Source organism: Lasioglossum baleicum, chromosome 8 (genome assembly GCF_051020765.1).
Source record: "Lasioglossum baleicum chromosome 8, iyLasBale1, whole genome shotgun sequence".
Taxonomy (NCBI): domain Eukaryota; kingdom Metazoa; phylum Arthropoda; class Insecta; order Hymenoptera; family Halictidae; genus Lasioglossum; species Lasioglossum baleicum.
Window position 1 is genome coordinate 10,263,154 of NC_134936.1, and position 72,089 is coordinate 10,335,242.

At 40.5% G+C, this 72,089-nt stretch overlaps 1 protein-coding gene across 2 annotated transcripts; it reads right to left on the reverse strand.

Moving 5' to 3' along the window:
- Positions 1–38,474: 38,474 nt before the first annotated feature.
- Hasp (Hig-anchoring scaffold protein) lies at positions 38,475–58,967 on the reverse strand. 2 transcript variants are annotated; one of them, XM_076429616.1, is made up of 6 exons: positions 57,784–58,967; positions 56,145–56,275; positions 54,975–55,215; positions 52,813–53,617; positions 50,590–51,963; positions 38,475–39,659 (listed from the first exon to the last, which is right to left on the reverse strand). In XM_076429616.1, exons 1-6 carry the CDS (start codon positions 58,571–58,573, stop codon positions 39,584–39,586), a joined length of 3,417 nt encoding a protein of 1,138 aa, XP_076285731.1. In that variant the 5' UTR covers positions 58,574–58,967; the 3' UTR covers positions 38,475–39,583. The 2 variants fall into 2 exon arrangements, with proteins under 2 accessions (XP_076285731.1, XP_076285732.1); XM_076429617.1 differs by lacking the exon at positions 38,475–39,659 and having other exon boundaries at positions 47,514–51,963; positions 57,784–58,966.
- Positions 58,968–72,089: the final 13,122 nt, after the last annotated feature.

The window sequence follows — 72,089 nt, forward strand, 5'->3', positions numbered from 1 at the left end:
GTGCTATTTATGAACAATTAGAATATGTTCTATTCTTGAAAATAATCTCCATTATTTTCTACGTATTCACCGCTCCCTGGAAGTAATCAGTGACCTCCAGAAAAGAAAATATTAGTATAAAAAAAATACATAAAAAAATATATTGACAAAGTATCAGAACATTTTTTAATACTTTTAAGCAGCCTGCACAACTATTAAAATTTTGATTGCTGGTTTCCACGGAACGAACCCCTTGAAATTCCTAATTTTTCCAGGCACCCAACCTGACGAATTATGGTTCAGCTCACCCGCGGCTATATCTATCCACAATAAATCCCAGCAGGTCAGTAACTCATCCCCGTAAGTTTCAGTTTCAGCTGGAAACGGAACACCGAAAGGGCATAAAACGGAGAGCTCCGGGTTTCGGAGCCGCATGAAATGGCCGCGGTTTGTTGTTCGCGTTAACGTCACTCGGTCAGGGGATACAGGCAAGAGGAATAATTTGAAACCGCTTTGTGAGCGAATGTACCGTAAGTTATAATTCTATGCGTTTCCCGCGAACGTGCGCGCGTTTGCGCGTGACCGTGCGGCTTGCAACGAAGATCTGCACGCTGGCAATAACATCGGTGGGTTTATAGCGACGACCTCTGACCTCGCTCGCGTTCGAGACTAGAGTTGAACGATGCGTCGAAGGGAGCTCGTGGTAGTCCGTTGATTACCTTGCCGGTTTCCCAGGCTTCTACCTCGGCTGTTCTCTTCGTGGTCTGGTCTAGTTTGGACGTAACGGGATGGTCATCAAGGTTGCTGCATTAAAATGGAGCTAATGGACGGCCTGGTTGCAAACTGGCTGGAGATCACGAAGAGAGAAAATATTAATGTTTTCATCCCGTGTAATTCTAGATCTAGGTGAGGTCTTAATGGGCTCTTCTTCTTCCTGTTAGAGTCTTCATGGTAAAAGAGTAGGAAAATAGAAAGTCCTACATCAGCACCAATAGGACCTGAAATTACACATAAATCTTCAAGGGCTGGGTTAGGTTTTCATGCTAGACAGACTCTTCTCCTAAGGTTCTTCACGTTAAATGATTAGAAATGTACGAGGATGGAACAATACCTGAAAAATTGAGGCTATTAATTCTTCCAGCATCAGTACCAATAGGACCCGATAGATTACACATGAATCTCATGGTCTGGGTTAGGCCTTCATGCTAGACAGACCCTCCATAGGTTCTCCTAAGGTTCTTCAGAATGATTAGAACTAGAAAGATTGAAGCTATAAATTCTTCCAACATCAGCACCAATAGATTCACCGCTCGGTTCACCAATTGGTTAATTAAAGCGTGGATCAATTCGTGTCTACGCCAATGTAAGAAGACACTGGGTATGCGCATTAAGGGGTCACGCTCCGGCAGGTGGCGTACACGTGATTCACTTCGGTCGGTCGTCCCGATGCTAGGTGTACGCCACCTCTATTCACTCACACGAGCGAGTTAATTGTCACAGGGACGTTGATTTAAGGCCTCACTCGGACGATCCCCCTCGCTGAGATAATGAGAAGAGCACCTTCGTGAGACGAAGTCCTCGCGTGGCTTATATTACGCGCCTCGGGTACACCCGGGGCTTGATCTGTTGCACAATAGCAGTCCTTGGTGTTTTGTGCTGCCCTCGACACTGTCCATCAGTATTTGCTTCTAACCCAGTCCAAAGGTTTGTAGGTTCAATTTATATTACTCAGACTTTGAATGAGGTACGTGTCCTCGAAAGGTTTCTAGTTAAGGTGTCTTCTTGGTAAGAAATTTAGTGATCCGAAGACAACCTCCACCGAACCGAATTACACTGCACGAGTTAGAGGAAAGATCGCTCAATCATGCGAAAAAGCTGTGGCGCGGATTCGCCATGCGTCTCGATGTACCCTGCCGAGTCATTTGTCCAATTTATCATCATTCATAATCGGATGGCATCGTTCTCTCCCGTGAAGAAAAACCGGCTGTTCAGCGCCAAATTTCTCCGCGCGCAAAGAACGAAATTGGCCCCGGCCGAACGACCAAAGCAATCGAAGGAAACCGAGCGACATTTGTCTCATGACCGTTGTCCAGTCGCGCAAGAAGATGACACTAGATGCCTCCGGGGGTCTTACCGGGAGCTCGTAAATCTTCTTAAATATCTTGGCTATCTGTTCATCATTCAGCGGGGCCGAGGCAAGGGTCCGGGTTAAAAACATGCATCGAACCAGCTGCCGCTTAACAGTAGTTGTAATGGGCATGCAGAGTGCGCGGGTGAGTGCAATCAGACTTCATCTCGTTGCAAAGGCTCGGTCCAGAGCGCGGTATACATCAACCCGTGGCTCGACCTGTTCCAGCTTCGAAGTCCGTCACGAGAGAGAGCAGCCCGAGAGAGCCTGTGCGCTTATTGTTCTCTCGGCTCTCTCGTAGCCCCAAGCTCTCCCGCTCGTTTTCGCTCTATTTCTCTCGCTTTCTCAAGGACGCGCCGCGCCACCGCCGCCGCGCTCTCCTCGCGCTGCCCTTTTCATTTCTTCTTTTTTCAAGCACTCACGAAAAGGTGCCACGAGCGTCTTTTACCTTCGTTAGCCTCCACCCGTCTTAATGAACCTCCTACCCAGGCCCTCTATGAGATTACCTAATGGAGGTTAATTCGATGGCGAACCTGAAGAGGCCAGTCCCGGGGTCATGAAGCGTATACCTGCTTTTAAGCACTCCCCGGACGCAACGCGTTTTAGTTCTTTTCGAGTGATCGCCGGGGATAGTGTGTCCGCTTTGATTCACCCACGGACTGATACGCTTTTTGTTAATTAACTCTTCAGCGATCGCCGATTCCTGCCAGCGCGATCGACGACGTGTGATGTTACCGCTGGCGTCATAGTCGTTCCCGATATTTTCCGGAGGCTACCTTCGAAAGTCAAACAGCGTGTTGTAAAATAGTGTACAAAATGCTTCTGCTCTTCGAGGTACTGAACAAAATTGTTTCTACGTCAAAGGACGATCATTTAACTCGATCCTTCCACGTCCCTTCTAGTAACAGGTTTCTAGTTGATTGCTATTCAATTTCCTACCAAAGAGACTTTCTGGGTGGCTCGTCGTTAAAAGAGACGCAATTGCCCGCATAATTATGTCAGCACATGATGAATTACTTCCACTGTGAGTATATTGTGATGAAGACCAGACTTCGTGGAATTGAAATAAAGTATGGAAGGCGCAAATACAATCACGATACTAAAGTTCCTACTCTGAAGATTTGAGTCGTCATTTATCCTTGATCTATCGTCGAAGCAACGAGATTGGATCTTCGCGCCATGATTGATTCGAGGCTGGGCTAATAAGTGTTTCATTGCTAGGCTGATAAGAATTTCATTGATAATTCAATAATTATCGACGTAACGTGATGATACATCTAATTGCTTCAAAATTTCATACAGCTTGCGACATAGTCATAATAGAAACATATCTATTATCTGAAGAATAGTGCATGAAATTAGGGAATTGCACAAAGATCTATTGAACACTCTCTTGAGCCACGAGAATGAATTTCCAGCTCGCCTATCGAACGGCAGGCATGATCACCGAAATGTTCGAACCAGAAAAAATTTAATTTCATTAAAAATTCAAGAATTAGAGTCGGGACATGATGATACAGTAAAATGATTAAATCTTTTCACACAGCTTGTGACATATTCATAATAGAATACTCTCTATTCAATGTCTGAAGAAGAATGCATGAAATTACGAACTAGCACACAGATCAGCAGTTTATTGAACGCTCTCTTGAGCCACGAGGATGAATTTCTAGCTCGCCTATCGAACGGCTGGCATGATCACCGAAATGTTCGAACCAGAAAAAATTGAATTTCATTAAGAATTCAATAATTACAGACGTAACATGATGATCCAATAAAATGCTTCAATCTTTTCATACAGCTGGTGACGTATTTATAATATTAGGTTGTCCCAAAAGTTTCTTCCGGAATGTGATCCTTTAATATTGCTAAATAAATATTAGGTTGTCCCAAAAGTTGGTTTTCGATGCATGCACATAATGCAAATTCATATTAAGAAGTAGAAAAATATTAACATAAACATTATCGTATTGTTTGTATTTATTTAGCGACATTAAAGGAACACATTCCGGAAGAAACTTTTGGGGGACAACCTAATAGAATACTCTCTATTCAATGTCTGAAGAAGAATGCATGAAATTACGAACTTGCACACAGATCAGCAGTTTATTGAACGCTCTCTTGAGCCACGAGAATGAATTTCCAGCTCGGCTATCGAACGGCAGGCATCATCGTATCAGCGATCGAGTTCAACAGAATAAATTTTAGCCGTGACCTAATGGTTCATCGGAAGAGCACAAAGCGTTTCTTCGACGCGGAGGAAGAAGATCGACCTTGCAACAGTATCTTCCACTCCCCGAACGATACCGGGATGAAACTCGATCGATCGTAATCGAGCGGCAAGGCGCACCAAGTCGCGGCGTGCCAAAGGTTATAGAATCCTCGTTGCACGGCATTCTCTGCACGTTCCTCGTAAACTTCGCCGTACTCCTCCTCCTCCTTCTCCTCTTCATTCCCTCTTCCTCCTCCTCTCCATTCCCTCTGCCGTCGTTCGAGTACATCTCCAAGGCTACAGCGCTGACTTTGCTGTAGGTGAACGACGCCGTGCATTGGTTCAATCGAGCGCACGACACGACACAGTTGCAATTGCTCTTGCTCACGGATCCTTCCTTTCCTTCTCTTCCTGCAACGATGTCCTTCTTACTCTTCCCTTTAAAGATCGCTAGCTGGACACTGCAGCTGCGCCGCTGTTTCTTCATCAGGAAGCGATCGCCTGTCTGTTCTATCTCATGGGAGGCCATTTTTCCAGGCTAATTTTCTCCGCGACAAGTTTTTGTTTTTATCTTGCTGTTCCAATCACTTTGCTCTCGGGATGGTTCAGTGATTATTCAATTGATCGTGTTCTCTCTTCTGGTTTGTTGGTCTTGGAATTGTTTAGACGATTGTGATTTCTTGGATCATATTCCAATATTTCTATTACGATTAGCTTCGAGGATATTTAAATGGTCTTTTCCTCTTTCTGCTTAGTAGTCTCAGAATTATTTAAATTATTGGTCTGTTGGGAAATGTTATTTTCACACTTTTAGACTATAATTTTGTGCTTTTGGTTCATGATCACCTGAACATATTTTTGCGTATTTTTTGAATGGGTGTATTCGTTTAAATGGAGTCTGAATTTTTGGAAATATCATTTTCATACTTCTTCATCATAAGTCTATTCTTCACAGGGCGTTAGCATCTTGTAACCAATTTTTGATTACTTGTATTTAATGGATCTTCGAGATTTCTCACCTGGTTTGAATGCGTTCAATATTTTAGACGAATTCCTGCAGTTTGAACTTGCCCTTTTAATTTTCAAGCTCGTATGGACTTTATAATGTGTTCCTGTTGGAATTTTTGAACATATGAGAGCTTAAATGAAAGTTTGATGATCGTTTTTGAGAACAGAGGCCATTAAGAAAGTGTCAATGAAGAGAAAGCAAGAAACTTGATATTCTGAAAGTTCGAAACCAGAATAGCCCTTTAAGCGTTCGAATCCCTGGCTCGCAGCAGGCAAAAGGTCGCGCGCGCGTTAAATACCTATCTCCGCGAGATCAAGAAACGCTTGCGTTCCTATTGTTCCGCGGATCGGCCGGACCCGATCGGAGAAAAAGCAAGCAGCCTCGGGAGAGCTTTCTCAACGAGACCACGCAGGACATTCCGATCGGTTTGCTCACTGAATCCCCGGTGCGGCGTTCGTCCGAGTTCTTCCACCTTGGCGTCGGCCTTTTCTCCCCTTCGCCATTCGAACGGAGCCCTCACCGTTCTCGGAACAATCACGCCGGGGCGTGTGTGCATACGATTGCGCATCGCCGTGGCACGAGCACCGCGTCAGACAACTGCAGCTGTACCCAGTCTCCCGCTTTTGCTCCTGAAACCGTGTACAGGCTCTTCCTTTTCTTGCGGCTACCGGCACTCGCCTCTCGCCGCGTCCTCGACGGTTCATTGTTCGAGAGCTTCTCGCATGATTGCGCTGCCCCTGCCTGTCGACGGACATCTACCGGCCGAATTCGACCATTATTCATTGATCCCGCTTGTTTATACACCTCGCCGGCCAACTAGGATCCTGACACCATTAGTATCAATACGCGCCGCGCAGTAACTCTTCGAAAAAGTGGGGAGAAAATCAGAATAACAGAATTGATAGATTTATCACCAGGGACCCCAAAAATAAGTTATTCTAAAATTTGAAATAAATTTATTTAATAATTTCCCGCAAGCGTATCTTCATCATTTCAGTACTAGTGAAATAAAACATCTAAAATAACATGGAAAAATGATTTTGACGCGTTCTAGCATTTTTCAATGAAGCTCAAAGAAGAACAATTTCTTATTTCCATCAAACTCCATCCTTTACACTCTCTGATTCCTCCATTTTCCTACAATACCATAAAATTAACCTGAAACTCGACAGTTCCAGTGATAATAGAGATACAAATACGACGATACCATGAACTGTCGCAAACAATTTATACCAGAAGGATAACATAGTCAATTATTTATAGCGGAACGTAAATTTGCAGAATGTTTTGACATGAATAAAAGATAGCAGACAGCCTCGGTGCACGAGGGTGGACGACCCCATGAGAAATCTCTCCGAAGATTTGCAACTCGCGCGAGCTATAAATTGAACGAGCGCTATCTCTCTTTTGTATGGCCCGTCCGTTTCTTTTTTTTTTCTTTTCTTTTATTTGTGTGAACTTGTACGGTGAATCCGGTGCAATAGAGCTCTCCGGAGCTGTATGGATTCGGCAAACGGCCGGTATTTAAGTCTTTGTAGTCCGGCGAAATTCTGCGGGGGAGCGGACGGTGAGTCATGGCAGGTGCTCGGAGAAGAACGAAAAGCAGAAGACGAGGAGCGGGAACCGCCTTCTTCATTCGCAGGGGCTTCTCGTCCTGTCTCCTCTCTTTGCTCGGTGCACGGATTATTTAAACCCTTTCATCATTACGCAATTGCGCAATCACAAAGAAGGGATTTTCACGTGATGTAAATCCGCCGGAGGGATCGAGCGAAGGGATCAACGCAGTCAAGCGGATTATTCAAGAAGTTCCTCGCAGAAATAGCGGACCGCATCTTTCTTCTATGAATACATTGTATTAATAGCCAATTGTATTTACGGTTCGGCGTGACTGCTATTAATAATGGAAGGTCGAAGCCCTCGTCGGGTTCTTCTGATATTATTACTAACAATTAGACTGGCAAGAAAGGAACAGTGAAGAATTTTAGTACGTCGATATAATACATTCCTTGCAACGTACTGAAAGTATTAAACAAATAAATTCCTATTTGGTTTTAGTGTCTGGAATAATTTTTATTTTGCATACAAATCTGCAGTCTACTTATCCACCTACTTATCTTTATGCAGACAAATTTTAAGAAAGTGGGACCAAATAATATCCTAGTTTCATTGGTAATAGCATTTTTAAATCCAAAATACATAAAAATCGTACTGAATTCTGTCGAATTTGATACTCCAGCATTTTTGGAAAATGTTTATCCGCAGTCTACTTCAAAAAATATGAGAAATAGAAGAAGGTCGTGGACACTGAGGATTGATTCATCCCCTTCAATCGATTCTGTACTAAGGAAAGAAATTGTCATTTTCCAGTACATTATTTCCTGAAGATTATAATTCTTGCGTGACGATCAATACTGCAGGATTATTTTCGCAAATACACAAGAATTTTCTGTGAAGCCCAACAACCCTGCAGACTTACACCATGGTTTCAGTTTCCCTCTATTTTGCACCGGGATCCACTTTCATAATGAAATCATTCGAATACGAGACGCGCAAGGCGGTCGTCCAAAGTTAGGCGAATTTTTCCGAGTCGCCGGTAGACGAAGCTGTTTCCCATTGAATTTTCCTTAGTCCCAACGCGATCCAGCATGAGCTTGCATATAAATAACAGGCTCGTAAGTGGAGGGGCCTCGTGACAGGAGACAAAACACTCGGGCCGCGCTCGGTTCCTAGATCTGCCGTTGATATCTTCACTAAACGAAGCGCCACCCAAGGTGTTAGTCGAGCTTATAGATGGGTGTGCAGGATAAGCGACACCATCCCCGACGCATTAGCCATTTCTTGGTGGGGGTAGAGATGGAAAAGAGAGGAAGACACGAGAGATCGTGACAAGTGGGTGACAACAAAGGCTCGGACCGGTGGTGGAAGCGATCCTGGTGGTCCCTGGCCAGGTTTCGACAATGGGTAGGCAAAAGTTTGCGCTGATGTTTGTACTGATTTCTACGAGGATTCATTCATGAATAACCACCCCGCCTCTGCCTCTCCACAGAGATAAGGCTGCGCGCTGCTTTTTGAATGCAGTTGTGAAAAATAGTGGGCATCATTTGATTCCGTTGTGCATACTTGACCGTTTACTATGGTCCGCTGCACTCTTGCCCAGTGGTTCGTTTAATCTCTGCAGTGCTGTGCTCCGGGATCAGCAAAGAAAGTGGAAATTATTTACATTCTATTTTCTTTCTCTTTCATCTGTTTGTTTTAACCGTTGTACAATTTTTTAATACGATAATGGAGCTGTAAAAATTAATAGACGGTGATATATCACTCAAATACACTATAAACTGTAACCTCAATTTTATTTATTAAAAATAAAATTTATTTATTAAAAATAAAATTGAAGAAAGATAAATGAAATATTAAATCTTAGAATTGATCAGAAGAGCTTCAACTTTTTGAACTTCTCATTCATTAACTATGAATGGACATTAATGAATTTTAAAATACATATACATTTTTACCATTCTAAGTATGTAAAATCAATAATACAGGAGCGTCACTAGTAGTAAAAATTATTGTCACAGTACGAAACTATTGGGCTGCTCTTTACTTTATTGGACTCAAAATTTGTGCATTTCCCCTACGAATTATGATGTACATATTTGGTATGTAATCCAGTAGATTTGTACCTGGCACGGATTCAGATCGAAGTTTCGAACCTCTAGGATCAATAGTTGAGCTATATTTCCAGTTTCCTGACAGGTAAGGGCGGCGCCCTAACCTATCAAAAATGCTCAACTTTAAGCGACCATATAGCTTCTCAACTATTGATCCTAGAGGATCGAAACTTCGATCTGCATCCGCGCCGTGTACAAATCTACTGGATTACATACCAAATACACCATAATTCGTATGAGAAAGGTACCAATTTTGAGTCCGATAAAGTAAAGAGCAGCCCAACTATTGTATAACAATTGTCCTACAATAATAATGATGAAAAGAGCGACGTAGAATTACGTATAGAAACAATTAAGAAATCGTTATTCATGAAAGATAGTTGTTTGTAGTATTTGCTGCAGTTAACAAGAATCAGTCCGAGTTACAAGAATAAAATATCGGTTTACCTCGCCCCGATGTAAGGATGTAAATAAAACGTGTAATTTGTCGGTGGATGGATCAAAGGATCATTGTCGATGATGTCGACCGCAATGAAACGCGCAATTAATCTCGGTAAACGATCGTTTACACACGCCCACTATTGTGAACGGATATAATAACCGTGTATTCTTACGTGCGAAATTTATTGTCAGCAACTATCGGGCCCGGTATCGTAGGTTGTCAGTAATTACCGCTGTGCGCCGACGCCTCGGCGCAATTTGCACGGATTTATTATGGGCATACGTTTGTCTCGGTATTCATCTTATGGACACAATGCAGCCGATCGTCAAGACCTGCCACCAGATTGCGCAACAATTTATTTACATTAGCGTCGGGATACGGTCCACCTATGGCGAGGCATTCTTGCGTTACAATAGAAACGCCATTACACCTCCTTAACGTGTGCAGACATTTTATTGTATCGGGTTGTTGCATTTGTACCTGTCAATCTCTCTGTGCAAGGGAAACGACCGGCTCTTTTGTTCGCAAACACTGCTTTTGCTAACTTTATTTGACAAATATATGGACTGGTTGAACGCTGTGTGACAATAATGCGTGGAAACACTATTTATTGCTATTTCAATATTATAATTAGACTGCGGATCTTTATGCAAAATAAAAATTTTCTGCATTATTGTAAGAAGGAACTTGAGTTAAACGTAAATGTATTTTTTCTTCCAATAGTTTTAACAAATTGAAAATGATGTAACAAGAAATTCTTCCGATACCTTCACTGTTCTGTATTTCACTTCAGCTTTCACCATACTTTAACTTATTAAAATGAAGTTCACATTTACAACCACATTCATCACGTGGTTGAAGAATATAATTTTCGTACTGTGGCTCTAACAATTTACTATAATTAAAAAATTGGTTGGGCGAAATATAAAACAGAATGTTACATAGTTGCTTTTAATATAACAAAGTAGTTAAGGGATGAAATCAATTTTGATGTTATTCGTGCTTCCCATAATCAATGGAAAACATGTTTATTTTGCATAAAGATCCGCAGTCTAACTATAATAATACTAATTTAAACAAGCCGAGGTTACATAAAATTTTATCAACGATTTCACTAAACTGCAAATAGAGAATGACTTCCTTAAACTCTGATAGAACTGTACATTTTAGAAAGGTAGCCGGCTGTCTGCCAAGTAAAAGTGCCGAATGAAAACGAACAAGATTCTTTCCTTGACTCAATAGAAAAATCAACGAACAGCATTTGCAGAGCAATCAAATACGCTGTACCTAAATCGAATGAGAATCGATCCCCGTGCAGATTCTCTCCCACTCGCGTACAGTCTTTCATCCCATCGCCATTACGACTCTCGTTCCGGCTCGTTCGTTCGATACAAATGATAGAACCAGCACGTGAGTGTCTTTCGCCGGCATGGCAAGAAACCAAGGTGGGAAAGTCCGGCTTCATTTCTGGGAACCGTGTGTGGGCGGCTGGGTGAGCCGATGAAGATGAAAAAGCGTTCGACGATGCTGCGTTCGTGCTGATCGAGGATATACCCTCAGTCCTCGATATTTATATATCAATTTAATCGAGCCTTCGTGACTGAGAATTTGTGCACTGCTATTTTTTACGACTCCCGGCACATTAATTTCACCGTGCAGCCCGATACCGCACTGCGACGCATGGTGGGACGACTGCAATTCCTTCTTCTGCAAAAACAAGATGTTAACGGAGAAAGGAAGTACCGTGAATCGGAGACGTCGATTTATTTAACTCATTCGCGAACAGTGTCACACGTGTCTGATGATCGCGACTTTCTATTCAACGTAAGAAAAATCAAATTGACATCCTGCCGTGAAATTAACCTAATTCTTTTTAGTGCTGGGGGGTTTCAAAGAATCTTCAAAACTTCAGGAATACGTATTAAAGTCTCTATTCTATTGTGATATTTGGGACGTCAAATATTCAAGGCATTGATAGGAAAAATTAAATATTGGAGAGAGAGAAATTTCGCTCTGGATGAAAACAACTGAGGTTGCTCAAGGAGGGTGAAAATTTGTAAAGCTGCCACGATTAACTTATAACGTTTAGCCTCGCCTTAGATGTCTACAATCAGCAAGACAGTAACACAATTTGCAAACCTGCCACGAACAAACGTTCATGCACACGACAATCTAACAATTGTGTTTCAAATGTTCATTTTAAATTGACAAGCATCTTGTGATATAAGGTGGAGTGGGAGTGGGTTTTTGCAAAGTTGGACTTTAAACTGATGTATTTTCAATCTGGTATGTAAAAACTTAACGCTCTTGGTATCAAACTCTTGCCACAGTTATTACTGATGAATTAGTATTATGTAGGATTCTAATTTTTGAATCTTGAAAATTATCATTTTGATAGGATATTGTACAAAGTGTCAACTAGGACGCACCTGCCCCGAAAATGGGACAAGTCCGTCTCTGAGAGTTAAAAATGCTTTCGAAATTTGTTTCAAGTGCTACGGGGCAAGAAAAGAATGATTAACAAGCCTGCTATAAAATGCTTCTTGTTGCATTAAATTATATTGTTTAGTTTTATAGTTATCGATTTTTAAACAAACATGTACTAATATGCTGAAATATGAAAGGGAAACAAAGTTTAAAAATGCTTTCGAACCTTCTTTTATCAAGCCTGCTACAAAATGCTTTTTATTGCATTAAATATATTATTAAGTTTTATAGTTACCTATACAGTACGGACTTACCCCACCGTGATAGTACGGACTTGCCCCGTGTAGAAATATTTACGGGGCAAGATCATCTTAGTGTTTTTCTCAATAAATTTAAAGAAATACAATAAAAACGGTTTATTTAATGTAAACCTACATCAAAATTTGTTGTACTTACCTAAAATACACAACACAGAATATATTAATAACTTGTGAACTATTGCACGTTGAGGGTAATCTCAAAGTTGTACGTGTACCTCGCACGTGACTGTTTGGCATTAGTTGATTTAAGCGAGGAAAACACCTTTATTCTTGGGCGACATCTATGTAGAATAGTTCATACTAACTTCATACTATATTAATAAACACAAGCTAGAGAAATTTCGTTCATATTACGATAAAAATAACCAATTAACGGACTTACCTCACTTCACCATAACTTCGCAAGGAATAACAGCATCAACCAACAAAAAAATATAGTCTAATAGTTAGAATTTGTACAAAACAAAAGGGAATATTTCCAGATTGCAAAGTGCAGAAAGACGATCCGTTTAGCCTCACCTTAGGTGTTTAAAATCAGCAATACATATAGCGGCCGCAATTTGCAAAACTGCCACGATAAGATTCGCAGAGCTATCCAGCAATTATGTTTGCAGCCTGAGAGATAGCCGAGGAAGTGTGTACGGATTGCTGCGGTATCATCGTGCGCGACATCGTGAGGAAGACCAGGCTCGCAATTATCCTCGAATTTTTTCCGTTATTAGCTGCTCGGTCCGCAAAAAGCTGACCGGAGCAGCGCAAGAACGCAAGAGCAGGCTCGGCGTTCGCCCCAAGGGGATGGCGCAAGGATGAGAAAAAGACGATGAGGATCAGCTCATGACCCCGCCAGCAGCAGCAGCAGCAGCGTGTAGCATCTTGCCAGCGTTCTCGCGTTGTAGCGTTGTTGCGTTGCTCTATTCTTAGCCTACGATGGGACAGGTGGTAGAGCCGAGGTAGCGCGCGTGCACCGTACCAGAGTACTCCCCTTTCTACTTATCTCTAGTTACGACCCAACGGCGACTCTTTAACCGGCTGTTTCTACTAATTATGGCGTTCAGGGGACTCCATGGGCTGCCTGTAATCTCCTACTTTCAAAGTAACTCGCTCCGTGGTCCGACATATTTTTCTCCAACAACGGAGAATCTGATCTCTTCAACTTACGGAACAGTGGAAAATAGTTTTGGCACGGTGCCTGGGCCGCAGTCTGGTTTTGGAGTGCTGCGGGAGCTTTATGTTCTGTTTAAGAATAAGTCAAAATTTTCCAAAGACATTAGAAGAATTTTAGGACTTGGTTGTACATACTGCCTTCAGCTTGTTAAAATTATTAAAGAGGAAACTGCACTTACATTCAACTCCTGTTGATCTTATGCATTTATGGCAAAAACGAGTTACTGCAATTTACAACACTGAGGAAACTGAAAGAGGACGCCGATATATTATTTTCAATTTATTAAGATCATTAATCAGAAAAAGAGAGTTTAATCTGTCTTCTGCTTCCTGTAATAGATCCAAGCAATTTTTATTTGTACAAGAAGTACCCTTAAGAAATAACTCAAAAAATTAATAACGAAAGCTGTAAATGGTCTCGGGCATCGCCAATGACACAGTAACAAAAAGAGATTAACACTATAAGTGTATCACGTCCAAAAATCTGGTTTCACAGGTGCAACATTCCATTGGCAGAGCTTCAAAGCCACTGAAATAATTATCTTCATGCACAGAATCGCTCGTGCTACAATCTCCTCGGAAAGCGCGTACTCCAATCAACATTCACCGACGGCAAATTGCCTTTCTGTCTCAAAACGAACACATTGACTCGAAAGAGCCAATCTTCAACCACCCTATCGACAACTCATCGTTAACCCACTAGCACGGGCAGTAGACTTCCGAAAACGTCGGAGGGAAGGGGCTGTAACTTCCATAGCCGCAATCGCGATAACGTTTACCGGGAAAAATCGTTATATATTGTTCTCGGGCGAAATGTTAATGCCCATTGGATCTCGAGCGATCGGCCGGAAGATCGGCCGCGGAGGCCCCGGTTTGCTCGTTTTGCGTCATTACTTCTTTCGCCAGGCCGGGGAACGTTATTCCGATCTTCACGCTCCATTGCTCGCAGCATATTATAGCGTCGTTCTTCTGTAATCTACATCCTCGGTGCTCTCTTTGCTGTCGGCCGCACGGTAGCTCTTTTCTTGCGATAATAGCACCGGCTTCTCGCTTTCCGCGCCTCTGTGCTCGCGTGGGGCGCCCGCGTTCTTCAAGATGTCGATAAACGGCCTACTGCGCCAACGGAACCGGACTGACCGGCCAAAAGTCTGCTTTACAACCTCACCAACAAAATACGGTAAATCACTTCACCGGAGAAATATCTCTAATATCGAGAAACAGAGATTTCTATCTCCTCGAACCTGTAGCACTTTATCTGAGTGAGCCTTTCGTTTCCAAAAGAATTTATAATAACGTAATTATATACCTTTCCCTCAATGTTTTGCCGTCGTCTATTTGGAAAAAAGTTTTTTAAATTGCCTGTATTAAATGCAAGACCGTTTAAAAGCACGTTCGTTTCTACCAATTAAAATTGTTGAGAAAGAGATCCAATTTCTATTTGAAACTTGTTTGCTGCAATTGTGGTAGAAAAATTCAAGACCATTTAGAAATGCGTGAGAGGAAACATGTATGAAATGAATCTGGTTGAACGAAATGAAGAAATGAGGGAGCGTTTTGTTTGGAAAATTCGTCAGTCATTGATTGAACATCGTTCGTGGTACACGTAATATAAACATTGATAATTCCATCCACTGCTTGAACAAGAGGTACACGAATTTCAACCAATTAAAATTGTTACGAAAGAGATTCAATTTCTATCTCAAACTTGTTTGCTACAATCGAGGGAGAAAATGTTTATTTTCCAAAAAGTCCGTAGTCTATTAACGATCGTCGGTTCCGCTGGAGTTGTATACACACTGTAAACTGTACGGAGAATTGTACAGTCTACAATTCTAAATAGAATGTACAAAGAATTGTTTAAAACTACAGTTAGGAGCAAAACTGATCACACACACTTTAAATCAGAATAATTTTTTTATGAATGGGCCAAAAGAGAGAGACTTTTATTTCTCTGTAAGACTAGAAGAATTAGTTTAGTAAATGACGTCTAAAAAATATCTCGAAAAAATACATTTGGTTGGAATTGTGAAGAACAATAGGAAAAATTGATTTTTACGACTTTTTTAGCTGGGCCAATAACGAAAATTTCAAAGATGTGTTTGGTCAACTCGTATAAATTATATACGCTCTGAAAATTTCATTGAAGTTGATTAATTGGTTTATGAGTTATAAACGATCAAAAGTGGTAAGGCCGAAAATCTTGAAAAATCGCAAACATTACTTTTGATCGTTTATAACTCGTAAACCAATTAACCAATTTCAATGAAATTTTCGGAGCGTATATGATTTATACAAGTTGACCAAACACAGCTAAAAAAGTCGTAAAAATCAATTATTACTGTTGTTATTCACAATTGCCAAAAAATGTCATTTACTAAACTAATTCTTCTAGCCTTACAGAGAAATTGAAGTTGTTTGGTCCGTTCATAAAAAAAGTTAATCTGATTTAGAGTGTGTGTGATCAGGTTTGCTCCTAACCGTATACCGTATTTTATAAACAATTTTGATTGCATTATACGAGGAGCCTACTGTACTGTAATCTTTTTACGGCTTGAGACGTTCGTAAAGGGTTGAGAGTTACGCACTTTCAGCGTCTGTAACATGGATTACTCCCACCGCCCGCCCTCGATCCGCTTGGCGAACATCTGTCGGCGTTCTAGCTCGCTGCAGAATCGCTAGAAAGTAAAGGAATGAAGATCCTCGTCGGTAGATTTGCATAAGGACCCGACCGCCCCGGCTCCTTGCTCAATGTTCACCGTTGTAAAGTGCTCCACTGCCGCTTTACGAGCGCATGCTACGCGTAATGAAAACGATAAAGGGAACAGGCTGCTTGATTCCCTCCGTCCTCCAACCCTTTTCGCAGATCGATTTATTAGATAACCACGCGAGATGGTCTTAGCTGCTACTAAGTGGCCGCTCCGCGGCCGAGGTATGCAACGTTTTTGCTCGAGGGATCCTCCTACGGCGCTCATGTCCGCCGTACACTTTACATACCGCGGAGGTGTATATACTTTATTAAAAGCGGGGCACATGCTAGTTACGAGCTTTTCGGATTTTTTCATGATCCGCCGAGAGGTGTTTAGGGAAATCAGCTTATAATCAGGTCGGGCAAAGTGGAGTACTCAAGGAGGGAAGGGTACTCGGTGATGAAGACAATGTTGCGGCGGGATTAACTTGTTATGGCGTGGGTTATGGTGAACAAGATTATCATGGCCTTTTGATATGGTTCCATTAAGATTGAAGATCTTGGCAAGAGAACCCGGTGAGTCTTGATTTTCAAAATTGTTTTATTCTTCTTCTGTAGTGGTCGATCTACCGGAGGGCAGGAGAAATGAGCTATCGATCAGTATTTCTCGATTGTTTAATTGACGTTTCATTTTTCTTCAATCTTAAATGGGTCTATCATGAAGAGCGATCTTCAAGCTCTAATTTCAGTCCTCAAAAGTTCAAAAATTTTCACTAAGATACATTTTAAAATTGATTTCAAGAGAACATGTAAAATTTGTTCAACTTGTTCGTCGGGATTTGTGGATTTTTAAAATTATATCGATTTTCCGTTCAAACCTGACTGAAGCCATCGCAAAGAGTGATAGTCCAGCTTTAATTGGGATCCCTCAAGAGTTAAAATATGCTGCAAAATTGATGTGAAAACAGCTCGAATGCAGAGCATCAAACGATTTCCTGAAGTCCTCATTCCCCAGCAACATCTCAACCACAAGATCTTCGCATCAGCATCTTCGACCCTGTTTGCCTTGTTCAAAGTGCAGTCTCTCCCCCGAGAATATTAATAATCCCCGGTTATTAATACCAGGCTCGTAGGAAAAACTTTGTTTACAAGATCCCGTTACACAAATAGGACAACACCCTCTTCATCGTTCGCACGCGTCGCGCGCAACTGTCGCCGCATCCGTTATTCACGAGACGGGGAAACGGTTCGGGGAGAAACCAAGAAGTCAAACAAATTCGACAACCGAGAACGATAAAGTCTCTCCGGGTTGGCGGTGCGCCAATGCCCGACACAATCGTCACAAAGTGTCCCGGGAAAAAATTCAGTGTCCGTCGAACCATTGAAAATCACCGGGTGGGTTTTAGTATGCCCAATAGGTGGTCGGGAAAATCGTCGACCACGACCATGCAAACGTGGAATGTTTCGTCGAACGTTCGGCACGCGTTTCCAATTCCCGAACGGTCGAGACGTCCTTCGGAAACCCGGCCATTGTCGCAGACCGGACGTCAAAGAAGACATCACGCGGCTCGACACGCAGAGCCCCCGTTCTTCCAGAGACCGTGCACAATTAGATTCACGCAGTTGTCCCGAAGTTGGACCAACACCGGACACACCCATTGTCGTGCGGCGATCCACCAGTTTTTGCCTTTCGACTTCTGCTAGCCCGCGTCCTCGCCGAACAACCGGGCAAATTGTTTCGCAGATCACGGAACTAGCGGTCTCAAAGCGTCCGCGCCGGTCAATGGAGCTAAATTGCGATAAAAGGACTGCCCGAGGCGTCGCGTCGGCCAGGTGTAAAGTAGACGTCAAGGAAGCTACGGGCCACCCCGGTTTCAACCGTGATCACGTAACCTAAGGATAACGGCTGAAATCGCTCGTCACGGAAGCCTCTGTCGCTTTTGTCCGTGATCTGCGACCTGCAATCACTAATTGCGACGAAAGACGATCATTTATTTCGCTTGCATCGACTTGTTCAACGCCTTGCTAAAGCCAGGAGCATGCTATCACGGCTATGCACGTCAGGAACTCGTTATCGCTGATAATTTTTTAAAAGAGAAGGAAATTCTATTCTGTATCTACATTTACTGTTTTTTGAGATTTCTGTTCATTCACATAGTTTACATAAAACTAGTCCATTTAAATTTGTGTAGGTTTAGTTTCAACAAATTTTTGGCACAGATTTATGGGCCTCTTAGGTAGGCCTAATGAATACTGTTTTTTCAATAGACTCGTTTCCAAGATTGCAAGGGTGCGGGATTCGCCTTCTCATTTCTCGATAATACAAACACGGGGTTTTTCAGTAGTCAAAAACGCTAGATAAAAGATAGATCTAGGGCGCTATCTCCCTCATAAGTAACTATTTTCATCAGGGACCCTAACTGTTATAACCAAAAAGAAAAAAAGTCATGGAATAACAAGTATTTCATCGACTAAAATCGTATTGGTTACAAATAAGGATTATAAGCAACCGAAAATTTTTTCTCTTGTTGGTAAATGTTATCCTTGAGAGAAATTCATTTCGATCACTTATAACAGTTATCAATGAGAGAAATTTACAGTTGTCGCGATGGGAGAAGTGCATTTCGGTCGCTCATAACAGTGTTTGTATTGTTGACAAATGAGAAGGCGAATCCCGCATTCTTGCAATCCTGGAAAAAGGAGGTGACCCCCTTAAAGTTGGAGCAAGCAGACGACGTAGAATATATGTCGACCGTTTGTAAATAATTTCTACTACTACTCCCTGCACCCGCCATGTTTGCAATCTTCTGGACACGGCGAACGTAGCATTCCCTCGCAAGGATCGTCGAAGCAGGAAAGAGAGACATAAGCAGCTTCCCTCCAACTTCGGCGTCGAAAAATAAACTTTGGCGTCCACGGGTGCTCCCAGGACTTCCATGAAGAAGGGTACACATGGGCATATCCTGTTCCAGGGATACTCGTAAATACTGGAAAGCACGATTATTTTCTCAGAGGCCGTGGACAACTGGACGTGCTCGGACGGCCAAGCAGTGCTTGACTTCGCCGAGGCCGCAGAGATGGGAACGGAATTATTTTTCTAGCGATGGTGGAACAACCATCCGTCAAAGGAGTCGCGAGGATAAGGATTCCCCTTCGGTTGTCCGAATAAAAACAAACTTCGCCATCCTCGACGGAGTCCATCGCCGGCCACTTTCCTCGTCGGCGATGTACCACGCCGTTTCAAGATCCTAAAACAACTCCATCGTCCTTGCCTTCCACGACGAAACCTGTACGTGACGCGGGCCCCGCGATGACAATTTAGCGCAACGTCTTCATGACTGCCACTTGTTTGCTTAAAAACCCCTCGGCACGCTTGCGGGTTTATACTAGGGTCGACGTTGTTGGCTTCTAGTCGCCTAAATGGAAAACCAGTCAAGGCACAAATGTGAGACACTGTATTTTAATCTGAAGAGTTCTAGGATCGTGGTAAATGGGAAAATCGTACGAGAGGTTTGTGGAATATGCTGTGGAATGTGCTGCAGAAATATAAATGTATAATCTTTATGCATTTATGGCTTCTAAAAATGTTCAAAAAATGCTAGAATATGAAATTCCACACAATTGAATTCAGTTTTTATTTATTTCAGATCTATAAAGGATACGACCACTGAAAATAAGATTTTATTTGCTCCCACTTTCTCTTGTAATTTACCTGCAAAATTAATACTATAAAGAAGGTAAATAAATATATATGTAGCTCCCTTATTTTGTAATTAACGCAGACAATTGTTCCAGTTATTATCAGACTGTGGATTTTATGCATTTGTAATAAAAATGAATGGGACAAATTCAAAACTAAAAATCCATTCATTAATCCATTTTCATTAATCTTCGATTTCTTACAATTGTTTTGCACGACTTTTATTTTGCGTAAAGAAAATCTTGCTATTATTGATAGATTTAGTAATTTTTCTATCAACGATTTCTGTCAACAAGATCGTCAGTCGTCATTGTGTGGCTTGATCGTGCGTCGGAGAAAGAATATTTAAGGTAGGAATGAATCGTTTGGAAGATAATGGAAGGGTATATTCAAATATATTGGGAGCGGGTTTCTACGTCAATTCTAAAGTGGTCAAGCATGCCAGCCACTGTGCGGTCTACTGCGAGAGACACGGTCACGCTTGGGTCCTTCGACAAGCTGGTTGACAAGCTTTCGATCACGGCGTGAGGTCCTGCGGGTAGATTTCCTGGACGGTTTCTGTCGTAGGCTGGACAATGGTGGCTGACGTCGATGTCCCCGACATGCACTGTCACGCTTGTCCCTCTGTTCCCTGTTACTCTTTCGCCATGAGGGGTCTTCGACATTGACATGTAAAACTGGAATGCATTGTACGTTGTATTAAGTGAACCGATCTTGGGAATAATTGTGACAAACTATGGATAAGCTCGGGATGACTCAGACGCTAGTCTCTGGATAAAATGTGTCTTCACGTTTCCCGAAACCATTATTTTCCTCTTTTTATTTATACAATTTTAAATTGGTATAGGTAAGAGAGAATGATAACGAATGACTCATTGTTTGACAGTTTTTTGAGGATGAAAATTGTCTTGTGGAAAGAATGTTTAAAGAAATTTTTAATTGAATAAGTAAATAATTTTAATAAAGAATTTTTAAATTGAATTTCTATTACCTAGAATCGATTTGAGGAATTTTTAGTTTGCTAAAAGAGCAGTCTACTTATGATATTTTATTATTTAATTTTTGTTTGATACGTGTAGTCGTTTAAAAACAGACAGTAGAGATTATTTTCAATTTTTACACTCCTCCACAATAAAAGTTTGAGAAAGTGAACATTTGTATTAGATATATGTGTACAGTTTCTTAGAAACAAAGAAAGAATCTCGATCTACACTTTTAAAATTTTTTACAATAAACAAAAATAAAATGGCAATATTTGAACAGTAACTTAAACTTCAATATTTTAAAGTACCACAATTATTTGATAACATTTACATATTAACTTTAAATTCTAAAAATTAAGTCTACACCATTTTGATTATCTTCGGACGGTTTTTAAATAAAATGTCTGTTTTCTGATTAGAAACTATGATTACCTCCTAATAGAATCAAAGCATCACTCTCCTAGTCTTCTTTCCAGACGCAATAGTAATAGAAACAGCTGGAGCGAACGCTTCGAGCGAAATAAAACAGAACGAATGACACTGCAGTATCATTGTGCTCATAACGATCGGCCGGCGATTACCCTGTGCACCCAGCCAAGATTGTTTCCAACAAATTATCTCTGTTATTAATGATTCTGGTCCGGCCTACACCTGTCTCGCCGAATCGTTTTCTGCAATATCCGAGAGCAATCTCTGCCCAGGTGTTCTTTATTATTTTCCCGGTGGGAAATGATCGGAAATAACCTTTCAGAGGCGAGACGAGCTGTAATTGTTATCAGAAAAATCAAAACGGAACCTTCCCTTGTATTCTTCACAATCCTCTTCCAAACTAATGGATATCAATGGACATAAAACTATAAATTAACAATAAAGAAAATGCTATTGTGCAATCCAGATCGAAACCACTTGTTCCAGAAATATAATTTTAGAATGGAGAGAGCTATTTCCTACAATGCACAGCAGGATCCTCATTTTAGATTTAAGGATTCTCAAGTTTGGCTGGATTCTCAGCCCTCACAATTCACCCTCATACGTTACAATCGCTCGCCTTATCCTCTTGATCTTCGACCAAAAACGATCGACGGATTATGGGCACAATGAACGAATCAGACGCTCAACCCCCTCAGGGTTGGAGGGGTTAATTCGTCGCATGGAGTCTTTATTCTCCACATGCTGGTTCCACAGGAGTCTCAAGGACACAGCAGGCTGTCGAGGGATGACTGTCATAGGAATGCATTTTGCCGTGATGGAACGCGTGCACTGTCATTTTTCTTTGAAGTAGATCACTGATAGAGCTGGGGATTTTCTGGTCCATGCCGAGGATTATTGATAATTTTGAAAGTTGTGTAAACAGTCTTGTTATAAAAGCACAAAGTCCGCAGCCTACTGATCAGAGTGACCACTTTACCAATTAAATCATCAGCAGCTTAATCCAATAACAGCGAGGATTATTGATAATTTTGAAAGCTGTGCAAACAATCTTGTTATAAATGCACAAAGTCCGCAGTCTACTTATCAGAGTGACCACACCACCAATTAAAGCATCAACTGTCTTGTTCAATAAACAACGATCTCTTCTATACACTAACAAGGGAAGAACCCCAAGTGTCCGACTTTGATTTTGATAATCTTTTATGAGACGATGGTATATGGATCCCTAATGATGTCTGCAAAATATTAGGTGTAGTTACTCAATAGTTTTAAAGATATAAACAATTGAACTTTCACGCAACCTGCTTCCACGGTTAATGGAACTTCGAAAACTTGGTATGAAACTTCAATTGTTTATATCTTTAAAACTATTGAGTAACTATATCTAATATTTTACAGACATCATTAGGGATCCATATACCATCTTATCAAAAAAAATTATCAAAATCGACGTCGGAGACTTGGGGTCCTTCCCTTGTAAGTTGCTAGTTAGGGTCCACAGAAAGAATTATGTATTGATAATTTCGAAAGTTGTGTCCATTGGTAAAGAATCTTGTTATAAACTCACAAAATCCGCAGTCTACTGATCAGAGTGACCAAGTCACCAATTAAAGCATCAACAGCCTTGTCCAATAAACAACGATCTCTCCCCAGATCGGTCGACAGCACGAAGCTGTCCCGAAGACAGAGGCCGAAGGCCGAACGGGGCCCATCATAGCGCCATCACCGCGTCCCCAATTAACATCGGCGCGAACAGAGTCTGGGTCCAGTGCGAAATGGTACAAAAGTATACGCTCGTTTGGTCCGTCACGTCTTTTTCTGCGGGATACGTCAGGTTGTCCCTCGAGTCGAACAGCTCGTGTCGTCCTTCGGCCGGTCGTTCAAATTATAATTCCTGCGGACCCATGGGTCCGGGACGCGCGACCATGGTGGAGGGACACGGGGTTCCAGGTCCGGCAACAGGGACGTCCGTGGAGGAGGACAAAATAGTGGCTACTTGATGGCGACTTAAAGTGATTTTGAATGGTGGCTAACGACTTGGAGCCGCGTCATGGGGCCCCGCGTGCCAAATAATACGGAGTCACGCTGGGCATCGTGTCCTGGCGTCCTGACGCTGAAGCGGCCGACGGCCAAGATAATGTCCTCCCACACGGCCGGGCTACGTCACTTTGCTATTCCGTGGTCCTTAACCTCTCACCCTGACGCCCATACCTTTCGCCTTAAATCCACCGCATAATAACAAGGGCCGGGCCCCCGCGTCCCTGAAACCCTCTTGCGAATTAACGTTTTTTCGCACTTTCGCGCGGACTCTGTGGGACCCGAATGTCGCGCCGGTTCGGGCTCGATTAATCGCACATCGAGACACAGATTCGGTCTCCGTTGATAAATTGATCTGGGTGGTCAGGGGAAGGGGATTTGCGGAAAGCTGGGTGGACGTTATTGTGGCTACAGCAAGTCTTTACACAGCAATTTTCTTTTTCGTATTTGTCAGTCCAGTTCTTTGAGATCCAAGGTTAATCTTCTTCTTGAACTCTAAATAAGTAAGTAAAATAGTTTCGATAAATTGTCACTCGGTTAGAAATAATATTAGCTATTCTGAATGGCAAGCAAATGTAGTCAATTATAAATATTTAAAATGGAATAAAGTAAAAATATCAGGAAAACTCATATTGACACAGATTCAAAAATCCAAAAAATACTTCCACTGTATACAGGGTGATCCACCTAAATATCTCCTCCAATTGTGGGGGTACAAAAAATATTTTGTGTACTATTTAGATGGTTTAAAGGAACCATTATAGTGAAAACAATATTTTTTTCCGAAGGATATTTTTTCGGAGTTATCGAGGTCATCGATGTTTTTTGATACATAACTACATTCTTTTTTTATTGTATCTTGTAACTGATCGAAAAATACATTCAGATATGTATAATAACATGATGTTGAATTGAAATGGCCTTGATCTTCGAAAATGGAAGTTTTACCTTCAGATCAAGGTCATTTCAAGGTCATGTTATTATACATATCTGAATGTATTTTTCGATCAGTTACACGATGGAAAAAAAATGTAGTTATGTATCAAAAAACATCGATGACCTCGATAACTCCGAAAAAAATGACCTTCGGAAAAAAATATTGTTTTCAATATAATGGTTCCTTTAAACCATCTAAATAGTACACAAACTATTTTTTGTATCCCTACCATTGAAGGAGATATTTAGGTGGACCACCCTGTATACAGTGTAAAACAATATTTCACTATTCTCACTCCACCGCAATCGCGACGTTAACACCTGCTAGAAGTTAGCCCCCCCCCCCACTTGTTAAATTAAATATTTTCAACAGCTGTACTGAGTTGTGCTAAGTTTGTGCTAAATTGTGCTCGAATATTACAGCTATAATATCAAAAATAAGACTAAAAATTGAAAAAAAAAGATTTTTTGAGTAGCCCCCCACTTCTCATTTTTTTCAATTTTCTCAATTGTGCTAAGTTGTGCTAGAAAACGAAATTATACAGAAGACTCTTGTCGCATTTGTTGAATTTTATCTGTTGTAATAACAGTATTACTTTTACTGGGTATGAGCAGAGTAGGAATATATGTATAGACTGGTTTTAATATAACACTTTAATCTGATACTTGTATATAAGACCTTCTGGTTGTGCGGTCGTACAGAGACTGTATTAGATACATTGTTCAGAGTATACACAACACGCAGTAGTACACAACAGGTGTCACTACAACTATCTGTTCAGATGATAATTGTTTGCACCTACTTTATCGACAGACTTGCCGTTATTACAATCAACACTTCCTCTTAACGGTAAGTTTGTCTAAGAGATTTATTAATTTTTTATTTCTATAATTACAACATAGATTGAATATTATTTCTTTTAGAAACCAAAAAATATTACTGAATTGCCTTGTCTATAGCTTTTAACATATGTAGTCACAAGAACAATAAACCAAACTGAGTAATACACATCATTGATTCATGAGCGCTGTTAATTAATGCTTGTTTCTACATAGTATATTGTAAACTATTCTTAAATTCTTTAAATTTTACATTGCTTAAGGGTTTAGTTAGTAGATCAGCTAACTGTTTTTCAGATGGACAGTATTCTATGTCAATAGTCCCTTCATTATATTTTTCGCTGATAAATTGAAATCGTACATCAATATGCTTGCTTCTTTTATGAATTATTCCGTTTTTAATTAGGCTCAAAGCGCTCTGATTGTCTGTTAATAGTGTAGCCTTTACCTTTGAATTAGTTAAAGTTTCTAACACAGTTTTTAGGTATGTAAGTTCTCTACAACATTCTGCAGCAGCGATGTATTCGGATTCGGTGGTTGACAGTGCAACTATGGATTGTTTGTGGGAGCACCAGCTGATAGGTCCATTTCCATAAAATATGACAAAGCCAGTAGTACTCTTTCTTGTGGATACGTCACCAGCAAAGTCCGAATCGCTGTAGCCAATTAATTCATTTTCTCGTTGAGCGTTTTGTTTTGAAAACTGAATACCAATGTTTTTAGTTCCCTGTAAATATCTGAGAATACGTTTTATATTACTTATATCTAGGTTTGTTGGTTTGTCTACGAATCTGCTTACGTAATTGACAGCGAACGCGATGTCCGGTCGAGTTTTCGACGTTAGATATTGTAAATTACCAACTAATTCTCTATAAGGAAAACGAGTATCTGATGTTTCATCATTTAAATTAGTATTCGTATGAATACTTACTATAGGAGTGGAAACAGCCTTTGAATTTCCCATTCCATATTCTGTTAATACTTTTTCAACAAATTTACTTTGATCTAATATTAACGAAGTATTATTTCTAGTTATATTAACACCTAAGAAATTTTCAAAAGAGCCAAAAAATTTTACCTCAAATTCTTTTGACAGTTTTTCTTTAATTTGATTCAAATATTTAGTATTTTTACTTAGTATTATTCCGTCGTCTACGTATATTGCCAATATCAAATGACCTCCCTTTGATTTGAAAATACATTGGTCTGAAGGAATCGGATCTAGCCCGTTTTGTTTTACAAATGATTTGAAACGTTGATTCCAATTTATTGGAGCTTGTTTCAGTCCGTACAAAGCTTTTTGCAACTTACAGAATTTGTTTGTGTTTCCGAATCCTTCTGGTAACTTTATATAGACTTCCTCATCTAAGTGTCCATACAGGAACGCAGTTTTTATATCAAATTTCAGAATTTTGTAATTTCCTAAAACAGATAAGGCCATTAACAGTCTGAAAAGATTTGCATGTAGCACAGGACTATAGGTTTCGTTGAAGTCAACTCCTTTTTGTTGTTCACATCCTCTGACTACTAAACGTGCCCTGTGTCTTCCATCATCCTTTATTTTGAATATCCATCTTGCACTCAAAATCTTTTTGTCTGATATGTGATTAGGATCTACCTCAATCCATGTTTTATTTTTTTTTAAGGATGTCTTTTCCTCTTCGATTGCAGCTTTCCATTTTTCTGCATCTTCTCCATAGATTGCTTCCTTGTACGTTAGATGTACATAGTACTCTCCAAGTCTTTCTGGTAGATTTCTTTGTCTTTCACTTCTTCTTGGCATTTCTTGTCGATCTTGATCAGTATTTTGTATATCTTCATCCTCATTTACAGATGTTTCGTTTTCTTCCGAGTTTTCTAATCTGTCTGTCTCTTCAGAGTTTTCTGATCTGTCTGTCTCTTCCGAGTTTTCTTCTTCTTGATTTTCTTCTGTATTCTCTGTTTGATGTTCGTCTGTTTTACTGTCTTCTATTCTAATCATTACCTTTGATATTTTACTTTCATTGTTTTCTTGTTCTTCTTTATTCTCATTGTTAAAGATTACATCTCGTGCTAGTGTTATTTTTCTATTTTGTTCATCCCATAAGCGATATCCGCAAGTGGAGTAGCCAACCATAACATATTTAGTACTCCTTTCATCTAATTTTTTTAGTCGTCCAAGCTTTTTTGCATAGGCGTTACATCCGAAGATTTGTAAATTATCCAGGTTAGGAATTGTTCCATGCCAATTTTCCGCTGGCGTTTTATCACTCGTGGTGGTAGGACTTCTGTTTAACAAATAAACTGCTGTTCTTACAGCTTCTCCCCACATCTCTTTGTTTAATCCGGAATCCAGCAAAAGAGCTCTTGCTTTTTCCATAATTGTCCGGTTCAACCTTTCGGCTTTGCCGTTTAGCTGTGGAGAATAAGGTATCGTAAAATCTAATACGGTTCCATTGTTTTTACACCATTGTTCTAGATCTTTATTTGCAAATTCTCTACCATTGTCACACCGCAGCTTTGTTACTTGTTTTCCCCATTTAGTTTTACATTGATTTAAATAGTATTTAATTGTTTCTGTTACCTCATATTTTCCTTTGATGGGAAATACAGCTGTGAAATGCGTGAAGTCATCGAGAATTGTTACAAAATATCTCATCCCGTCCCAGGTAGGTGGTTCTATCGGTCCACACACGTCGGAATGTATGATTTCCAATGGTTTTGAGGCTCTGTTTCTCTCCGTATTAAACGGTTTTCGCGTTTGTTTCGCTCTCATGCATATGTCACATGTTTCTAGGTTATTAGTAGATATAGACATTGAGTTCATACCTTTACTTAATTTTTCCAATTTCTTCATGTTTGCTCCGCTCAAATGCCCAAGTTTTCGGTGCCATAGTAAGGTCTCGTTTTGCAATGTTAGCAAACTTGTAGTTTTGTTTGTTTTATTGAAATCGATTGCATATAGTCCATTCTGTCCTCGAGATCCTTCAAGTACCGTTGTATTATTTTTTGAAATCTCTACTTTGTCCTTGGTGAACACAACCTTTCCATTGTTTTGAGTGATTGCATTTACAGACAATAAATTTTTCGTGAGTTCTGGAATCAGTATTACATTGTTTAGTGTGCAATTTTCAGTTATTACTTGCCCTGTTGCTTTGGCCTTCATTGTTACCGACTTTTTTGCAGTAGATATTTCGGACTCTACAGTTTTTACATCACTTAGAAGATTAATGTTGTTAATCATGTGGTTCGATGCACCTGAGTCAACTACCCATTTATTTTCACAGTCATTGTTTTTATTAACGTAGAAACATACCTTGTCTTGAGTACGTCTAGCAGTTGATACATTTTTATTCTTTCTAAAGTAACAGTCTCTCTCTAAGTGGTTAGATTTCTTACAGATTCCGCATCTTTGTGATGATTGGTCACTTGCCGATTCGAAAGATTTCTCCTTATATCCTCTTTCGTTGCGATTACGTTCTGTTGACCTGCAATACTTAGCCAAATGGTTAAAACCATTGCATTTGAAACACCTTCTAACAGAAGCTTTAAAGGCAACATTGTCGGGCGAATCGTCCTTTTGTTTGTTTCTGTTTTCTTCTAGCTGTAACCTTGTTATTAAATTCGTCAAGGTCCTTTCGGCCAATGGCGTCGAATCCCACGCGCTTGCGAAATGTTTGAACTGAACAGGAAGAGTAGCTAATATTTTTGTTATTAACATTGTATCGTCTATTGTTTGATCCAATGAATTTAATCGATGAGCTAAGTTTTCAAGAGTACTCACGTGAGTCGATATATCGCTTCCTTTTTCGAAAGTACAGTTAAAGAATTCTTGCAGCAATGTACATTTCATTTGTTCCGTATCTTTTCCGTATATGGCCGTTAATTTCTTGAACATTTCCATTGAGGTTTTACAATGCAGGAGATGCATTTGCGGTTTTTTCTCACTTGAAAGTATGATAACTTTTTGCGCTTTTGCATCCTTAAGTTCCCAGTCTAGCTTCTTTTGCTCGTTCCAATCGTTTGCTGGCACAATTTTCCCAGTCGCTACATCGAGTATGTTTTGCGACTTAAACAGAATCGTCACTTGGAATTTCCAGAACTGAAAGTTGGTTTCGTCCTTCAGTTTTTCTATATGATCTGCTTCATTATAACCGTTTCTGGCAGCCATTTTCACTTTTGTTTCACGACCACGTGTATTTGAATTTCGAACAGAACACTTATGGTTTAACTTGGTAGCCTTATTAATTTTTTCTACTTTCCTACAGTTTTACTTATTACTGCTCTTTATTTTTTTTACTTGATTTTAATTTTGCTTAGACTTTTCGACAGCTCTTAGTATTAGGTTAGTTTTTAGTTTTTACCTTTTTTACTTTTCTTTGGACCTGGGCCCATAACCTGTTGAATTTTATCTGTTGTAATAACAGTATTACTTTTACTGGGTATGAGCAGAGTAGGAATATATGTATAGACTGGTTTTAATATAACACTTTAATCTGATACTTGTATATAAGACCTTCTGGTTGTGCGGTCGTACAGAGACTGTATTAGATACATTGTTCAGAGTATACACAACACGCAGTAGTACACAACAGGTGTCACTACAACTATCTGTTCAGATGATAATTGTTTGCACCTACTTTATCGACAGACTTGCCGTTATTACAATCAACAGCATTGACAAAGACTAAAAAACACTATTAAAAGATTCCCTACAGTTTTCCGTACAAACGAAATTATGTACAGACGACTAAAAAGTAAAGTGCCCTTTAAATCTTTGTGCTGGAGAAATCGGAAGTTGTGCTGACTTGTGCTAGGTTAGCACAACTCAGATATGCAATATCATGTTTCTGGGATGACCGGAAAGCCCAATTAATGATATATTCCCGAAGCGCGAAGGGCCACGGACAAAAGTAAAGTGCCCTTTTAATCGTTGTGCTGGAGAAATCGGAAGTTGTGCTGACTTGTGCTAGGCTAGCACAACTCAGATATATTATTATGTGTTGTTTAGATAATTGTTACTAACTTAAACGTTAATTAGGTGTCCAAAACGATTATTTACCATAACTTCTTTATTTATTATTTTTATGAAGTAATACTTTGGCACAACCTTAGCACAACCTAGCACAACTTAGCACAATTGAGAAAATTGAAAAAACTGAGAAGTAGAGGGCTTCTCAAAAAATCCTTTTTTTACAATTTTTAGTCTTATTTTTTATATTATAGCTGTAATATTCGAACACAACTTAGCACAAACTTAGCACAACTGTTGAAAGTATTTAATTTAACAAGTGAGGGGTAACTTCTAGGAGGCGACGTTAACATTTTATTTAACCGGGGATTCTCCGAGCTTCTAGGCCTGCAAATTCGCATAGAGATCCGTCTCTCAAATTTGCATAAGTGACACGAGCGCAAGATTTCGAATTAATTTTTATTCCCACGAGAGAATTCTCGCGAGTTCGCACGAGGTATCGAAGCCGGGCTATCGGGATCGTAGAACTCCGTCGCGTCTTCGGGCGCGATTTTGCAACGTAATACAGTTCTCATACATTCGCCAGATCGCCAGAGGTCCGCCGGTTTGATTAACACTTCCGATAGGATCGTGGTCGGTCGCTTTGTGGTGGCACGACATAGCGCGGAGGGTTTTACGATCGAACCCGCGGGAGATACGTTCCCCGAAATTTAAGGTTTTATCTCGCGGCGCTCGGACGGACTCTCCCCGGCTTGGAATTCTTTTTTCGAAATACGCCATCGTCTGCTCGTAAAAAAAAAATCCGCCCAGAGCCTCGGTGTCACATCGTAAAAACTAAAACTCGTATCTGGCTATTACACGGATCCCGGCATTATGATCTATTACGGCCGGAGGCTTTGATTGTTCGACCACGCTAACAGAACTCTCCTATAAAACATCGAATGATCTTGGCGACTCGACGGACGGGGAATATGTACGCCTCCGCGTCGACAGAGTCATTCGCCCCATTTTTTCCGGCTCGGATGCACTGGTCCGTACGAGAATCCGTTTCTTCTGACACGTAATCGCGTGGGAGTGTCTTTTTACGGCAGGCCGGCTTAGTTTCTTCAAAATCGTCTTCGGGGAATTTTATATCTGGATGAAGAAGCTGTTAATGACGTCTGTGTTCTCATAAGAAATTCTGTTTATTTCATAATCTGAATGGTCCAAGGCTGAGGGCTTTTTAATCCATTCTTTAACGCGGTAGACCATCTAAGTTCCTTCAAAATCATCTTCAGGGAATTTTATTATTGGGTAAAGAAGCTGTATTTTTCTGAATGGTTCTATATTTCACAAAAATGTTAAAAATTGTTGCTAATATGCCGGTTCCTCTTTGTCCAACCGTCTAACATTAAGTCAATCAATCGAGGTCTGCAGCTGGGTTAAAGTAGCTCTTGTATCTTCGAACTGTTGAAAGAAGACTCCAATGAATTCCAGATCCAAAAACGAAAGAATTCACTGTTTTACTTCGCGATTGATCTGCAGCGCGATCGTAAAAAATGTGAATCGGCCAACCGAATGACCAACCATGAGTGGCCCAATTCACTAGCCGATAGCAGCAAAACATGGCGGCAACAGCGCTTCCGGTCCCCGAATTTCTTGAAAAGCCGGATCGTGTAGGTCTCGCGTTGCTCCGGCGAAAATCTCACGCGACCTCAGTATCTCACAAGCGTTCTATTCATCGGGTAGCCGTCTCGAAGAGGTACAAGACTCATCATTATCCGCTGATGAAGAGCATCGAGGCCGGTGACGTGCCGGGCGATTCGTTCGTTCGCTGAGACAACGCCGTCTTTCAGGCCGTTCAGCCGGCCAGCCGAACGTACAGTCATCCGGGCCGATGATAAAGACAGAGGATCGCGTTGTGGCCGGGTGCTTAGGTTAGGTTAGGGTTCATCGGGGCTCTCCGGACGGCCGTGGACCGGCCAACAAGGACATCATTATGTGTCCTTCGATGGTAAGGGGGCCAGCCCCGGTTTCAGAGAGATTAGACCGGTCGATTTCTTCCTCTCTCGCCAGTTTCGAGATTTCACTTTTTTGCTCGGTCCGTTTCGCATTGGCGGAATCGCGGACACCTGCCCTGCCATCCAATTTCGTCGAAACGGGAATTGAGCCACTCCCGGATCCGAAATGGTCCCCGGGCCCCTGGTCGAGGGATACTTATCGTGGAACAGGGTGGATCAATTCAAAGTACGGAACCTGTCGTGACCAATTCCCGCGGATGGGATTCCCTTCTCCATGTGAAATAGATCCTAACTCGCCGATCGACGCCCTCTCCTTCGCACTTAATTGGGAATAAATTGGATCCAATCTAATTCGAATTAAGGGCCGATTTTTTTCTGATGCAGCCTTTTCTTCGAAAACGAGGCGCTGGATTTGTTCCTAACGCTGGCCCACCTTATGCTGATTGGGGACGCCAATAATGGAGTTATTCCCTGAAATTGATCTTCGTTCTTCAGCGTCTGCTTGTTTCTGTTGCACGCTTTCGATAGGGCTTCAGGTTTGCTGCATGGGCTCGGCTATCTTTGATGCATAGATTGGAAAGAGGGGTTCTCGATTTCTTTCTTTGCATTCCTCGGTTCTAGATGTGTATTCGGGAGCTGCTAATGTCCTCGTAGTGGTGCGCGGCTGATAGGAATGTGCAAAGTTTTGATCTTTATGTGACCAATTAGTTATCGAGTTCGCACGTCACGTGCTGCGAAGCATTCTTCAGGTTGAATTTTTGCCACGCGATAGCAGAGGTGCACGGTCTAAGTGGAGGACTCTGAAGTCTGTTAGGGCGAGTTCCTGAGCATGATAATTGTGGTAATTGAGTCTTATAAATAGACTGCAGATCATTACCCTGTGGGGTCTCTTGTGACCCCAGCAATATTTTCTATATTCAATAATTTCACAAAAGAAACTTCCACATCCATCTGCAAAAGAGTCGTTGAACAAAATTATTGTAATGAACGCTACATGGTTTAAAAAATTGTGAACGCTGTAAAATATATAGTATCATCAATAGTTCATTCCCAAACTCACGAATTTCAACTCCACCGGGTTCCCAAAAAATATCCGACGATGCAGATTCCACCTAGGACCCGTAACCGACAAATGGTCGATATTAAAAATCGGCGGCACCGTTTTTTCGAGGCAAAATTGGCAGAAGGTCTGCGACAAATCACGTTCCGGCCGAGCGGCGATCGTCCATGGGAAATAAAACGAACTCCTGACAAAGGGGCATCCCCTATCAAACGTGAATTTCCAGAGATCAAATCCAGATTTAGCTTCCATTTAATTCGTGGGCAGTTCAGATTAATCTGTCCCATAGAAACGCGCCGTTTTTCATTTCCACTCTGGGTTGTCCGAATGGCCGGCCTCGCTGTGCCACCTGTGCATCCTTGAATCCGGTTTCAAAAAGATCCACGCAACATGGGAAGCAACCGAAAAAAGGGGTGGGCTGAAGGGGACCAAGGACCACAATGACCGGTGCTATACTACTCGAGCTAGGACCACCGACGGGGCTCGTTTCCATGCCGGGGGAGACGGTGTCTCGAATTGAAAACGGGTCCACGCGTTCCGAATTTAATTCATCTACAAATCCCGTGATTCATGAGCGCTGCCATGTGAAATCCAGCGACGGCCATGTGTAGATCGTTGGCTGGCCGATCGAGAGAGATTCTTCAGCATCTTTGTTAGTAGATCGCTCTGGTCGAGAACGTGACGGATCGATTGGATCCTCCACGTCGTGGGAACGCTCAATTGCAATCGGCGAAATTTAGGGTGAAGAGAGGGTGAGACCTTTCTTCAAGCTCTTACGGTATCAGCGCTTGACGAGGTCCTTTTGTGGGGATCAAGGTATGGAGTCTTTTATCGGAGAGCTCTCTTTGGTCAGAGACTCTCTTCTGCATTCTAAGTGAGTGGGTGGCCCAGCATAAGCTGGATCACCATTTTTTTTAGCAGAGCTAATTTTTAGGTTTCAAGCTAGGAATAGAAGACTTATTTTGTTGAAGAGCGATTCTATTCAATGTTGAAGATCATACTTGTGAGAGAGAACTGAAATTTATACAATCCAACGCGAAAATTCCCTTCTGAATTAAATTTTATTATCTGGTCTCTCGATGAATGGAATTCCACTAATTTAGTAGAAACGCTAATGATGGTTCATTTAATTTCGCATAAAGTAATTGAGCACATACCTCTCTCTATTAAGTCGCCAAATATTCCATCCTCTCTCGTATATTTTCTGTGGAATGAATCACTCGAAATTGTTGTTATTTGCCTTTAATTATAACCATACAGAAGTTGGCAATCGAAAACTTTTCCAATTAACGAGTCGAGCATTATCTGGTTGCTAGTTATTATGCAAATAGGGGACGCGCAATTTGTGTTAATGGTACGTTTATAGCCTTGATTGTATTTATGCTTCATGACTCATTCTGTTCAATTTTCATTTTTGACTTTTGACGTCACCAAATTTTACCATGTTTGTTGCTATTAGCTTTTATGTCTTTATATCTCTCTATTATGGATGATAATGATAATTAATAATCTTGTCATCGACTTATCATAAATTGTCATTCTTATCATAAATGCATGTCTGGTGTGTCTTTTTATAAAGTATATAAGACGAGGAAAAAATATTAAAGAAATTATTTGTGCACGAGATTCAGCTTTAAATAGAACTTCTATAATACGTGTCTTTTTATAAACCATAAAATATAAGAAACAGTTATTAAAGGAATTATTAAAAACAAGCTTTAAATAGAATTGTGTATAATACAGTTTTCTTTTCACTCAAATAAAATTCTATTATTTTGTTAGGCAGAGCTACTCTTTCTAGTATAAATAATTTAATTAGATAAATAATTGTTAGGTTAAAAATTATTTGATGGTTTCCATAAACCAAGAAATATGACACTGTACCCATCAAAATAAGTTATTCAGATATTTTATTATACAGTCATTGCAACAATAATTCGTCACTCTCGCAGGAAATTCCATACATTATTTATTCGGCCACAAATCGTACTAAAATGCCCGTAAAATCATACTAACCGAATTCTCATTATCTCCATAAGCTCAACATATGTAATTCCGGAATCGTAATCAATGAAATTTCAACAGCAGTTTACAACTTCGCGTAAAATTCGAACAAGTTTCACAGCATTGACAATAAAATTTCAATTTCGTCCGGGATCTGTAACTCGACGACAGTTGCTCGCATCCGGCATCGAAAAACAGCCGCGAATTCGCCCGGACACCGCCGGTTAGGTAATCGCAATATGGTATGAATTAATGAAACGGAACAGGGAAAATAAAACGAGAGGATAACTTAATGACAGCGAAGCCCGGTTCTCATCGGCGCAGAATTTCACTTACCCGCCCACAGCGATCGTTCCGCAGTTTCGCAACCGGGTGTATCGGAGACACGTCGATTTCGAGCCCGCAATTAAATCGGCGATGAGTCGCCCCGTTTCATGGGGAATTAAAGTCGGACGACAATTATCGAATCGTTTACCCGCGCGAGTAAAGACGTCAATTACCATGGCGATCGTCCCCGCAGGCTTTCATTAACTCCGGCGATCGTCATTCGCAGCCATCATTTCGCTCGCTCTGATTCCAAGGTCCCTTTCGCACACTTCTCCGCTACCAGAAGTCATCATTCCGGCTAACGGGGAATTCTACCGCTGTACAACTTCATTGATTATGCAAAAGGCCCCCGTAAATTGGCCCTGCCTCACGCTTCCACCGAAACGAGGGTCAATTATTTTCGGGTTAATTCGATGACTTGGACTTTTATCGGGCCAACGGTTTCTTGATGTCGAGGGACAATCAATGGCGAAAATGATTGGGGATCTTTGTAGCTCGGTTCGTGTTCTAGGAGACACAGAGCGTGGCAGAAAGTAGGTGTTATGATTAGACCGCGGATCTTTAAAATAAAAATTATCTGCCGTGAGTAAAGGATCTTCCATTGAGAGGCACCATTAGTTAGTCAAATGGTAAAAACACATTGTTTTTAATCATTAAAAATAACACTTCTTAATGGAAGAACCTGTATTTCAATTTTTTTTTATTACACTGCTTTATTTTACTTCTTATTACTATAATGTATTCAATACTCAATTACATATTTTATCCTATCCTTAAATCTATTCTGAATTTGATTCATTCATTTGTATCAATAGAAAACAGTAAAAACATTTAAGGAATTCGAGAATATAGTTGTGCTGAAACATCCATTTTCAATAGATACACTCACAACTTTGTGTACAACACCGTACACAATGATCTACGACAAACCAATTAAAATTTCAATTTTTATAAATGCCATTGCATTAAACCATCCGAAGATTTATATAAGGTACACATAATTAAAATAATTGTGGGTGAGGTGAAATAAAAGTCAGTCGACTCGGTATGCATAATAACCGCCATCAAAACACCATTTTTAATAAATACGCTCGCATTAATAAACAGTGAGACTTTTACCATGAAATTTCACCATCGAGAACGATCCCCGTGTTGGGAGGATCTCGGAGCGATCGTTCAAGGTATCGATCGTGGGTCCATGCGAAAGGCTAACGAGTGAAATCGCTCAATTATTAATGCCGTAACCGAGATTATGGCGCCGATAATTCGGGTCCATTAACGGGCTTACGGGCGGTGGCGGTCCGCAACGCGCCAAACCTGGAAGCCACCGCGAAATCGAAGGTTTGTTTCTGTCGGGGGCCGGTCCCGGAGCCCGTGGAGATTCACTTAAACCACGTATGGTGTGACTCTCCTTGTTATTGAAATTAACCGGCGTGTAATCGTTCCTTTGCCGCGCGCCTTAAACGGACGAGGAGGGACGCGCGAAATCCGCCATTTGTAGGACGGCGAGGCGTAACTTCTCGCGCGGCTCGGCAAGGTGCGAAACCCATATTTGGCGATGCTTCGATAAATCTGCGTCGAGGGCTGAAATGAAACCGTCCTGCAATTTCGCTGCCGTCCCTTCTCTCTCTTCCGGTTCGAGCTGTTGCCGGCTTCGAACACAGTGGCTTCGGGCTCGATAACCACTGTCGCTGTTAATAAACTGGAACCGGGCTCAGAAAACGTTCGGTCGCTCTTTATTTCATATTGACAGACGGCACATTTTGCACACTTGTGCGCTCCAGGCGAGAATCCCACTCGCAATCTTCGAAAAATCGATTTTTTAACGGTCTACGTGTCCGAGGATTTTTTGAGACGCTGCACGGTGGAGTGTTTGCCTCGAAACTACTTTTCAAATCTTGCGTAGGGTGACAAATTTTGGTTGTCTGAGCTATTGGAATATACAGGGTGACAAGAAAGAACGGAGTCAAACATTTCTTATTGTAATTCTGTCAAATCGACGAATTTTAAAAAACCAAATGAATACCAAATGAATGCTAAACAGTGGTGCACTGTTGTTTATACAGTGGTGACGAAGAGATAAATGAGTACTACAAAAGTCTTTACATTCAATGCAGAACAACCCTACACGAGTACATAAATAAAAATAATAAAAGTGGTGCACTGTTGTTTATACAGGGTGACAAGAAATAACGGAGTTAATCATTTCTTATTATAATTCTGTCAAATTGACGCATTTTGAAAAACTAAATAATGACAACCATAACATATAGACCTTTAGTATTCATATATTTAAGAAGTTTCAAAGTGGCCACCCTTTGAGCCGATTCAGAGGCTCAAACGTGTTTTGAAATTTTCGGATATGGGCCGCAGCTCTTCTGACGTCATTCGGTCCCACACCCAGCGCAGAGATTTTTTCAGCGACTCGAAACTTTCATGGGGCTGAGCAGAGGCCCTGGCCTCCAAAATCGACCAAACGCTGGAGTTCATAGAGTTGAGATCCGGTGAGTACAACGGCTATTCCGCAGATGTGATGGAACCTGGAAAATGGGATTTGCTACGGTTTTCGTGGCTCAAGGGGTCAAAATCAACCAAGAAGTGTATCGACGGGACATTTTCGAAGCCGTCGTACTTCTGTGGGCCCAACAGCACCTCGGCGATCCGGAATGGACGTTACAGTAGGATTCCGCGCCGGCCCACAGAGCGAAAACAACTCAGGAGTTGTGCAAAGCCCATTTTCCAGGTTTCATCACATCTGTGGAATGACCGCCGTACTCACCGAATCCCAACCCGATGGACTACAGCGTGTGGTCGATTTTGGAGGCCAGGGCCTGTGCTCGGCCCCATAAAAATTTGGAGTCACTGAAAAAATCTGTGTACCAGGAGTGGGATCGAATGACGTCAGAAGAGCTGCGGCCCATTGCCGAAAATTTCAAGACACGTTTGAGCCTCTGTATCGGCACAAAGAGTAGCGATTTCGAAACTTCTTAAATATATGAATACTAAACGTCCATGGTTGTCATTATTTAGTTTTTCAAAATTCGTCAATTTGACAGAATTATAATAAGAAATGATTAACTCCGTTATTTCTTGTCAACCTGTATAAACAACAGTGCACCACTTTTATTATTTTTATTTATGTACTCGTGTAGCGTTGTTCTGCATTGAATGTAAAGACTTTTGTAGTACTCATTTATCTCTTCGCCATCCAATGACTCACTACACTATGCATGCAAGTCTTAAAATAATGCTTGCCCATTTCGGGGCAAATACTCCACTGTGCGGTGGTGGACCAAATAATTTGGACCAAATAATGAACCTATCTTTTTATTATTGATTTTAAAAGCCTCTTCCATCGGAAATATTTCATATGAATATGTACATAATTATTTCAGTTATAGAACTGATGAGTATTAGAAACTAATAATTTTAATTTTCTTAATATGAGAATTAGCTATAAAAAGTGACAGACACGTGTGTCGCCTTATAAAAATGACTTAAATGTGATTTTGATTATAGTATATGTTTGACTTAAGAAATTGTTCAATCATTTCCTACGAAAGAGTCTTTCTAATTTCAACAATGATAAAATTTTGAAGGGTGTCCAGAAAATTCCGTCCCGGACAGCACAGACCCCAGATGAACATTTTGATTTTCCGTCGCACAAACTGAAATCGAAGAACGAGGATTTTCCCGAAGACGCTTGCTCTAACGAGCAGAAGCACTCCAGCGGAATGGGTTAAAGTTAGATCAGGTATAACCTCGCACTTCCCAGCTCCCACAAAAGTTGTCCAATCAGCGTAGCAGCTTCGACAGGCCGAACGATCACCGAAAACTCTCAGACCCTCGATTCACAAGACCGATCCATCCGGAAGGGCGTTTAGCGTCAGATACGACAGCTTCCCTTTTCGCACCTAGCACCCAGCAACTTTTCGAGCTTGGTCGTTGAATGGTGCCGGGCAGCACAATAAAACGATTTATCCCATAAAGAGACCAGGCCTTGTGATCCGCGTTACGCGGGGCCATTAAAGTCTCTCTTCCCCTTTAACGCCTTCTCGCTTTCTACTTTTATCGTTGCCTGTGCACGCGTCTCCGACTCGCTAGCAAATTAGCCAGCTGTGCTCGCAAGCAAAACCCCGAGATTATGACACCATCAGCACGCGGGGGAGGTGTGTATCGAGACATCTGGCGACCTCCTATCGTTCCAGGGAAAGGATTTTCGACGGTGAAACGCCGTAGGTGGTCCTCCTTCAACGTTCAACCACTCTGTCGCACCCTCTACTTTCTGTAATCACGGAATCGTGCCCTCTCATTGGCACGGTCTCTTTCTTGTTGTCGATGGCTCTCTGCGAAGCTGCAAGCAGACGCGGGATTATTCATTATGTGAGGAAAGGGTTTAAATGATTAGGTAGCCTGGAAAGCTCGTGATGTTTCAATGAGTGAATGGCACACAAAGTGGGTCATGTGATACTTTGTTTAGGCAAGTTGTTATTCTGGCATTTTATTTTTCCAACGACCTAAGAACCTTTGTGCTTCTTCTTCTATGAATGCTTTTGCTTCTAGCGTCAAACATGTTTCCCGATCTTTCTTCGACACGAACTTTCTTGGTTACCTAGTCGATGAAGTAAATTATAAAACTGCATGATGTTTCATAAATAAAGCTGAGACAATACAAATGTTTCTTCTTTTTTCAGAAACACAGCTTTACTAGCATATTTTTGTATTTAAATATTTTGTTTAAATAGTATATGCAAGTACTTTGCAGCTTTCAATATTGCACGATGATTATCTTGTATCTATTAGTTGACATTGAAGTTACATTATATGTAAAAGTTTATATTTTCCTAGTGTTATTGAGGCAAAATTGTACTCGTTCCTGGCTAGAACTGACGAGGAAGCTCGCTCGTGAATTTCCTGTTTAATGATCACCCGCTGATACCGGTTTTTCCTCAATTAGCAGCCGCTTAATCAACTGTAACCACACTTGTGGTACACCATAGACCGAAAACAGCTTAATGATTCGGGTAATTAGCCGACTCGGATAGAAGTACCGTCACTTTTCGGCTGATAATGAGGCGGAAATGTAGGCGAGATACAGTCGATAAAGATCCGGTGTTTATAATGGTAATAAACCGCGCGCTCGAACGTCATTAAAAACGGTGTAAAATTGTAATTTTTAAAGGCGTCGCCGAGTTGAATAATATTCGAGCCTGGAGGCTGTGCAAAGAGACGACGGAAGTTCCGACAGCGTGGGCGCGCTCGCGTGAAACATCTGTCGGTAGCGAATGGAAACTTGTTTCAACGAAAATTATAAACTGTTTTCAACTTTCTCAATATTTCTCTTTTAATGGTACAAGAGGATTCGTGATAAATACAATCATTTAAAAGTATTTGTAGCAGTCGTGCGAGTGGACTTTGGCTGAACTGTAAATTATATTTCTTAATTAGTTTAATTGACGGAGACTGTGCACTTTATCTATGTGGGAAATCTTACTATAGATCCTTTTTTAGTAAGATATGTATCTGCAACGAAAAGAAACAAGCAGGAACCAAAAATAACAGTTATCCTAAAATTTTCTACGAGAAAAATCATTAATAAAAAGTTAATTTAAGATAATGTACACACAATATAAAGAAAAATATTCGAAGAACAAAATGATTAAAAAATATCGATTTTTATACTTTTTGGTTACAAGTAACAGTTATTAGTAGACCGCGGATTTTAGGCATTTATGACAAAAATGGACGAGTACAATTTAAAGCAGTGGACATGTTAAAAACATCAACGTATTAGTTTTAGCTTAATAGGATAATTAAAAGAAGAATACAATTTTTATTTGGCTCCTGTGTCCTGCAATCAATGCAAGCATTTTTAATTTATTTTGCATAAAGATCCGCAGTCTATTTATATTAAAAAATTGCATTCTCCTCGATAACTGTTATCCATAAAGAAAAACTGTTTCGATTGCTCAAAGCAGTTATTGATGAGAGAAGTTCATTTCGATCGAATAAATTCGAATAAATTTCTCTCATCGACAACTATTATAAGTGACCGAAATAAACTTCTCCAAATACTTGATATTCTATGACTGTTTTCTTTTTGGTTGTAACAGTTATGTGGTCCCTGGAAATAAGATATACCCTTAGAGTTAAGACTAGAAAGTCTAGAAATTATCTAGAAATTGAAGTAAATCATTTTCTTCTGCCTAATATTTAATTAATAATTTATAAAAATCCTTCCTTTGTGAATTGAGGACCTCTGATAGAAAACTGAAGTAGAAAATATAACTTCCAACGATTCCCACGTTATTTATCTTTAATAATTGCTGAAGAGTTGGAAAGGTACACGGTCAGAAATAAATAAATAAATAAAGAATTCTTCTAACTAATGTATAATAAACAGGGACACGAATTTTGTCCAGCTTTTCGCGATTCTGGCCCGCTGTGAAGCGATGCCCACGTTATCCCCTTTATCTCGAATAATTGCGGAAGAGTTGGAAAGGCACACGGTCAGAAAAGTGCTGCTTTGTCAGCGAGAGCCCCCTAACAAAGTATCAGCGAACATGGTCGAATACGTAGGACCTCGGCACTCGCCCCCCTTGACGAGAAGTTCATTCACAGAAGCATCATTCAGTGGGCAGTTTGGCCATTGGCAAAGTCACGTTCAGAAGCGGCGGGTTTCAACGATGGAGGGATAGAGTTCCAGGAAAGTTCGCGGAACAATCCGGAGCGGGCAGTCGATTGTCCAGTGAGGCGCGAGTCGGAGGTAACCTGTAAACCCTTTCGTTGGGTTTCCGATCCATTGGAGGTGTAGCCGGTAGCTTGGCGGCTACCAGGGGGCACGGTACCATTCATGAACTCGTGGAAAGTACAATGATCCGTCTAACTTGGCACGCCTATCCGCCGGCCGTGCGGTTATCTAGGCAAATCCTCGCTCGGAATACCAGTAGGTTTCATTGAGCGAAGCCACCGAGCAATTTCGTGGCGGCATTGACTGCGCTAAGGCGACACTTGGCTCGGTGAATTGGCAGGAAGCCCGCGCCGCTTAACTCCTCTTTGTATGAGATTATCACCGGCTACTCTCTCTCTCGGCCCTGCTACACCATCGGCCTGCCGACATCAACTGCGTTCACATTGTCGTCATCGGGACCCTTCACGATTTCTGAACGAGTCTTTCCCGCAAGATCGATCCGCTCACGACGTCTCAAGTGGATCCTGCCATCGGCAGGTGATCGCTAACGCGGGACCACTCGAACCCTGGCGAATTTCCTCGCCAATCCTCAGACGCGTTCGTCACGGCCTCGAGAAATGGTCTCCGTGGCTCGCCAATTTTCCAGCTGATCCTCGACACTGTATTATACACACCAAGAACGAGTTCATTGAAAGACTCCGAAATTGACACGTCCCCAGTGGCGTGAGTTGCATATGTCCATTTTGAAAGTTCCATTTCGAGACGTCAAAAGTCCACAGTGGCCTATTTCCACGATCTAGCTGGACGAAATTCAATTTTGATAGTGATCCAGACGTACGAAATGCTGAAATAGTTTTGACTCGCTTTCAGGACAGGATTAATAGTGTAATCTATTTTTTAGAAGAAAGTATTTAACCCTTCTTTCTCTATGATGTATATTTTATGTTAGAGATGCTGCTATAATCTGTTGGGATTCAGACTCTTTCAAATTCTAGGAAATATATGATAAAATATGAAAGTATATCGTTTATAATGAATTTAAAAATATTCTTAGAGTTAGAGAGGTCTCTTTAAAATATTCTGGAACATTGTGAAAGCGAAGCTCGGAGACATCATTCGAGGTTAATCAATTGCTTCCCCCGATGCTTCCGAAACCCGTAAAACGACACTTAACATGTCGAAACCCCGAAGAAACGCCACGAGATCAGAAGTAGCGGCTCCGAATGAAGCAGCAAGAACGTCAAGCGTTCTTTATTAGCCATCGCTGGAGCACACACCGAAAGATTCCCCAAGATTAATTGCCGGGTAGTTCATAGGCGACCTGTTGATCGTAAAGTTTCCCTGATTTATGACATTCCTGGCCCATTCACCTGACGCAACGGTTCGAGGGGTCGAACGACAACGCGGCGCGACGAAATCGATCAAACACCGGCGGCAGGGACTTCCTGTTCCGTCTGAGGTTCGTTTGTTGATCGTTAGCATCACTTTTGAAACAGCCTAGGTCTGTTTACAGAGGAGGACGCGGCGCGGGGCTCTAATGGACGACAAAGGCTTTGCCACCCGGTGGCCATTTATCGCCGTGCTTTCTCGGTTAGCGCGTTTAACACCGTATCAACTGACCGCATAATCATCGTCGTATGAACTGGAATAATGACTGCCCGCGAGAAAACGCGCCGCGCCGGGGCTAAGTGAATTAGTGGTGCGTGCCCTTGTCCATTCTTTTTTTCCTTTCTACCCGAGAGTCTCGTTAAGCGCAGGCGTACTAATGGCACTCTCTTCGTTCAAGAACGTCGAGCACATTGCCTCGGCGTCTATCGATTTTTAGCGAGTTTCCTGGCCGACGCTTCTTCGACTATTATCGTTCTATGCACGGTTTCTCGCGCCTCTGGCCTTTATCAGTGAATCTTCGTCAACCCTGCGTCCACGAAAATTAACCCTCGACGAGCTGTGACATTTCAGGTGCGCCATGTATAGTCCCAAGTTAAAAGATCCGTAAGTATTGTGGACAACGGGACCGCGGATCTCAATATAAACCGGGGAAAAAGTTAGTAGGGTGTAGTTTTACGTTTTTAGTGGGTAGGCCTATATCATGTATTTTCCCCCATATCCGTAAAAAAAGGTGCGCCATGTATACATCGAAATATATTGTATATTATTTAATAGTGACTGCAAATATTGCCAGCGAACTACGATAATAACTAACCCCTAGATGAGCTATGACGTCTCAAGTACGTCGTGTATACCGAATGTATATCGAAGTAAAATGTTATTTAATATTAACTGCAAATATTTCCAGACAATGTTAATTATGACCTCAGTATTTTAAAAGTAGGTGGACTGATGAACAAGACTTTCACGAACCCAGTCTACTCGGTTGCTTTCCATTTTTAGGTCCATTATCAAACCACAGGGACTCCCAGTCACACTTCTATTAAATCGCTTGCAGCACTCGTTAAGAGACGCGCAGCTCGATGAAGATTGACAGACCGGTGCACAAAGGTACTGGGAAGTGACCTGTAAAGCCATTCAATTTTATCTCGTACCGTCGCGTCGCGAGGAGAATGATATAGTTCAGTATCGTTTTGATATCACACCTGACAATTTAAACTTTGTCAATCCCTTATTCATAAAATGTTCGAATGCTTTCATAGACGTTTCCAACATGTTCCAGAGAAAATCAATTTTTCTCCTGCCATTTTTAAAAAATTAGAAGAATGTTGTTCAAATACTTTCTGAAGCTACTTCGTTTCGCTGTTTCTCGGCAAAATTAATTTAACAGCGCTCTATAATTCGATGCTCGGAGATAAATCGAGGCGATCTCGGCGAATGTTCGTCTGGCGCGAAACGAGAGCCAATTACGCGTTAGTGATCGACTTCTTCCGCACCCTCTCGCCAATAACAATCCCGCGACCGAGCTCGCATTTTTATTGGCAATATTATCGCCTGTATATATCTGTTGCGCGGCTCTCGGACGCCTTATCATAACGAACGCGCCTGTTGTCGGGCCGGATTAATCGATTTAACACGATTCCCCGAACCGGTGGCGGCTGTGTTAACGAGCCGTGTTGACCAGATAACATCGGACACGGTTTCTCGTCGACGCTCACGAATTATAATTGGTCCGTAATTAATGACACCGTCGATATTGACAGGTGGACGGCGCGAGTGAACGTTTACGTGAACGGCGCCGCGTCGCCGCGCGAATTACGCGGGCCCCGCTGCGCCCCTTGATCCCTTTTTCAGGCTCTGCTTATTTTCAGACTTAATTACCTCGGATGTTACAGCATAATCACCGATCGCCCAGCGCTCCATCGATCCAGAGATATCGGCAGTACGACTCTACCGGCTACCGCCGTTTTCGAGCACGAACCTTTGAGAAATCGTGCTACGCAAGTGAACATTCTGACAAAAAACGGGACTTCCGCGAATTTTTTCTGGGGAAGCTCGTCAATTTATTTTTTTAACCAGCGCCTCGTTTAAACTGGTAGATACCTATATACTTGTATATAAAAGCAATAATTTTTCACATTTTTGCGGAAAATTGATTTTTCATCATTTATAAATCGCTCGTGCACAAGAAACACGGCACAAATAAAAAAATACACATTTTACAGGGGAACGCTTCTAAGTCCTTTGGCAGTTTAACCAGCTGTGCAGGTAAAATAAATGCAACCTAATAATTATTTGAAAAAACTGATAAATTTTTAGTTGCTACGTTTTTCTTGTACATGAACGAAATCGTCTTGTAATCAGAGTTGGGCTAAAAGTTAATCAACGATTGACGAATAAATTTCTACTTTAGTCGTTAAATGCGATTAACAATTACATTCCTTTCAATTGTAATCGGATAATTGATTAATAATTGATTAATGATTAACTGTTGAAATTTCGGAATGAAATACGGAATCAAAACTATATGGATACTGAGAAAAATGTAAACTGAATTTAGGTGTATTGTCATTTGGTCTATAATACAAACTCTGTTTACGTGCTTTTATGTTTTTTTCGATGATTTCTTTTTTTAATTAACGATTGCCGATTAACTTCATGAATCGATTGAATCAGTCTCCGATTTTTCGATGATTTCTTTTTTTAATCAACGATTGACGATTAACTTCATGAATCGATTGAATCAGTCTCCCATTTTTCGATGATTTCTTTTTTTAATCAACGATTAATGATTAACTTCATCAATCGATTGAATCAATCGTCGATTTTTCAATGATTACCTTTTTTAATCGTACACATTAATCAATCAATCTTGATTAAAATTTTAATTGATCAATGCCCAACTCTGCTTGTAATGATTCATGCAATTTTCACTATATTCAGAATAGTATACGTAGTATACCTTCAGGTAAAATTGTCAATCCTAAAAATATTTAAAGTCTGCAACAACAAATGTTCAGTTTCATAGCTACCATAATTATTAGACCGCGGATCTTTATGCAAAATCAAAACTTTCTACCTGAATGCGACAAGGTGGGGTGAAATAAATATTTAATTTCCTGTTGAGTATGTGTAATAGGTTGAAAATAATATAGTAGTATATTAAAATCCTTCTATAAATGCATAAAATCCGCAGTCTAATGAAATATTCAGAAAAAATCGCGTTTCCAATGTTAACAATAAGAAACAAATTTCTTAAAGTTTCAATACGATCGAAATTATCGAGGAAATTATACGAACAGGAGAGAGGCGAGCAAGCACAGGTGAAATCAAACTGCTGTTAAAAGGAATTCCGCACTTTCCCGGTTTTATGGCTTCCGTTTAATGTACGGCCGATTCCGAGGCTTTAATTGGACACTCTTCTCGATCGCGATCAACGATTCTCGGCGGACCTTCGTGTTGTTTATGCCCGCGCTAGCACGCGCTTGTTTTACCGGAATTAACTTTGTTCGATCGTATTTTGATTGAATTTTTTTGCCGTCCTTCGGGGCTTGGAAACGTAATTTCCGTTGTCCATTTATGTATTAATTACCTGTGGATTTATGGCTCCGAGAATATTTCGAGATTGAAGGTATAAATTAAGCGTATATATAATATCTTGCTCAAACTCGATTAAACTTCGAACGAATTTCCTGAAAAGTTTGCGCACAAACGGTGGACCATAAATGTACCAATTTGGCAAATTACCGGATTCGTTCTAAATATGCCTAATTACTAAAAACGTTTATCGATAATTCAGCGTATAGAAAAAATTGTAATAGCGTCTACTGAACGAATTCTTTTTTTTAACGAAAGGACTACAAAAATGATGAAATTCGTAGAATTCAAAGTTTTACATTTTACTGGTTTGTAATATGATGTCAGCATGCTTGCAACTGCAGTTCGATGAAAAGTTTAATTAAAATTCCTCGTCGAACATGACGATTAATACTATTTAAACATCGACGAAACTCATGCAACTCTGTAATTGTACGATCGCGTAAAAATGAGTATCCTGCGGCGGATTCGCGGAGAGACATGAATTTTAGAGAGGAGATATTGGTTCGGATAATGAAAGTACACGCTCCATTTGTCCGTATCATAATACTTATTATTCACTAATGATACTTATCCAATGGCGTTGTGTTTCTGTTCATAAAAATGCACGTGTGTATGACAGTGTCGTATGTTCGATCGTCGTCGTGTCTGTGTGTAGATGTCCGTGTGTATGTCCGTGTGAGATGCAGTGGTCGATCGATATCGATCGATACAAATGGCTCGAACGCTCGGGTTCCGGGCCTAGAATATGCGCAAGTAAAAATGAATTCGACGAAGAGAAGGACGGGAATTATATCGATACGATCGTGTCTCGTTCGTTTCGATTCACTTGGCGATCGAACCGAAGAAGAAGGGCGTTTTCCATGTCAAAAATCGAACGTATATGTATGTACAACGATTACAATGCGGTCCGGCTTCCGATACAACAGTTTTACAAAAACCTATTATTATAACCGGCGTATAACATTCAACAAACACAGCCCTCGAGTGAAAACTTAATTAATCGACCGTCTAAACGTAGGATCGTTCGATCTCGACGAGGCGAGAGATGCCGACAAACCCGACAAACGCGTGTTTTCCGTGCGATTCCCACAAACATACTTAAAATACGTTAACGTAGCCGTGTCTACTAATACGATTTTTTTCCTCCCGTAAGGGCGCTTAAAATGTACGTTCCGCGACGTGAGCGTGACACTACCGTTTGTGAAAAGTTAAACCGTGACAAACAAACGTACTTTCAACGATCTCCGCCGCAAGCATCTCTAGATGGAGCAGCAGCTAGCTCTAAAATTCCACTCGCACCTTTGCAGTTGAATCGGCCTTTTGATTTCATTCGATTTAACTTACCGCGCTGAAGATTCGATTTCGAGCCGGAAGCTCTCTTTTAGAGAAAAGCTCTTTCTCTTTTAGAGAAAGTGTAGAGGGCGACCTGTCCAGTGAATGTACATAACGAAGAAATAACATTTACGATGCCCCCTTTATGATTTTCGAATTTACACAGTGATTCTATTGTAAAAGTTCACAGATATCTAAACAGATCTTTTTATAACGCATTCATTTATTTTATTTCATTTATTTAGCAGTTGTTCACACGCATTCGAAGTAAGTATTTTTATCGTCAACCATTTGTATTTCGAGCTGGTCCAATGAGCTTGTAATCAGTTTGTCCATTCATAATTAACTCTGTTCACTCGTAAGAAATTTATGCTTATTCGTTAGTCGTTTCGTTCATTTATTGTTTAATGATTTATTGTTTGTTCTTATAGGAAATTCTTATACAAATTTTGTAAATAGTGCAAGCGTTCATTCCCTGAATAGGTCACCGTGGTAGTATGAAACGATTTGTACTTATCGATATACTTACGAAGGTAAATTATTTTATCCGTGCAGCTTACAAAGACTGGTATTCTCCGAGACCTTATTATAGTTAATTTAACTACAGTTTTGGCCACTGTTTTGATATTGAAAATTGGTTAACACGTTCAGCCGAATCTAATATTTAATACGAAGGAAGACATTAATTTATTTTTAAGTTGAATGTGTTGTATCGATTCTGAAAGAGATATTCGAGTTCCTATTAACACGTTGGCTGCTAAACGACCACCTCAACTATAGTGATTCAACGATATTCGATTTATGCGATCACATTTAACACTGAACCTACCACAATCGAAAACAAATCTTTTAATTCCATAATTATTAAAAGTATTATAGTAAAATTTGTAGAAAATTCACATAAACTCAATCAGTTTTAGTGATCGGTTCGATGTGTCAGTCAACGTGTTAAGAAAATATTAGATTTGAGAAAGATTAGGATGTCAATTTGTCCTCGTCGCTTTAGCCATAAGATTGAGGAAGACTGAAGAAACTAGAATTTCTACGAAGAATTTTTCCAGTTGCATGAAAGATGCTGATCAGTCTTAATTGTCCTGGCGCACACGAGACATGTCCTGATTGATCAAATTCGTTAGGTGCCATTTTCCTTACCCCATTCGACGCCATGTTGAAAAGATTGTCTCATCGATGGATATAGAAAAACGTGACGAAATTAGAACCTGGAAGCGACGCACGAGTATCATTCCACCGATTTATGAAACTTACGTGACCGACAGTTCTTATAAAAACATTCAAAATTCCAACAATTCCTGATACACTGGAATTTCTCTGATAACGTACTAACAAACAGTAAGAAAAATTCCGAAGGAATTTAACCCAATATTTTAACAAATTTCTCAACGTATCCTGAACGATTTCCCCAAAACACTCCCATTTCCAACCCCCAGCCACCTTGGCAGCTGTTATCAACTCCTCGCCATAAACATTGATAAAAGAAGCTACGCGTCCACCATTAGTTTCGAAACTATTTCCCACACAAGTTCCAACAGAATCGACTCGCGTAACTCGAACACACCTGCCCTCAGATCAGCACTCCGAAAGTTTCGAGAACCCAAGCACATGCATCAACAGAAACGAAGCAGCACCACTAACAGAATACAGTAAAGTTGCGTTTACTGTCCAACAGCCTGTGTTCTGCGCGGACAGTGATCGCATACCGACATTATATTTTTTATGACTGCCTCTACCGCGCCGAGAGTTCAAAAGAAAGCCGAACGTAGAGAAGTACAGCATGACAGTGGAGTGGCTAGGCACTGAACAGTGATCGCGGACAGTAAACGCGACTTTACTGTACCCTGTAGCACAAGTGTAACAACCATCCGGAAGACAGCGAGCCACCATGAGAAAACCCTCCGTCGTTTCCTATCGATTGCAACTGCAAAGGTCGCAAATCTCGATCCGCATCGTGATACACAACACCGACACCGAACAAACGCCTCTTGATCTAGACGACGAGCAGCTACCGGCTCACATCGCGTCCAAAAAACCGCCGATTAATGACCCCGTGGTTTCCGGGTACACCGAGACTTGCATGGAAAAAGACTGATTCATGAAAAAAGCGCGACACACGTGGTACAATGCGCATCGACTTTCTGGGACAACGATTATAACTATCGTATATGGTGTATACTCGCCTAAAATCGATTGATATCGGTAAATGACTTAATAAATTCCGTTAATATCACAACACAATTACATTCCCATCGCTCACTTGATCTCGTACGCGCCGAGGTTGCCCTTGCGTCTCCTGTAGACAGCCGGTTGTTGTTGCGGCTGCTGCTGTTGTTGTTGTTGTTGCTCGTTAGTATGATTCCCTTGGTCGATCGATCGTTTCACGTTCGCCCGGTACTCGTCCTCGTACGCGTTCAGATACAAGTTCTTTAGAAATATTTGATTATCCAGCTCGGAGAGTGGCAGGAATCGCTTCGAGCGACTCTGCTGTTGCGCCTCGAGCTCTTTGAAAGTGAACTGCCTTGTTTTCTCGTCATCGTAGGCCTTCCTCGACCGCTTCAAACCCCTGCGAACCCTTCTCGACCCGTCCTTCCTCATCGAAAGGACGTTCAAGCCTAACAGTTTCCTCTTCTGACGCGTTGGACCCACGTCCTCCGAAGCGTTTCGTATCCGCTTGCTCCGGTGCTTCGGTGCGCCCTCTTTGCTGGGGATCTCGTTGTCCAGCGTGGAGGACTCGTTCACAGGCACCGTCGAGGATCGATTCTCATGGCTCTCGATCTCCCTTGGTGTCGCCAACGTGGTCGTGCTGGTCGTGGTCGTCGTCGACGTGCTGGACATCGTCGAAGTACTCGTCGATGACGAGGTAGCTAACGTCGTCGTTTCTGACGTTTCCTCGCTGCTGTTCAGCTTCGCCTCTATGATATGTTTGAAGAACGCGTACATCTCACCCACAGTGAACGTGCTGCCGTTCCGCACTGTAAACTTGTCAATGTTCATCTTCTTGATCAGCTCCTCCGTCGCGTTTCTCGCCTCCAACATCGACAACTTTTCCGTCACATAGCTGTTCACGAACTCGTAGAAGCCCTTGTAGTAATTCTTCCTGTGCTTCTTCTTGTCCTTCGATTTCTTCGACTTGTCGCCGTGAGCCTGGCCCTTCTTGCGAGACTCCTTGCGACCTTTCTCGTTCCAGCGCGTCGATTTGTTGTAGAACCGCATGATCTTCTCGAATTTGCGTTTCAGTTTGATGAACTCGCGCTGATTCCGCACTTCGAAGTCCGAACGACCTTTCGAGTTGTTGCGACGAGCTTCGGAGAGGTCCACGTGGAAGAAGTTCTTGCTCATGGCGTTCAGGAGATCGTGCATGCTGCCGTTCGCGGAATTGTTTGATTGTCTGGCGTCGATGCGTTGCAGCTTCCTGTAGGCGATCTCCAGGAAGTCGATCATCTTCTCCTCGCGCAGCTTCGTTCGGTTCGCGTGGCTCACGTGCTTCTTCGAGGAAGAGTCCGTGGAGTTGTCGCGGTGCTGCGTCGAGTTGGTCGGCTTCTCCGACTTGTGCTTCCCGTGGTCTTTGCCCTTGTTCAGCTCGAGTCGCAGCAGCTTCTTGCCGATCTTGCGGAAGAACTCGATGAATTTTCTGGGGAAGATAAACGAGTGGTTTCTTATTATGGTGTGCGATGCTGCGGTGATGATGGGTAGCAGTACTGGGACGCGAAAGATTGGAAAAAGTTTGATTGAGATGACTGAGTTCATTAATAGATCACTGAGGATATTCGTGTTTTACAATTATAGGAAATTTTAAAAGAATCCCGTGCATTTTTATTAATTCGCACAATAAATAGTGTTGCATGTGGACGAGCTATTCGCAGTTGAAGCTTATTGGGTCCTACTGTATTTACTATTGGAAACAATATTCTGGTCCTTTGTTTGATTCAAATGATTGAGTTCATTAATAACTGAGGAAATTTGTGTTTTACAAGTTTAGGTATTTCAAAAGAATCCCGTGCATTTTTATTAATTTGTACAATAAATACTGTTGCATGTGGACGAGCTATTTGCATTTGAAGCTTGTTGGGGTCTACTGGAGGTCCTACTGTATTTACTATTGGAAACAATATTCTGGTCCTTTGTTTGATTGAGATGATTGAGTTCATTAATAACTGAGGAAATTTGTGTTTTACGTTTTTAGGTATTTCAAAAGAATCCCGTCCATTTTAATTAATTCGCACAATAAATAGTGTTGCATGTGGACGAGCTATTTGCATTTGAAGCTTGTTGGAGACTACTGGAGGTTTACTAATGGAAACAATATTCTGGTCCTTTGTGTAATTGAAATGATTGAGTTCATTAATAGATCATTGAGGATATTTGTTCTTATCAATTTGTATTATACAATAAATAGTGTTGCATATGGACGAGTTATGTGCAGGTGAAGCATGTTGGGTCCTACTGTATTTACCATTTGAAACAATATTCTGGTCCTTACCTGTATCTCATGGTGAGATCCTCATCGCTGATGGACCTTCTCCTCCTGCTCCAGCGCAGCCTAGGATGCTGACCAGGTATGCACTTGGGCAGATCCTTAGGGCTCCACTTCCCACCAATGCAGGTAGCCCCCGTGGGTCCCTCATCCAGCACATATCCCTTATCACAATCGTACATGATCTGCTTGTTGTTTACAACCTTCTTCACATAGGGTCTATAATCGTAGACCCCCATATTGCCAACTAGGAAGACCTTGCCATTCTCAATGCTCCCGGGGAATGGGCAAAATACTTGAATGCAGTGAGGAATGTCCCCTGTCCAATTCCCGTACTGACACTGAATCGACTTGGAGTCATTATTGGGCCCTCCTCCAACAAGTTGGAAGCCATCCTTGCACTTGAAAGCTGCCCGCATCCCATGATCCGTCTTCGGTGCTAACACCATACCATTTTTCGGAGGTTTCGGCATCACCTTGCACCTGGCTGGCGAGCAACTAGGCACTATCGACCAGGTTCCATTGTTGCAAACCACCGGTGTGAAGTTCGCCGCGAATTCGTAGTTCTTCACGCAGGAAACCAGCAATCGCTCGCCGTGCTCCACGACGGTGACGTTGTTGATGTGATCATCCTTCTCATGGCTCGCCACCGTGATGTTGCCGTTTTCAATTTGCGGTACCACACACGGGGCCAGACACTGCGGCAACGGGTAACGCCATTTCCCGTCGGCCAAGCAGACGGACGAGCCATTTCCCTCGAGCTTCATGTGGTCGTTGCACCGGTAAATTATGCTCGCGCCAAGTCCCGTACCTGTCGCCGAAAGAATTCCGCGGGATTAACAGGCTGGCCGCTTCGAACTCTCCATCGAGCAATTATCCGATCGCTTCTGCAGTCCTTGTGTGTCAATTTAGCACATTTTTGGAGGAGGTGAATGGCGTGGTTAGGTAAGAGACAGAGGTTGAGAAAAATAAAATATTTCTTTCTAGTACTTTCTAGTTACTTTCTAAAATAAATCTTCTAGAAAATTATTCTGATATCTGCGAAATCGTATAACAGTGGTGCTTTAAAAATGAATTATCTTGATTTTCCAATTTAAAAAAATTAATTGTTCCCCTCTGCATCGTATTGATTGTTTGACTTACGCCAATTCAACATCAAGGGACAAGTTAGGGTAGAAAATGAGACGAGGGTTGAAATGAATTTCAGCTATTAATATCGATAGCAACGCTATATGTATAACATGCGCAGTGTTGGGCAATAAATAAATTTATTTAAATAAATAATTATTTAAATGGTGATTTAAATAACAAGTTATTTGTTATTTGGATATTCAAATAAAACGCAAAAATAATTATTTATTATTTGAGCAAGTCTAAATGAATTTATTTCAAATAATAAAGTTAATTGTTAGTTACAAATACAATTTGCAATTATTATTTGTATTAACAAATAATAAATTAAATTCTCTATTTTCATTAATTAATCCGCCCTCCGGACGAGAGCCCGACCACTGGCGGTATACCTGAAAAGGTTGCTATAGCAGAGAAAGAACCACCGCGCTCCGACGACTTCAACTCCGACAGATGGACAACACGTTCAACAGACCCAAACAAATTGGTACAAAAAATAGTTGCATTTACGTAACTATTACACATGCGGGTATTCAGGATATTAATTTCGCCACGTGTTCATTGTGTACATATACAAAATACAAGAAATAAGAGAAGACCAAAAACTATTTAATTGATTTCCACCTCAATACAAATAATAAACAATCTTTTATTTGCAAATAAGAAATACTAAATACATCATTTTTGGAATTATTTAAATAATTTTTATTTAAAATCACACGTTCAATTATTATTTCATTATTTATTATTTAAAATAAAATTTGCCCAACACTGAACATGCGTTCACCTACTTTCATTCGTCGCTATATTCTACTGTGCCGAATTGTTTGGATAAAAATTGCAGAAATAAAATTGATGGAAATCCGGAGGATTAATTAATCAACACTGTAACAATTTCGCGATCAGTATGAAGAGATTACCCGGTATTGCCGCGAACAAAATGCTATCGCTGTAAGAGGATTTATGTAGCGGTTTATTTTTATATGACGCGATTTATTTATAATATAACGAAGCATTTTTTTAATCTTCCAACTTACCATCCTCGATATTCTCAATCCAGCCGTTATAGAGAACGCCAGGTGAACCGCAATTAATTTCCTGGCAAGTGGGCATCTTTCCAGTCCATTTTCTGTCGGCGCCGCAGCGTCTCGTGCTTGCGCCTACCACCGTGTAGCCATAGTCGCATGTGTAATGCACGATGGCATTGTATGCATACGACGTGTACAACGCCTGTCCTTTTGCAGGGCTCTCTGGTATAGGGCATTCCACCGTGGTAACCTGAACAAGGAAAACGTTTCCACGCTCGAATCCATGGAAAGGGGGTGGCATCTTTTTGGGGGATGTTATAGGACAACTCATAATCAATTCTATTTCGTAAGAGGTTCGTGAACACATTCGTCAACACTTCAGTGGCCTTACGGAATAGATCGTAAAAATGTAATCCCTCAATTAGTGTGTTCAATGCTCATTATTAGACACCGGATTTTTATGCAAATTAAAAAGATAGTGCTAAATATAAATTTACATTCTTCATTAATAATTTTAATATGGTGAAAATAATATATTAAACACTCTCAAAGTCTTTTAATATTTTCACTGTTTTAAATTGCACTTGCTCATTTTTTTAATAAATGCATAAAATCTTGAGTCTACTCATTATTATCAATTTGGAGAATGGAGACCCATTTGATGCTTTGCAGCATCAGTAATACAAGTTTATATAAATTTTGAAATTGTTAGATCAATACACGTTAAATAATTAATATATGTTTAATTTCGTACTCAATGGTTAATATTGAAATTGAATAATTTGCATTAACAAATAAAGTGGAAAGAACCTCGTCGTCCATTATTCATCTAATAAATCTGTTGAATGAACTAAATTACTAAAGAGACAAAACATGAGTACAGTATAATTAATATAAATTTAAATTGTATCATCGATATTAAACAGTCTGAAGCGATAAATAAAATATGAGGAACATTGCTATTTATGATTCATCGTATAAATACGACGAGTTGCATTATACATGGAAGCAATTAGTGAAAAATGTTAAAATGATACATTATTAAATATGTAGAACGATTTTATGACTTAAGAATGGCAAATATTGATGCAGATAACAATCTATATAAATAATGGTCCACTTTAGGGTGAATATAATAATGCAATTGTCTACCAGCGGAACTATTCATTGAACGCTTACTTGAACGCATTGTGGTGATTCCTTCGGAGTCCATGTGCCGTCTGCCAAGCAAAGCTTTTCGGCCTTGCCAACTAATTCGTTGCCATCCGCGCAGTGATATGACACACGACAATCGTACGTGTAACACTCGCCTTAAAAAAGAATAATACTATATTCGTACCAGTTCTCAATTCTCTGAATAATTCTTCTAAAATTTAGTACAAGCTATCTAGTATGAGAGTATTAGTGGTGTTCAAGGTTGTCAAGGGAGAGAGAAACCGATATGCCATCAAAGAAGATTCGTCGACTATTTTAGACACGACCCTGAACGTCGAAAACATGTTATATAACCAACTATTATATACAGTACCAAACGAGGGCAGATATAATATCTAAAACTGTCGTCTGGTTAAAAAACAAAAGTTTGCAGATTTTTTTATCGGATAAACATGACGTTGCAGTACTAGAGTTCTCGAAAACTCGGGATAATTCACTATTCCGTACAGATTAGGCAGCGGATCTTTATGCATTCATAACAAAAATGAGTAGGTGTAATTTAAAACAGTGAAAACATTACGAGAATTTAAAAATTCTGTCATATTATTTTCAACCTTTCAAAGAAAATCAATTTCTATTTCACTCCAGTTTGTTAATAATTCAGATAAAACATTTTTATTTGGCATAAAGATCCGCTGTCCAGTAATGATTCATTCATTTGTGCCGAGTTATGTAATCGTCTGGCGTACGTAGTCGCTAATGAGTATATTAATAATGTAGCGCTCATAAATAGTTGAACACAGATAATTGTAATATTATGTGTTCCATTATTCAGCGGAATTTCGGGGCATTATTCATTAAAGACAAATTGCGTTTTACAGTTTACATTATAAATTTGGTAAATTTATTTATCAGTGCTTTAGAGGTTTAATTGGATTAACTAATATCTGAACACCACCTCAATTCTTCGTTAATTGATGAAACACAGTATAATTACCAGTTTTGAACATTTCATTGCAAAATGTTTTCAAAATATTTTATGATCCTATCACTGATACGTACAAAATAAAATAAAATTTATGAGTAACATAAATGGTCCGATAGGGACATCAAAATATGCATGCATTTTTCTAAACAATCGTTCCAACCCCTGGAGTGAAAATAATGGATAAACTGCAGTGCACGCTGAATAAAATTCCTCACAATGTCTACATAGAAAATCTTTAAATAAATAAAAAATAAAACGAATACATTTAAGCTATCAAATAATATCAAGACGTTGAACAACAATTTTTCACAAATCCCAAAGACATAATTCGTGAACCACGGTATCAATATTTTAATTTTATCAGACCATTTACGTTCACAAAGGGACGATAAAACGAAACAGGCAGGTTCGCTTTAAAACAAACCAGAAGACCGGTGTTTAAACCCGACACCTGTACAAAACGTTAAACAAACGTTTACCAATGCCAGCCCACCACTCCACGCTGCCTCATCCGAAACTAAATGAATATCTCGCGGAACGTTAAAAAACAATAGAACAAACCGCGACATTTAGACGAACGGACCTAGGTTCTACACCTGTCGACCTACTAGCAAAACCAAACAACCCTAACCCACCAGCAATCACACAAACAACCCCGAACAGACGCATACATACCGGCGTGCCATCCGTTTGCGATATCCGCCGGTGGACCGCATTGCTGCGGCTCACAGGTGATATCCGGACCGAACCAGCTCGCGTTGCCCTCCATCAACAGGCACTTGGCCTTCCTGACCCCGTTGGTCATGTAACCATGATCGCAGAAGTACTGAATATCGCTGTCCAGGTCGAAGGTCGATTGTTCCGCGAGCGCGTTGTGCCGCGCGTTTTTCACTTTCGGCGGTTGCGAGCAGAATGAAGTAGGGTCCTTCTTACAGGAAGGAGTGGTGCCAGTCCACTGTCCATCAGCTCTGCATATCCTCTCAGTGAGGCCCACAGTATAGTAATCAGGATCGCAAGTATAATGAGCTCTGTCCCCGAAGAACCTGCTGCTGACAGTCATGGTTCCATGCTGGATCTCAGTTAGCACCGGACACTCTCTTTCTGGCTTGATGCAGGACATGCCGCAGACCCCGTCGCATCTGCACTTCTTCTTCTTGCTCTTGCAGTCCTCATCGGAGGAGCACTTCCGGAGACACTTTTGTCCAAGTTGCGAGGCTTGCTTCTCATCGCGCGGGCACATGGCTGACGGTGAGTTCCTGGGGTTCTTGTAGATTCTGCCATCGTCGTCGACCTCGGGCTTCGTCTGGTACGTCTGGTCGTCATCGTCGTCATCCTCGTCGTCGTCCCAGTCGTCGTCGTCGTCGTCATCGTCGTCGACAACCGCCGCTTGCTGCCGAAGCTTCGACTCCGACGAGGCGATGAACAAGGTGCAGAGGAACAGCAACAGAAGTGCACTGGGTCGCATCCTGGCAGTCTCTCTCGCTGAACAACACTGGCTCGATATGCTCCCGCGAAACAACTGTTGTCCCCCGTTCGTTCAAGCGGCTCGTTCACTGGCTGGCCACGCGTTTACATGACATTCGACGGAAAAACTGTCGGACCAGGCGGAAGCAGAGCGAGGCCAGTCTCATCCCGAGGCTCCGAAGAGGACGACGTCGTTTCTCTCGCGGCCGTGACTATTAATCGAGTCTGCCTCTTCGGCGTCCAGGAGGATTAGGACGGTGTCTCTCTCTCCGTCACGCTCGCCGCCTCTCTGTTCCCCTAACTCCGCGGAATTTTTTTCTTTATTGTGCGGACTGCGGCCCCGTGCTGCCGGGAATTCGCGGATACTCGCGCATCTCTGCACGCGCATTCAGCCTGTTCAATACATCTCCTCACTCGTGCAGCTTCCAGCAGATGGCGAGGGACAGGGGAGAAAGACCCCGGAGTTGCGCAGAAATCGACGACACACCGTCAGACTCCTCTCGTTCGACCGTGGTACACGACGGGGGATGATGCTTTCGATAGGGCTCCTTTTTTTTACAGACACAATCGGACACAATCGGATATGTGTCCTCCACTACCCTCCCCCTCCACCGTTGTCCCCACCGCGAAACGAAAGTAGGGGAAAGTTGACGAACGCAACTTGGTCGACTCAGTTTTTTTTTATTGTTTAGTAGGTGCGGGGGCTGCACCGGTAAATCTTGCATTCGATGGCTATCGTACAACCCCTCTTATCAATCTATTGGGTTGGCAAGAAAGTAATTTCGGTATTTTACGGTGAAGTAAACCCGAATTTCTATATTCAAGCGATGGACTTTAATCAATCATATATTTTCTTATTTATTCTTTTTGGCAACGGATTATCGAATAAAAGGAACACTATTGTGTTCGTTAAAGTTCATTGCTTGAATAAAAAAATTGGGCTCTAATTACATTCTTGCCAACCCAATATATCAGGTTTAAAAATGGCTTAATTATGTTTCTTCGTGCATTAGTTGACCTCTTTTATTCTATGTCATTTGTTGTTATATTATTTTCGACTTGTTAAGATTATTGAAAGATGAAACGCATTGTTGTCTAGCTTCCATTGATCTAGCGATCATTTGTTGTCTTGTGTAGCAGCGAAGGGTGGCTTTTGATTGATTTTATGCAGCGACAGTTTGATAGGTTTCGCTCGAGAAGAGTAATCAATGTTATACTGTTATGAAGGAAGCAAAACTTTCATTGTGTAGGATATCGGATAAAGTGAGGTACAATAGAGGGATGGTTACATGTATGTATAAAAGCTTTATATGCTGTAACAACTGTACATAATTGAATACATTCCCTATAGTATAACAAGTGATGCACTTCATTCTTCTGAAAGGTAGATAATAAGAGTTGTATCACATTATATTGTATCCTTCAGTCAAGAAAGACGATTAATAAAACTAATGCCATGGTGAATGGAGTCCTTCATTCTCCTGAAGACGAATAATAGAAAGTGTATTACAAATAATGATGTACTTTATGCAATCACATAAGTCGCGCGCGTTCGGTAACAAATAAATATACAATTAGTATCGTAATATAACAGGAAACTAATGCATGTACGAAGAATTAGTCACTAAACTCAATATCCACTAAAAATGTACAGTGTATATAAAAGTAATGGTCATCCGTTCTAGGGGTGAAACTACACCTCTGGATCGGTGGACATTTGTAAGAGAAACTTGCCGTAGAATTGTTTATAACAAAGAAAATTGTTGGTAAAGTTATTTTTTACATCAACACCTTCCACTCATTCAGAAGAGAAAAATTTGAAACAAGCCACATGTCGCAAACAAATAATTATCAAGATATAAGCTGTTCAAGTTTTTGCAAAATTTGATTGTGTGGAGTTATACGTATAGACAAAAGCCCTACTACTACAGTCCACCCGACCGTGTCGATGAGACAGAACATAATCGTGTGCGTGCCTCGAGAGAAACGGAATTTAAAGGGACGTTCATTCTGCCCATTCGGATCATAAATTTGAAATTGCAAAATATTAAAGAATACCTTATATCCATTGTTATAAGAATATTAATCCTGTATTATAAAATGTTGACGTACCTCACCGTTCCTCCAGCGGATTAGGCGATGTACCTGTGAAGGACGTTATAGCAAGCAAAAAACGCATGCGAATCTTCAACCCCGACAGATCGACAACACGTGCGATCGACCCATCGAAGCGAGCGGATTACCCTTATAAATCACACGTCATTGATGACCGTAAAGAATGTCAAAAGGAATTTCTTCGACAATTTCCCCACTTCTCAACCTGAGTATTTTCGACACACCTCCGTCCAATTAACAAATTCTACATTCCCCACTTAAATCCACCCTTAGCCATTCACGAAAAACCGAGGTGACAACCGGAGTACTATTTTGACCGTGGTCGGATTAACTTCTTCCTGTTCGCTGTCACGATTTCGGACAGTGTGTTGTGTAATTAGTGTGCAGCGGTTGCGTAGAAGTGTGTTGTTTTGTGCTTTATCGTTAATAAGACGTATTCGCGCAAGTGGCAGTGTCCTGTTGATCCGACGGAGGAACGAAGTACCTATACTTGACATTAGTATTTTATAACCCAGGATTAATATTCTTATGGGCTACTCGAGTGCTTTTTACTTGACCGGACTCAAAATTTATGCCTTTCTCCTATAAATTATGATGTAATATACAGGGTGTCCCAAAATTCCTTCAACAGCCGGAAATGGGAGATTCCTGAAATTTTCCTTTGCAAAAATATTATCTGCGGCTTTGTGTACGAGTTATTAACGAAAAACACGGACCAATCAGAGCGCGACCTAGACGCGAGTTGGCACAGTAGTCATGGCGCGCCAACTGTCTATTGGCCGACTGTGCCAACTCGCGTCCAGGTCGCCTGTGATTGGTCCGTGTTTTTCGTTAATAACTCCTAAACAAAGCCGCGTATAACATTTTTGCAAAGGAAAATATTGCTTCAAATGATCTCAAGAATCTCCCATTTCCGGCTGTTGAAGGAATTTTGGGACACCCTGTATTTGGTATGTAATCCAGTCGATTTGTACCCGGGGCGGCTGCAGATCGGAGTTTCGATCCTGTAGGATCAGTGGTTCAGGAGCTATGCTTGCTTAAAGTTGAGCATTTTTGTGCATTTTTGTAGTGTAGTCAAAATGCTCAACTTTAAGCGACCAAAGCTCCTCAACTGTTGATCCTAGAGGATCGAAACTTCGATCTGCATCCGTGCCAGGTACAAATCTACTGGATTTCATGCCAAATACATCATAATTCATAATCGATATCGATAATACATATCGGGTGAAGTTTACCCGATAAAAATCCCCTTTTTCATAAACAAACCTAGAATTTTATCGAAGAAGCGGTCAATAAGTTTCCGGTATTGCCACGTGCAAAATTCTCAGTGAAATTTGATGCTACCGAAGAAAGTAAGAGAAACGGCCTTACGTAAAAGGATTAATCGAGGCTACAGTTTTACTTAAACGTTGTATCGACAGTTTGAAACGTTCATTGTGGCATGGCATTACATTAGCTACGAGAATTCGGCGCACACTGTCGCACAGAGAACATAGAGAGGATGAACGGAAACGGATAGTAACTAACCATGCGGCCGTGTTTCCAACAAGTAGAAACAGACAGTCAGAGGCAGACATGTCGGCCAAGTGGTATTCAGTAGCACACGTACTCCAGCGATCTTGAAAGTTAATTTTCCTCGAAAATGAAGCTTTCCACGAAAAATATTTGTTCGACATTTTAGCTTACTTTATCCTGGAGTATCATCTCGTGTGCAACGGCACCATAATTTTCCAAGCACTCCTTCCTTCTGGCGAATCTGCGGAAGGGATCGTGACTTTTAACGGAATAAATGTTTCCGTATGCGAGCGCCATTACTTGATACGTTTTTGTAAATATTTGTACATTGTAAAGCGTCTTTTGTGCTCAGCTGGAATCATAGATTATTATAGAGATTATAAAAGTATTGAAAAATATTAAATGTTTCTAATAAGAAATAATAAAATAATAATAATCTGCACAGTTCTATATTTCATTATTAAATTAGACTGCGGATTTTATGCATTTATGACAAAAATGCAGACGTCAATTTAAAACAGTGGACATGTTAAAAATATTTAAGGACATCAATGGATTGTATTAGTTTCAGCTTAATAGGGTAATTAAAGAAGAATACAATTTTTATTCGGCTCGTGTGTCGTCCTAGAATCAATGCCAACATTTTTTATTTTAATTACATAAAGATCCGCAGTCTATTTTATATTATCATCAATTTGCTACCATTACTAAAACTAGAATTACGTTTTTATTCTGCTGCTGGTCTTCACGATAAATATAAAAACGACCGTCCACTCGTTGCAATAATTCAACCCGAAAAAATCGCAGCAGTTTTTACGTATCTTGTGTTCTAAAAAATGTGATATTTAGTATCCAATATAAAACTACAATATTTCTGGTCATTGTACCGAGCGACGCGTATAAAAATATCACGGGAAAGAAAAAACGGTGAAAATATTGGGCCGGAAGTCCGCTTAAAAATACATTTGCCAAGTGTCAATTTTATCGGTGTCTTCCACTTCGAATATATCTCGCCGGCGTTCGCGGCCGAGTAAATAGAGTCAGCCCGCGGAAACAAATATTCCCCGGGTGTCGGAATAAAGTTCCGCGCTATATTTTTCGCGGGGAAGCAGCTTCCGCGATCCATGGAATTCCGGCTCCGTAACAACGAGGAATATACTAAGCAGTCCTGGGAGCACAATTCCGAATCATTCCGAGTGGCTCCGGAATCTCGTGGCCCGGCTCAATTACATATACATATCTTCATATCGCTGCCGTGGAAACGCTGCCCTTTGGTAACTGTACCGAAAACCATCCCGCGTTTAAACCCTTGCCGTACTTTAGCGAGTCAGAGTCGTGATGAAAATTTTAGCAAAGTCTAACTCCTTTCTTTTTAGATGAAATAAAATTTCATTCGTTTGTAATCAATATTTAAGCTTTCTGCAGATACTTTCTGACTAGACTACGGATCTCTATGCAAAATAAAAAATGTTTGCATTGATTGCAAGACATAGGAGAAAATAATACACTGATGCCCTTAAATCTGTTTAATATGTCCACCAGAGTTGGGCATTAATCAATTAAAATTTTAATCATGATTGATTGATTGATGTGTACGATTAAAAAACGTAACCATTGAAAAATGGACGATTGATTCAATCGATTGATGAAGTAGATCGTCAATTGTCGATTAAAAAAGGAAATCATCGAAAAATCGGGGACTGATTTAATCAATTGTTTAAGTTAATCGTCACACGGTCTATCCATAAATTGTAATAAGGATGGAGAGAGAGGCAGAGAGCGGAAATGGAGAATTGACAGAAATATATCTTAACAAAAACACATTTTACATTTTTTTCAGTATGATTCCGTATTTCATTTCGAAATTCCAGCAGTTAATCATTAATCAATTGAAGGGGTGGCTGGATAAGGGTGTCAAGTTTGTTTTCTGTAAAAGAGTTTTTAACAAAATATATTGTCCTTTTTTGATGAATGAAGATAATTATTATCTTTTTTTGTAATTGATTTGTGTTATTATCTTTATTCATCAAAAAAGGGCAACATACCTCGCTAAAAACTCTTTTACAGAAAACAAACAATCTGTTACTTGATGCCTTTATCCATCCACCGATTGACGATTACAAATGAAAAGAATGTAATCGTTAACCGCAATTAACGACTAAAGTAGGAGTTTCATTATAAATTGCGATTAACGATTCAAGTAGAAATTTATTCGTTAATCGTTGATTAAATTTTTGCCCAACTATGGTGTCCACTGCTTTAAATTGTACGCGGCCATTTTTGTCAGAAATGCATAAAATCCGCAGTCTGTTGATTAAATTTCTGAAAACGAAATTCTTCTACAACCCAGCAATGTCCACTATAACCACGAAAAACCCGACAGTGAAGTCTCACACATCAGCGTCCGCAGATTAAATTCGAAGCTCGAAACATTTCCGTCGAGCGTGTAGTATGCAAACAATTTCGTCAGATTTTTAGCAAATTGCGTGGGGAGAGCGTGCGGGAAATGGAGCGTTCAACTATCGGAGAATATTTTAAAATTCGGATACCGTGAGTTATGGGAACAGGGATTTCCCCGTACATTTTTCTATCCGTTCGTATCCCGATTTGCATGATAAAGCAGCAATCCTGTGTGTGCTCGCGCGCGCGCTACGGCCATCTGAAAAACGTCGGAGATAGCGAGGCGTGGGCAGTAGCCGGATCAGTTTTCATCGGACAAAACTCGATCTACGGTGCTTGTTAACCGTGGCACAGGGGTAATCCCTGATTCCTAAGTTAGTTGCGTCGTTAGAGTAAGCCCGTGTCAGCCATTGTCTTCGTAACGATCGTAATCAATCGGTATGGTTCGATGCGCCCGGTTCACGCCGTAGGTGATCCTCGGACCAATCTCAGGTATCAGCTTCATCGTTCTCGCCGTGTGTCTCCCGGATGTCTTCATTTGTCTTATTCAAATGAGTCGGGCTGCGACACTCTCCGAACAGATGCACTTTGGGTCTGGAAACCAGCGTTTCCTAGGCAAAAGCCAATTTTCTGCGTACAATCCAATATATTCTCTCTTCGTTTATATAAATTTAAATCCTTATGCAAAATAATTATTTTCTCAAATAATATACCCAGATAGCACTATTTCATGTATGAAAGTCTTACGTCCTAAAAAGACGACTTTAAGACCATAAACAGTGTGGTTTTTATATATAGCCATAATCTAGCAGCAAGTATTAGCATTGGTATTATTTGGTCGAGTTATAGTGTTTTTGTTTCAATGTCAACTCTTTAACTTCGATTTCAACTTCAATTTTTCAATTTCAACTTCAATTTTACAAATTTAATTTCAATTTCAACTACAATTTTACAAATTTAATTTCAATTTTACGAATTCAATTTCAACTACAATTTTTCAATTTCAATTTCAACTTCAATTTTTCAATTTCAATTTCAACTTCAATTTTACAAATTCAATTTCAACTACAATTTTTCAATTTCAATTTCAACTTCAATTTTTCAGTTTCAAGTTCAACTCGTCAATTTCAACTTCAATTTTTCAATTTCAACTTGGATAGCAACTTCAACTCGACAATTTCAATTTCTATTATGTGTATAGTGATTTTAATTGCATATTTCTAATATTCCTTTCTAATCTTTCTAATATTTCTAATTTTCGCCACAAAAAGTCAGTTTCCATATTATCCCACTAAGGCCGGAACGAAAGAATACGGAATCCATCCACGACTCTTTCCCCAAGATTTTTAGCTTAGAATCGTGGGTGGACAATGTCTCCGGGCTAGTGGGATCTTGCAGGAACGAGGCCACTCGGTGCTGTCGCTTCTGTGCACATAGAGCCACCGTTTATCCGAGATTTAAAGAGCAAATTGGAGCGAATGTATTTGCTTTAGGATACTTTCATATCTCCATTTTCTATTGATTTGGTCTTGGGAGCCTAGGTTTCGACGGAGACCATTTCATTTTATCTTCCAAAAAGCAGAGAAAACTTCAAAATAACCTGAATTGAGGTGGATAATGCTTGAACAAAAGAAAAGTCTGTAGCAAATTGATACAAGGATTAAAAGAACATTTAATGAGGATTATAATGTATGTATATTTTTGGAAAATAAACTTGCTGCGAACGCCACATCATGTAAATAATATCTAGAAAGTCTCCCTGTATATTTCAGCTTCTTTGTACACTCTAATCCCAAATGCAAATAAATACTTTCTGACAAAGAAACGCGCGTTTCGTTCGAGCGATCAGCATATTTTGTCAAACGAGAATAGCATTTGTAGGAGTTTCATTAGAATACTTTATTTGGCGGGCTAGTACGACCGGAGCCCTCTCTCTGTTCATTAATATCGGCGTTACAATAGGGCATCAGCAATGGAGATGATTCCCCGGGAATGTATTCAACAGTTTCTCCGAACTAATTTCCAAGGCTGATCGCGTTCGCAACATCGTGGGATACAAACGATGCGACTTTTCCTCTTGGTGCCAGCGCGAACGGCCTCCGAGGGTTATTCATTGTCGGGAGTGTATCTTCGTTTAGACGCGAATGTCAGGTGAGATTGACAGAGTGGCAGTAACTCGGTAGCTGAAAATGGGAGTGGCTGAAAGACGAGAGGACAGCTCGCTCAGCGACATCCCCGCGGCGCCTCTTCGCAGATCTCGAGCCAAGAAGCAACGACGTAAGGAAACAGTGGTTCTCAGACGCGTACGAGCATTTTTTGTTGTCACCAGTTTTTCATATCATCTGACAGTTTGTCCAACTTTTGTTTTCCACTATTTTCATTTTTGTAGATCCTGTTTGTCAGCATGTTTCAGCTTTATTCTTTTTGTCAGCATTTTTTATTTTTATCAATTTCTTTATTTTCTTAAATTTCATATGCCACCATTTTCAATGTTTACGAATTCTTTTTCTCAACATTTTTTATTTCTATAAATTTCTTATTTCAATCACTGTATTTTTATTTGTTTTTCTATACCGAAATTCTTAATTGTTGTGTACACATTCTTTTTGTTAGCACATTTTGTTTTTTGTTAATTTTTTTATACAAACATTTTCTATTTCAACTTTTGTTTTGTCATTTTATTGTATCAACATGATGCTACCTCAAACACTAAAATGTTTGTTCAACAAAGTTTGCTAACCAATTCTCGAGATAAAATTGACAAAGTACGGAAGCAATCCTCAAACTGTATACCATTACTATTGTATTATTATCTTATAAAGGTACAAACCATCAAAACACAATTCCGTTTCGCTTCAGCTTCATCCAAACCAACAAACTAAATGTCCCTTTACGTCGGGGATTCTCTTAATTACTGCACAGCGTACAGAAGTCAAAATAAATATCCGCAGTCTGGTTCTTAATTCTACTTACTCAGCAGACAGAAAGGAAAGAAAGGAAGAAATCAAATTTGTTATAAAACTCCTCTCCAAGAGCAACTTCCTTCAGAAATTCAGAGAATAGCTTGTTGCAATCACCGACGGGGTAGAAAGTGGCGTCTTTGTCGAGTTATTAAACTGTAGAAAAATATATTTCAGGAAATGAGACTCTCTGCGAAAGCGGCTCCGTTGTATTTGTTTCCCCAAATGAAGAACGTCCTTTTTGTCGCGCAGTGGGCGGTACGCCCGTCTCCGCTCTGGAAGAACGATGAGTCCGCGGTATCGGCTTACAGAGCTACGTGCCTACGTTATGTTGCGTTATCTTTTTTAATTTATCTCCTCCCGATAGAAACAGAGAGATGCTGACAATAAATGCGCCGTGGCCGAAAACAAAGCGGGTATGCCTCCACAGTAGATCTTTCAGCATACCATTCGACAAAGTACCTAAAGAAAACCCTGTGTGGCAAGTTTCAAGTAGCACAAGGAAGTAACACAGAACTACCACAAGTGTAGTTACAGGGTGAACACGTATTTCTTCTGTTCTACTCAACAAATAATTACGAAAAAATTCGTGAACATTCTACCTAATTGCACACACGACCCTGAATTTTTTCCGAATTTTAAAAATTCCTCATTTTTAAATTTCCTCATTTTATATTGAAGTTGTCACATGACCAAGTTTATATTGTTGTGGCAGAATAGAAGATGAAGAAGATTCCGCTCCCCGGTGGATGTTGCGTATCGATCAGAGGCCACGGACAGATTGCTGTGATATGTCGCTCAAACGTTTGTACGTTTTCACGTGCAACCTTTCACGTGCACGTTGCTCTACTACTTGAACGACTCGAGCACCCGTTCGTTTTTAAAGCGCTAAAGCCTTTTGCGCGAGTACGCTCCAGCCTTCTATTTCTTCCTTTTTCGCTTGCGATGTTATGTTACGGGCCTTCTTGGTCTAATTTCTTTCTGGTAACGCTTCCCTTTGGATGATGGAAGTTTCGACAAATGGAGGGTGTGTTTGGGTGAGTTTGTGACTTTGTTCAATAACGTTTTTAAACATGCTGATTGTGACTAAATTTTCAGAATTATGTAATTGACACAGATCTACAATGTAGAGTTTTAAAAAACAACTTTTTCTCTGCAATCATGTTCGAACATCTCAAAAAAAGAATCGTAGTCGTATGGTCCAATTTTTTAAGAATGGTATCGGTATATTAAGGGTGTCGAATTTTATTGCAACTCACTGTACATGATTTAGACTCTCTTTGACATTTTCCTTAGCCATCTTATAATTTTAGGAAGCACACAATAAAGTCATGTTCGAACATCTCAAAAAAAGAATCGTAGTCGTATGGCTGTACATGATTTAGACTGTTTGATATTGTCCTTAGCCATCTTCAAATTCTAGGAAGCAAACAATAAAGTCATGTTTGAACATCTCAAAAAAAGAATCGTAGTCGTATGGTCCAATTTGTTAAGGATGATATCGTCATATTAAGGGTGTCCGAATTTTATTGCAACTCACTGTACATGATTTAGATCAGTGACGAGCAACCCGCGAACTGTAGTGGACCAAACCTAATACTACGCGCGGGCCGCAACGAATGCAATATTAAATATTTTGTTGCGACGCCAGCTTCAATTTGTATTTATGCTACGATCTCCTAGTGCCCCTCCAACGAATTTATTGGTTTAAGATCCAGGTACGGCTGGAAAGTGTCAGCGGATTTTCAGTTAGGTGGCTTTAAATTTAAATTCGGTTGTAGCTGATCCGCCATGACCTTGCGTAACTGTCATTGCAAATTATTAAATTTTAAAGAATGTTCACTTTCATAATGTATCTTTTAATATTGGGATTTTAATTTTTAACATTATTTATCATAGTATTTTCAATGTTATTTAATGTTAACAGTTCTTGAACACAGATATTTTTTCACTGCATATAAAAAAACAGCACTTTTATTCATACATCTAAAAAAATATTGGTACGTCCAACTATCGATAAACTGCTGATGTTTATCTTCAATTTAGCGTTGTTGAGAATCCGAGCTCATGGCAAAATACGAAAATAGTCGATCGTTATACGAAGAACGTGTTTTCTGGCGCAGTTCAGCGAAGACTGCCGGATACTAGAAAAATATCCGACTGGTAACAACAGTGTATCGAAAATTGTGGACGAAGGCGCTGTCGCGCAACACCGGATTTCCGCGGGCCGCGGGTTGCTCATCAGTGATTAGACTATTTGATATTTTTCTTAGCCATTTAAAAATTTTATGAAGCACCCAATAAAGTCATGATGTTAGTGTTAGAACATGACCTTGTTGTTTGCTTCATTGAATTTGAAGATGGCTAGGTTAAACATCAAACAGTGTAAATCGTGTACAGTGAGTTGCAATAACACCACTAACAAATTCAAGTATACGACTACGATTCTTTTTCTGAGCTGTTAAAACATGACTTTATTGTTTACTTCCTAAAATTTGAAGTTGTCTAATGAAAATATCAAACAGTGTAAATCATGTACAGTGAGTTGCAATCAAATTCGGACACCCCTAAGGCTGTCCGATATTTTGCTCATGTGCTGTTTGATATTTTGCTTAGCTACCTTCAAATTTTAGGAAACAAACAATAATGCACACCGCATTGGATACTCCGACCTTCCGCAATCAATTTTGAAATATTCCTGAGAGTGAGCACGAGATACAGGCATGGTCCCTGAGGGGTTAAAAGTTCGTTCAACGGGCAGGTCACGTCCAGCCAATTGCAGTCTCTCGAAACACCATACAACTTCGCCACAGCGTCGACCAACTCCCAATCGCGGAGGACACTGGCAAGTTCGCCAGTCGAGGCTCCTCTCAAATTTCCTCCCTGCAAGTTATAGGGTTGTGGCAGCTTGTCGTCACCTACTCGGAAGATCTTTCCACTCGAGCTGCAATCACCGTCGCCGTCGTCGCAGCTCTCCTTTGTCCGTTCGGCTGGCTGACGGATGCCACGGACATTGCGGCTGCCTTTCACGGCTGCATATGTATACACGCGTATGTACGTGCCTTAAGCCCGACCGGCCAGGCTCTTTCGCGACTGCATCCAATTCAGAGGCAATTGAATTCACAATTCCGGCCATTACGAGTGTCGGGAAAGGATTACGGTGGCGGAGAGCGAAGAAGGAACAGCAACGGGCTGGCGTGCGTGCCGCATCTGCATCCATGCGGAGAAGTGCCGGACATATGCATAAGTGCATGCACGCCGCGTACCCTGGACCAGAGACTGCATCCGTTCCATCGCAAACTAACGGGACGAACTGCGGGAAAACTAGCTCTCGCGCTTAGGAAATAGGAGACCGAGATCCTTGCACGAGATCTCACCGCTACTCCCTGCGAGAAACTTAATGGCTGAGACCGGGCCAATGAGGACCCCCTCGGCTATAATGTCATCGTTATCGAGTTAATTATGGCGGGGGGACCTGCACGCCACGGAGAAATCCGCTGGAAAATTCTTGGGACTTCCCGGAGATTAATTCGCGGGTCTCTGGGATAGCTCTAGTGAGCTCGAGTTGCTTCTGGTATGTGCTGCTCTTGAAATCTTGTTAGTGTTGGATTCAACTCATATTCAATCATCATGTTCTTTTTATATATTTTATATAAATATAGTTTTATACATATTTTATATGTGTATAATTTTATAAATATGTTATATGTATAATTTTATACATATTTTATAGTATGTATATGTATACAAACAATTTCATACACATTTTATATATATTTTATATATATAATTTCATACATATTTTATAAATATAATTGTATACACATTTTATGCACAGTGATTGTAAAAAAAGTATTCATACGCCCTTCAAAAAAAGTATAACTTTGTTCATTGAAATCGATGAAATTTTCAGCATGTGTGTAACTACTAGTATTTTAAATTTTCATTAAGGGCCCAAACAAAAAAGTTTTAAAAAATGCCCTTTTTATTTTTGCATGTAACCTTGTAAATTATAATTTTTGCATATCATTTCGTAAACCAATGCTTCTAATCGATTATAAAAAATCAAGGCCTTTGGTACAATTATAAAACAGTTATTCTATTTTAAAGGGCGTACGAATACTTTTTACACTCACTGTATATATGTATATATACAATATATATATAATTTTGTACATATTATATGTATATATAATGTAATTGTACTTTATACATACATTTTACATAATTTTATACATATTTTATATCGATAATTTTATACATATTTTATGTCGATAATTTTATACATATTTTATATCGATAATTTTATACATATTTTATATCGATAATTTTATACATATTTTAATGTATAGTATATGTATAATTGTGTACATATTTTATATACAATAATTGTATACATATTTTACGTATATAATTTTATACATATTTTACAAATATGATTTTTATTAACCTTTAATACAGATAAGTTATCCGGCTTGATTTTCGTCTCCCCATCGATTTCTCTGCAACAGATGGACCAATCGAAAA

What these genes read in the sequence shown, in the direction of transcription:
- Hasp (XM_076429616.1), bottom strand. Translation starts at nt 58,573, where the DNA reads ATGCGACCCAGTGCACTTCTGTTGCTGTTCCTCTGCACCTTGTTCATC. An exon ending in GATCTCACCATGAGATACAG is followed by an intron (nt 51,964 to 52,812) that starts GTAAGGACCAGA and finishes TATCTTCCCCAG; the next exon opens with AAAATTCATCGAGTTCTTCC. An exon ending in CTCGGCGCGTACGAGATCAA is followed by an intron (nt 39,660 to 50,589) that starts GTGAGCGATGGG and finishes GTCTGCTTGCAG; the next exon opens with CTTCGCAGAGAGCCATCGAC.